Source organism: Bos javanicus, chromosome 28, assembly GCF_032452875.1.
Source record: "Bos javanicus breed banteng chromosome 28, ARS-OSU_banteng_1.0, whole genome shotgun sequence".
Lineage (NCBI taxonomy): Eukaryota > Metazoa > Chordata > Mammalia > Artiodactyla > Bovidae > Bos > Bos javanicus.
In genome coordinates this window covers 27,227,976-27,299,564 of record NC_083895.1, presented here as the reverse complement: position 1 = coordinate 27,299,564, position 71,589 = coordinate 27,227,976, and the positions used below count along the sequence as shown (strand labels likewise).

General features: G+C 48.5%; 1 protein-coding gene across 3 annotated transcripts; it reads right to left on the bottom strand.

Annotated features, from left to right (window-relative positions):
* Positions 1–14,666: 14,666 nt before the first annotated feature.
* Positions 14,667–68,346, bottom strand: TSPAN15 (tetraspanin 15). 3 transcript variants are annotated; one of them, XM_061405195.1, is made up of 9 exons: positions 68,125–68,212; positions 56,525–56,731; positions 37,400–37,585; positions 36,064–36,138; positions 25,996–26,091; positions 23,427–23,543; positions 18,888–18,935; positions 15,714–15,830; positions 14,667–15,493 (listed from the first exon to the last, which is right to left on the bottom strand). In XM_061405195.1, the coding sequence occupies exons 2-9, from the start codon at positions 56,570–56,572 to the stop codon at positions 15,344–15,346; spliced, it is 837 nt and encodes a 278-aa protein (XP_061261179.1). In that variant the 5' UTR covers positions 56,573–56,731; positions 68,125–68,212; the 3' UTR covers positions 14,667–15,343. The 3 variants fall into 3 exon arrangements, with proteins under 3 accessions (XP_061261179.1, XP_061261180.1, XP_061261178.1); XM_061405196.1 differs by having other exon boundaries at positions 56,525–56,720; positions 68,125–68,182; XM_061405194.1 differs by lacking the exon at positions 56,525–56,731 and having other exon boundaries at positions 68,125–68,346.
* Between the last annotated feature and the right edge of the window lie 3,243 nt (positions 68,347–71,589).

The window sequence follows — 71,589 nt, the reverse complement described above, 5'->3', positions numbered from 1 at the left end:
CTGTCCTTTATTGAGCCCATCTTTGCATGAAATGTTCCCTTGGTATCTCTAATTTTCTTGAAGAGATCTCTAGTCTTTCCCATTCTATTGTTTTCCTCTATTTCTTTGCATTGATCGCTGAGGAAGGCTTTCTTATCTCTCCTTGCAATTCTTTGGAACTCTGCATTCAGATGCTTATATCCTTCTTTTTCTCCTTTGCTTTTCGCTTCCCTTCTCTCCACAGCTATTTATAAGGCCTCTTAGATAGCCATTTTGCTTCTTTGCATTTCTTTTGCTTGGGGATGGTCTTGATCCCTGTCTCCTGTACAATGTCACGAACCTCCATCCATAGTTCATCAGGCACTCTATCAGATCTAGTCCCTTAAATCTATTTCTCACTTCTACTGTATAGTTATAAGGGATTTGATTTAGGTCATACCCAAATGGTCTCATGGTTTTCTCCACTTTCTTCAATTTCAGTCTGAATTTGGCAATAAGGAGTTCATGATCCGAGCCACAGTCAGCTCCCTGTCTTGTTTTTGCTGACTGTATAGAGCTTCTCCATCTTTGGCTGCAAAGAACATAATCAATCTGATTTCGGTGTCGACCATCTGGTGATGTCCATGTGTAGAGTCTTTTCTTGTGTTGTTGGAAGAGGATGTTTGCTATGACCAGTGCGTTCTCTTGGCAGAACTGTTAGGGTACCAAGAGACTAAATTTGTGCTAATGGAATGGGGCAAAAGCAGACCCCTTCCATTTCTGGGGCAGAAAACCCTCCAATTTTCCATCCTCCTTGCCCTGTCTTTTGCAATGATCCCAGTAGCTATCCATTAAAGACGGCGGAGACACAGGATAGAAGAAACAGGGATTCCTGAATTACCATTGGGAAACAGTCAAACAACCAGGAACACCTGGTCTCTAAGTGAGTAAAAGACAAACTTCTGCTGTTTAAGCCCCTAAGATTAAAGGAGGGAAGTTGAGCTAGTAATGCCTTCTTAATACTAAAATCAACATTAAATCATCTAGACCTGATGCACTTGTAAGTCATAGTTTTTTTTAACAGCTTTATTGAGATCTAATTCATTAGCATATGAGTCATCCATTTAAAGTACATGATTCAGTGGGTTTAGTATATTTACATACCTGCAACCATGATCACAGTCACTTTAAAACATTTTGACATCTCAGAAAGAAACCCTGTACCCTTCAGCTATCACCCCTAACTCAAGTACCACTACCCCTAATCCTAGGCAACCCCTTAACTACTTTCTGTCTCTGTAGATCTTCCTATTCTAGACATTCCCTATTAATCAAACCATGTAATTGTATGATCTTCTGGGACTGGCTTCTTTCATCTAACATAATGTTTTAAAAGTATATCCATGTTGTAGCGTGTATCAGAATTTATTACTCAATGGCAATCCACTCCAGTACTCTTGCCTGGAAAATCCCATGGATGGAAGAGCCTGGTAGGCTGCAGTCCATGGGGTCACTAAGAGTCGGACGCTTACTGAGTGACTTCACTTTCACTTTTCAGTTTCATGCATTGGAGAAGGAAGTGGCAACCCACTCCAGTGTTCTTGCCTGGAGAATCCCAGGGACGGCAGAGCCTGGTGGGCTGCTGTCTATGGGGTTGCACAAAGTTGGACACGACTGAAGCGACTTAGCAGCAGTAGCAGCAGCATGGCTAAATAGCATTCTATTATATGGATATAATATGTTTTATCTATTCATCTATCAATGGACATTTGGGTTATTTCTACCTGTTGGCTTATGAACAATGTAGCCATAAAATTTTTCATATACAAGTTTTTGTGTTTCATTTCTAGGAGTAGAATTACTGGGTCATATGGTAACTCTGGGTTTCCCAGGTGGCACTAGTGGTAAAGAATCCGCCTGTCAATGCAGGAGATGTAAGAGACATGGGTTCAGTCCCTGGTTGGGAAGATCCCTGGAGAAGGAAATGGCAGTCCACTGCAGTATTCTTACCTGGGAAACCCCATGGCCAGAGGATCCTGGTGGGCTACAGTCCTTGGGGTCACAAAGAGTCGGATATGACTGAAGTGACTTAGTGCACAAACGCACAGCAGTGAATTAGAGTCCTGATTTCTCCATATCCTCACCAGCGTTCGTTTGTAGTATTATCTGACTTTTTGATTCTAGCCAACCTAGCGGGTGTGAAGGTGGCCTCTCATTGCAGTTTGATCCGTATTTCCCTGATGACTAATGACATTGAGCATCTTTTCATATGCTTGCTGGCTATTTACATATCATCCTTGGAGAAATGTCTGTTCAGAATCTGCTGTTTTTAAATTGTGTTATTTGTCTTTTATTACTGAGTTGTACTAAGTCATAGACTTTCTGTAGTTCTTGTTGTTTAGTTGCTAAGTCATGTCTGACTCTACGACCCCATGGACTGCAGCGCTTCAGGCTCCCCATCCTTCACTACCTCCTGGAGTTTGTTCAGATCCAGGTTCATTGAGTTGGTGATGTTATCTAACCATCTTATCCTCTGCCGCCCCGTTCTCCTTTTGTCTTAAATCTTTTCCAGCATCAGAGTCTTTTCCAATGAGTCAGCTCTTTGCATCCGGTGGCCAAAGTACTGGAACTTCAGTTTCAGCATTAGTCCTTCCAATGAATAACCAGGACTGATTTCCTTTAGAAATGACTGGTTTGATATCCTTGTAGTCCAAGGCACTCACAAGAGTCCTCCAGCACCACAATTCGAAAGCATCAATTCTTCAGTGCTAAGCCTTCTTTATGGTCCAACTCTCAAAACCATACATGAGTATTGCAAAAACCATACTTTTGGCTATACAGACCTCTGTCAGCAAAGTGATGTCTCTGCTTTTTAATACACCGTCTAGGTTTGTCATAGCTTTCCTTCCAAGGAGAGTCTTTTAATTTCACAGACTTTTAATACATAGACTTATAATCACACTTTAATCTTGCATATTGTTATGGATCTAGCCAAGTTTTCTTTTCTTTTTGAATGAGTATTGGTAATTTATACTCTTCTGAAAATGCATTCATTTCTCTTGTTCTTTAAATGTATTGCTATTCAATTCATTTCAGTCACTCAGTCATGTCTGACTCTTTGTGACCCCATGGACTGCAGCACGCCAGGCTTCCCTGTTCATCACCAACTCCCGAAGCTTACTCAAACTCATGTCCATAGAGTCGATGATGCCATCCAACTATCTCATTCTCTGTCCTGCCTTCAATCTTTCCCAGCATCAGGGTCTTTTCCAATGAGTCAGTTCTTCATATCAGGTGGCCAAAGTATTGGAGTTTCAGCTTCAGCGTCAGTCCTTCCAATGAATATTCAGGACTGATTTCCTTTGGGATGAACTGGCTGGATCTCCTTGCAGTCCAAGGGACTCTCAAGAGTCTTCTCCAATATCACAGGCTCAAAAGCATCAATTCTTTGGTGCTCAGCTTTCTTTATGGTCCAACTCTCACATCCATACATGACCACTGGAAAAACCATAGCTTTGACTAGATGGATCTTTGTTGGCAAAGTAATGTCTCTGCTTTTTAACATGCTGTCTAGGTTGGTCATAACTTTTCTTCCAAGGAGCAAGTGTCTTTTAATTTCATGGCTGCAGTCACCATCTGCAGTGATTTTGGAGCCCTAAAAAATAAAGTCTGTGACTGTTCCCATTGTTTCCCCATCTATTTCCCATGAAGTGATGGGACCAGATGCCATGATCTTCGTTTTCTGAATGTTGAGTTTTAAGCCAACTTTTTCACTCTCCTCTTTCACTTTCATCAAGAGGCTTTTTAGTTTTTCTTCGCTTTCTGCCATGAGTGTGTTGTCATCTGCATATCTGAGATTATTGATATTTCTCCCGGCAATCTTAATTCCAGCTTGTGCTTCATCCAGTCCAGCATTTCTCATGATGTACTCCACATATAAGTTAAATAAACAGAGTGACAATATACAGCCTTGACATACTCCTTTCCCAATTTGGAACCAGTCTGTTATTCCATGTCCAGTTCTAACTCTTGCTTCTTGACCGCATAAAGGTTTCTTAGGAGGTAGGAGGTGGTCCGGTATTCCCATCTAAGAATTTTCCACAGTTTGTTGTGATCCACACAGTCAAAGACTTTGGCAGAGTCAATCAAGCAGAAGTAGATATTTTTCTGGAACTCTCTCACTACAGTTGCATATCATATTCATTTATAATTCTTTTCATCTCTTTTCATATTTGTGGTTGTATCATATCTCTTGTTCTTAATGTTATAGATTTCAACTTCTTCTCATCTAGTCTCCCAATCTTAATCAGGTTTGTCAAAGGTTAACTCTTTTATAAAAGTTAAAATAGATTTTTGTTAATATTTTTATATTTTTTTCTATGTATTTATTTCAACTTTTTACTTTTAAAAAATTCTGTATGCTGTCCTTTCTATTTTATTTCCTTTATTGTTCTCTATCTTAATTCAACAGTAAGTGAACCAAGAACTTCCAGATATTCAAGCTGGATTTAGAAAAGACAGAGGAACCAGAGATCAAATTGCCAACAATATATATTTTCTCTTGTGAAGAGTCTTAAATGTATCTGGTAAGTCTTATATAATTTGTTCCCCTTGTATTATTAATTTTAAATTTCCAGATTGATTTACCCTTTGAGGGGTTAGTTTTAAAGTATTTATTATTTTTTTAAATTAGTTACACTCTTTTTAAAGTAATCTTCTCGCCATTCAGCTATCATTCCAATGAATTAAGGTAAGTGAATATGGCCTAAAGAAACCTCTACTTTTTGAAACTTATTAAGGTTGTTTTTTGATAAAGTGAACAATAAACTTTTGTTAGTGTTTAATATAGTTTTATATAAGACAAAATAATGTGAGATGCATATATATGTACATATAAGATGCATTTACACATATAAGATACATCTATATATGATCTTATAATTATTCAAATCCTCCATTCCCTTGCCTTTTTTTGTTTACTGAATTGTCATATTCGAAAAGCTTTCATTTTAGATCACCCACATGATTGTGAGGGTTTTTTTTTTTTTTTTTAGTTCTTTATTTTTTAAGTTTTGTTTGCAATTTTAGATGTTTTTGCTGCTGTGTAATTTGGCAAAAGTTTATGACTATTTTATGTTCTCCGTAAGAAAGAAGTTTTTCTTCTAGAAATGGGTATCGGACTTGATCTATTGACACAATACAACTAAATCTCCTAATACTAAACCATCAAGTAAAGTCACCCTGATTTTGTTAATTTGTGGATAACCTTTATTTTCTGCTTATATTCTTAGAGATTTTTATTTATGTCTTATACTTAAAACATCCACCAGGCTGTGGATTTCCTTCTTAAATTTTTGCCTAGTACAGAGTAAATTCTGAGTTTACCCATCAGTCTTGTGATTTTTCTTTTGAAAAGTTAAAAAGTACTGAAAAGTGACCCCACGTAGCCTGTACAATCTTGAAAAAGAACAATGCTGAAGGACTCACATTTCTTGGCTTCAAAGCTTACTACAAAGCTACCATAATCAAAGCTGCGTAGCACTAGCAGAAGGACAGATGTACCAACCAAGGAGATAAAGTAGAGAGCCTGGGAAAAGCCCTGTCATATATGGTCAATAGAGTTTCCATAAGGATGCAAGACTATTCAGTAAGGGAAGGACAATCTTTTCAACAGTATGCTTTGGGAAAAGTGGATATCCACATGGAAAAGAATATCCTCCACACCAGACACAAAAATGAACTCAAAATAGTTTAAACACCTAAATATAAAACATGACATCATAAAACTCCTAGAAGAGAACACAGGCAAACCATTCTCAGATATAATTCTTAGCAGTATCTTCTTAGATCAGTCTCCCAAGGCAAAAGAAATAAAAGCAAAAATAAACAAATGGGACCTAATCAAACTTAAAAGCTTTTGCACAGCTTAGTAAGCCAGCAACAAAAAGAAAAGACAACCTATAGAATGGCAGAAAGTATTTGCAAATGATGCAACCAAGAAGGGATCAATATCCAAAATATATGAACAACTTATACAACTCAAGCTCAAAAAAACACAAACAATCCAATCAAAAATGGGTAGAAGATATAAACAGACATTTCTTCAGAGATATACAAATAGTCAACAAGCACATGAAAAGATGCTCAGCATTGACATTGAAGAAAGTGTTAATCACTCTGTCGTGTCCGACTCTTTGTGACCCCATAGACTGTAGCTGCTCTTTCCATGGAATTCTCCAGGCAAGAATACTGGAGTGGGTTGCCATACCCTTCTCCAGGGGATCTTCTGGACCCAGGGATCGAACCCACGTCTCTTACACTGGCAGGCGGATTCTTTATGCTCTGAGCCACCAGGGAAGTCCAGATCAAGTATACTTCAACTAAAAAAAAAAGACCAACCAGAAAAATACAGACAGCTACTGAGAATAACATAAATTTTCATTTATGGATATAACAAATGGACAAATACTCACATTTGAACATTTTTCTTTCCAGCTTTAAAGAAAATAAGCTGTACAGAAAAGGTTGAATTCTATTTGGTCCCCACCCCATTTCCTTTGCCTCTTACAGAGTCTCATGATTTTGACCTATCTCCACCCATTCCTCATTTTTATACTTTTACTTATGTAGATAGCCATAAGAAATCTATCATTTTTAAATCAATGCAATGACATTGTATTCTATCTGTCATTATGCAGCTAACTTTTCCATTCAACACTGCATTCTTCAGCTCTAATGCATAGAGCTTGGGTTCCTTCCTTTAAAGCTGTAAAGGAGTCCACTGCAAGGACCCACCACCCACTAGGAATTCACTCCCTTCTGGTGAACACTCGAGTGGTTTCCCACTTTTTACAAACAGCACTTCATGGACATCCTTGTCACCATTCCTAGGGCACCTACATGAGCGTCTAGGGCTCACCCATTCTCGTCCCTGAAACCAGGGTCTGGGAGCCTTCTCTCTTTATCCAGAGAGCTCATAAATATTATCACATTATAAGCACTGGGGAAAGTGAAAGAAGTGCCAGAACTGCACAGTCTTACCTTTATTGTGTCCTTTTCTTTTTTCAATCAAGAGTTTACTTCTTTTAAGATTTATTGCCTGTTTCCCGTAGTGTGTGCATGTGTGTGTGGTGCGAGGAAGTGGGGCAGGCAGAGAATGCCTGCCCTCAGTAAGGCTTTCGTGGTCCTCATCCCTGTGCGTTTTCACAGTGCTCTGTCCTTACCCTTTCCTGTGCATCCTGGGAATGCCTCTCCACCTGACCCTTTCGACTTCTCATCTGATTTTTGCACCTTCAGGTCCACTATTTATTGCATCCAGTGCAAACTGTAACTCAGCTCCTGTATTTTTTGTTTACCAGACCTCTTCCCATGAACTGTCTTATTTAATAGCAGCTGTATTCTCTTGTACCTTATATAGAGCCTGAAGTCCAAATATTCTAATTTTGCCAGTAAAATCCATGGCTGAGGAAGGTTATACTCTTGAGTCACATATTCACTTCACATATTATTGAGCAGAATTTGTGTGGGTCTTATGAGGTGCTAGAGCTACAGTTATAAGATGTAAGCCCCGCCTTCTCGTCATCCTCTCCTTTTGGCTGTATATTTTTTCATAGGCTCACATTTTTCTCCTGGTGACTGCTCCTCTAATGAAGAGTTCTTTCTATGGGCCTTTTGTTGGATTCATGGATTGTCCCAGCTCCCACCTAGGACCCCCAGACCCAGGCAGAATCTTCCTCACAGATCTATGGTGGAAGATGTGGGATTATGTGGTACCCAGCCAAGCTCTGGCCGATATTCTCCACGGGCTGTTTCCCCTTCTGGGTGTGAGACCCAGTTCCAGTTCTCCAGGCAACATGGTACATGCATGTGGGTGGCTCTTCTTAATGGAATTGGTTTCTGAGACCCACCTTGGCTGCCAGCAGGGTCCAAATGATTTTGAAGAAATCTCTACTGCTAAAGGCTCCCCAGCATTACCCATCAGCATGGCCTTGGACAGCTGAGGCCAAATCATAAAAACCCCATCCAGGAGGCCAAGCCCCACCAGCTCTTGGCTAATGGTATCTCAGTCTGGGTCCTTGCTAGAAGTTGCTACAAAATCTGCCTCAAGCACAGGCTTAGTTTCTTAAATTTATGCAGACATATTTCTATTTGCACGGGGGTTTTCACTGGATATTGGAAGGGAGAGGGGAAGTCATAGCATGTTCACTTTGATGGATAGAGGAAAGGATACAGGGGCAGGAAGCGGGAGGAGGTGGCAAGCCATGACCAGTGACAGGTGTCATGAAAGGTCATCCTTACCTCTGGCATAGCCACCTCCTGAGCCACCACACCTGAAAACCTTTAGATGCTCCTCCAGGGAGGAGGAGAGAGAAGCCCTGAGAGGGACAAAGATGTGACGAGCCCAACAGCCTGTACAACAGTGCAATGCACCAAGCCTGGCCCTCTGGGGTTCACAAGTCGGGGGGTGGTGTCCACTGAGTCCAAGGGGCCTCGCCGAGCACAGGTGCCCCATGCTCCAGGTCATTTATGATCCCTTGGCCAACACCTGCTCTCTGAGAAGCCACCACGCACCAGACACCTTAATCTAAGCACTGGGCAGACAGCAGTGCATGATGCAGGCAAAACCCCGCCTGTCAGAGACTGGTAACAGAGACTGCTGCTGCTGCCAAGTGGCTTCAGTTGTGTCCGACTCTGTGCGACCCCATGGACCAGGCTTCTCCGTCCATGGGATTCTCCAGGCAAGAACACTGGAGTGGGTTGCCATTTCCTTCTCCAATGCATGAAAGTGGAAAGTGAAAGTGAAGTCACTCAGTCGTGTCTGACTCTTAGGGACCCCATGGACTGCAGCCTACCAGGCTCCTCCATCCATGGGATTTTCCGGGCAACAGTACTGGAGTGGGGTGCCATTGAGACTGGTAACAGCAAAACAAATCAGGTAAACAGATAAAACATGCGCCGGCCACAGTTAAGACTGTTGCTGGTCAGTGGGCCTGCTCAGGGCTAGGGGCAAGCGCTGGGGGCAGGGTTAGCTGCAGAGCTCTCACAGAGCAGCAGCTTGGCATGCGTGGCCTCCCCTTCACCTGGGCAGGAGCAATTATCATCCTTGCACAGACAGAAACTGCCCTCCAGAGTCCTGCTGCCTCCCGGCCTCTCTCTGGCATATAGGTGCCTGCCAGCCTCCCAGGGCCTTACCTGAGGCCCTTCTGCAGCCGCCTAAAGGCCGAGGCCTCCCTCTGGTGGTCACACCATGCTGGGGCCCCGAGGCTGTGCTGGTGGAGCAGACTTCACCTGGGGTCCCGGTTGAGGTGGACGAGGGGGCAGCACTGGACCAACAGGCGATCCTGAGAGGATGCGGGCAGCGTGCTTCAAATCCTGGTTCTTCCCTCTATTACCACTAACTGACTCAGCCCCAGTTTCCTCACCTGCAAAACGGGACTAAAGAGCCTGCCTCCCTGCTGCAGCGACTAAAGAGGACGAAGCCTAGAGTGTGCTCAGCACGGTGTACACCCCGCCCATACGCGCACACACACAGGTCCAAACGACCGTCAGTAATAGAAACCTCTTGTTAGTATCCAGCCTCCGTTTCTCAGTTAACGATGATTTATTGAGAGTCCCTTGGGCAGCAAGAAGATCAAACCAGTCAATCGTAAAGCAAATCAACTCTGAATATTCATTGGAAGATTGATGCTGAAGCTTCAATACTTGGGCCACCTGATGCACAGAGCCGACTCACTGGAAAAGACCCTGATGCTGGGAAAGATTGACGGCAGGAGGAGAAGGGGGCGACAGAGGATGAGATGGTTGGATGGCATCACCGACTCAACGGACGTGAGTCTGAGCAAGCTCCAGGAGATAGTGAAGGACTGGGAAGCCTGGAGTGATGCAGTCCACGGGGTCGCAGAGTCGGAGACGACTGAGCGACTGAACAACAACAACTATACGCAGATACCAGTATTTTAGACTCGCTCACCTTTTAGCCCGCTCCTTGAGGTAGGGACTGAAGGGCACACTCCAGCAACCGCCACAGCGCGGGCGCGGCTGTCGGGGGTGTAGAGCGAGAGCAGTGGAGTTTGCGTGCTGGGCTCCAATAGGCGGGCCTGCAGCGCCACCTAGTGGCAACATGCGGCCTGCCAGGAGACGTGCTTTCTGCCTTCCTGGGCTCTCAGGATTGCAAATCAGTCTCTCACCAAGGGTTCTCACTGTGGGAAATCAGGACCTGGGCACCAGAGCCATCAACCCCTTATTACTGCGCAGGTCCCAGGCCCCAGGGGGGTGGTAGGCAGGGCAGGGGCATGGAAGGAGCCAGGTTTTGGGGTTCCTGGTGAAGCCACTTGCTATACAATTTACTAGCCTGGCCTCAGTTTTCTCCATCTGCAAAATAGGTAACCATAAAAATAAGTCTTCCCACACACATGGCATCCGGTCCCATCACTTCATAGCAAATAGATGGGGAAACAATGGAAACAGTCGCAGACTTTATTTTCTTGGGCTCCAAAATCATGGCAGATGGTGACTGCAGCCATGAAATTAAAAGAGGCTTGCTCCTTGGAAGAAAAGCTATGACCAACCTCGACGGCATATTAAAAAAGCAGAGATGCTACTTTGCCAACAAAGGTCCGTCTAGTTGAAGTTATGGTTTTTCCAGTGGTCATGTATGGATGTGAGAGTTGGACTGTAAAGAAAGCTAAGCACCAAAGAACTGATGCTTTTGAACTGTGGTGTTGGAGAAGACTCTTGAGAGTCCCTTGGACTGCAAGGAGATCCAACCAGTTCATCCTAAAGGAAATCAGTCCTGAATATTCATTGGAAGAACTGATGCTGAAGCTGAAACTCCAATACTTTGGCCACCTGATGTGAAGAACTGACTCATTGGAAAAGACCCTGATGCTGGGAAAGATTGAGGGCAGGAGGAGAAGGGGACAACAAAGGATGAGATAGTTGGATGGTATCACCGACTCTATGGACATGAGTTTGAGCAAGCTTTGGGAGTTGATGGACAGGGAAGCCTGGCATGTTGCAGTCATGGGGTCACAAAGAGTCGGACACGACTGAGTGAATGAACTGAACTGAACACACAGAATTGAAGTGAGACACTAAGAAAATGGGGAGAGGGAATATGGAAGAGTTGACAGCTGGATCTTTCTGGTGAGATGATAGGCAAAACCATGTGAGTTAAGAATGAACTGGGTAAGTCCAGGGACCTGCTGCTGGCAGCAAGGTTCAGGGATGCGGCCAGAATGGTAGGTACGATTTCCAATGCCAGGCTCACACATGTTTTCAAATCCTGGCAGTACCACTTACTAGATGGGGGACCCTAGACATGTTCCTCAACCCTTCTTATCCCAATTCCCTTTTCCATAGCATGGTTATTATACACTATTATTACAGGTGAAGAGATGAGCACAGAGCTGGTGAATAACAAACATGAAAAAGAGGCAGTTGTTGCTTAACTGACATTCTGCCTGGAGAGAAGTCACCCAAAGAAGGAGTTATCTTCTCAAAAATGGGGGGTTGGGGGAACGGAGGATAAATTAGGAGGTAAGACAATGGCACCCCACTCCAGTACTTTTGCCTGGAAAATCCCACAGACGGAGAAGCCTGGTAGGCTGCAGTCCATGGGCTCGCTAGAGTCGGACACGACTGAGCGACTTCACTTTCACTTTTCACTTTCATGCACTGGAGAAGGAAATGGCAACCCACTCCAGTGTTCTTGCCTGGAGAATCTCAGGGATGGGGAAGCCTGGTGGGCTGCCATCTATGGGGTCACACAGAGTCGGACATGACTGAAGCAACTTAGCAGCAGCAGCAGCAGCAGCAACATACACACACTACTACATATAAAACATTTAATCAACAAGGATCTATTGTGTAGCACAGGAAACTCTACCCAATAATTTTTGTAATAACCTGTAAGGGGAAAGAATCTGAAAAGCAATATATTTATATTATACTATATTATCAGTTATATATGTGTAACTGTGCTGTATACCTGAAACTAACACAATATTGTAAACCAACTATGAACTATGCTTCTATTTATATATATATGTCTCTCTCTCTCTCTCTCTCTCTCTATATATATATATATATAGACAAAAAAGGAAATGCAAAATAAGACCACAATGATTTACCATCACACACCCATTAGAATGACCAAAATTTAAAAGACTGGCCGTACCAAATACTGGCAAGGAGGTAGAAGAACTGGGACTCTACACTGTGGTGGGGATATAAAATCAAGCAATCACTTTGGAAAATATTTTGGCAGTTTCCTATAAACCTACACATACACTTAGCATATGATCTAGCTATTCCCCTCTGAGATATTTACCCAAGGGAAATGAAAGTGTATATGAAGACAGGCACATGAGTGGTTATAGCAGCTTTTATTTGTATTAACAACAGCTAAACACTGGAAACAACACCAATGTCTATCAATAGATGAATGGATAAGCTGTGGCATATCCACACAACGGACTACTACTCAGCAATATAAAGGAATGGACTACTGATTTATGCCATGAAATGGATAAAGCTCCAAATAATTATGTTGAGCAAAAATAAATGCAGACAAAAAGAAAAGTCTATGCTGTATGAATCCATTATATAAAAATTTAGAAAATACAAAATAGTGTATAAAGACAGAAAGTTGATCCAAGGTTGCCTGGAGATGGGACGGGGGTGGCGAGGAGGAAAGCATCGCCAACGGGCAAGAGGAGATTTTTCAGCTTGATAGGTTTGTTCATTATCTTGATTGTGGTGATGGTTTCATTAGTGATATATTTGTCACTTGAAATATGTGTGGTTTTTTTAGGTTGAAAATAAGTTTGGACAATATTGTATTTGCAGTTTTTATACAAACCCAATCTTCCTTAATGCATTTTACTGTTTTTTCTTATAAATATATTACAACAAAAAAAGTCCAAAATCAAAGCCTACAAATCCCCCCATTTCACGGCTATTGCAGGCTTCATTAAGATCGTCATTGTGTCTGTATGCCATGGTGAGAGAAAAGGACTCATTCTGAAGGTCATTCTTCCATCCTTGTGTGATGAGAGGTCAGGATTATGTAACTGCTTTGGAAGCACAAAGGGTGCAAATCAGGGGCACCCCAACCACAGGACTGACAAAGTCCTCTCTGTGGCTTCTGTTTGCTTTTTGGAGACATGAGTGGCTGAGGTTTGGAAGAAAAAGAAGAGCTAAGTGTCCACAGCAGCTCAGCCACCTGTGGGTACCAATCTGTGATCCCTGATCCACAGAAGCAACAGTGGGAGCTGGGGGTGTTGGTGAGCAGTGGTGAAAAGAGGGAGGTCAAGGTAACCAGAAGCTTACAAGTACCAGGGCAACGTGACTTTGGATAAGCAGACTCTGTGCTGTCCCAGCCTCCTCAATGCCTCTGCCATCTTGCTGTCCCCGAGGCAGCTGCCACCCGCTCTGAGCACAGAGAGAAACCTCGGAGAGCAGCCATGAGGCCGCCAGCCACAGAGTCTGACCTGGTCTTGGGTGCACTGGTCCCAATGGGGACCAGGCAGAGACTCCAGCAGTGGCTGCAATCACCACCCGCTGGAGACAGCTGGAGTAGCAACTATCACTGGTTTCTCATGCTTAGTACCATGTGTCCACACGAGGCAATGGAGGCAGTGGGACACAGGGGCTGACTGCAAGGGACATTCCACCCGGGCTTACATCATAGCTTTGACACTTACCAGCGTGTGCCTTGGGCAAGATACTTAACCACAACATGCCTCAGTTTCTCCATCAATAAAATGGAGATAACAAGAATTACCACATACAGCGGCTAAGGGTGAAAGGAGTTGACATCTGTGTTTAGACAAGTTTCTGAGACAGTGTGCTCACTGATGTGCTTGGTATTATTCTAAAAAATAGCCCTCTTCTGCCCTTTCCCACATGTCAGACAATGCAGGCTTGTACATATGGCCACTATGTAAATGCTGGGTGTGATGGGCAGTTCCCTTAACATTCTTAAACTGATTTTTTCAGGTTTGGGGCTCACGCTGTTTATTTCTATTGCTCTGGCTTCCAAGAACCTCAGAGCAAATCTAGAACCCAGGTCTTGGGGCAGGAAGGCTTGGGAGGGCTGATCATGCAGGTCCTGCCGTCTCCAGCAGGGGGCGACGAGCACCCACCACCCTTTGCTAATGATGAGCAATGTCCAGCCCCACCCCAGGCCCTGGGAACAATGGGCTGTTTACAGCCGGAGAATCATTTTAATTCTATAGCCCAATGGCCACAGGCGGATTTGTGGGCACTGCTCCCTCCTGGACTCCTGACTTTCCTAGTTTCAATCTGTTCCACTTCCTGGAAGTAGAGACTCATGCCACAGTGGCTTGGCCTCAGTTTCCCAGTCTGTAAAACAGGTTGTCATCACTGCCTCTTTCCCTGAGGTCCCACAGTGAATTCTTAGCAGGAATGACAGGCAGGAGAGGCTCCATGCCCTGCCCACAAGCACAGCTGGGAAAAGCCATTTCCTGAAGCAGCAACACCAAAGGATGGGGGAGGTGTTTCCAGGCAGGGAGCAGGCAGCCTCGGTGATCTTCCCTCCTCCCAGCCTCAGTGTCTTGCACTGTCCCAAAACTTGGCTCCAGGATGGCCCCCCTTCAATCTTTGCACCAATGAGGGACTTCCAAGCCCAAACTGAGGTTTTCTTCACCCACCCTTGACCCAAACAGCACAAATGAAACACCAGAAAAAAAAAAAAAAATCACATCTTTATTGTCTGATTAATGAACTGGCTTGGAGAGGGAAGAATGTAAGGGGGCGGGGAACATCCAGCTTTGATTAGTCGGAAAGTCCTATTAACAGTGTACAAAATGAATGTTACAAAAATCATGTAAAAAAACAGGTCAGCAAAGCAGCAGCCCTGGGGAGGGCTCAAGGCACCTGGGAGGCTGAGAAGCAGGCCCACCCTGGCCTCAGGAGTGAGGCCAAAGGACAGGAGGCCGGGGATTGCACCCCTCCCCTCCTTCACCACAGGGCCATGTGTCTCCTCGCTCCCCGATTACAAGTCAGTACAAAACTGCCTTCAAGGGCCCAAACCCCGAGGCCAAGGCACTACCAGAAATGAAGTGGGCCTGAAGCCAGCACTGAGCTCCCCCTTCCCAGCGGCCGGAGCCTGGAGAAGGGGCGCCCGGTTCCCCATGCCCAGCGGGCTGGGCAGACACAGAGTCCCGCAGCTGGGGAGTGGCTCTGCCTCCCGACACGCAGTAGTCCGCGAGCCCTGAGCAAACACAGCCGGGGCTTTGGTCAGTGCTGAGTATGGAGAGAGGAGCCGCAGGCCTGTCCAGCCCCCCATCTGCCTCCCGACGCGGCCTCAGCAGAGCTGTCCTGTCACGGTCCTTCTGGAGCCGGTGCTCAGGCCACGGCCCTAAATGGGGTAACACATGCAGCACCCCGTTCCTGCCGCCTCCACGCCGGCCTTGGTGCCGGGCCCCAGGAGCCCGTCGGTGACAGAGTGCTCCGTGATGATGTCCTCTACCCGGGTGATGTACAGGAATGTCAGCAGCACTCCCAGGAACTGAGGAGAAGGGGCGCGGTGGGTGTCACTATCTGGGCCATTCGCCCTCTCTTTCCAGCCCCCCAGCCCACGCCGTCTGAGCCCAGCGTACCCGAGCCCTCTTCACCCTAGTTTTGTCCCTCCTCTGCACTCTGTAATCACCAAGCCACACACCATCGCGGCCCACAGCCTGCCCACCCCACCCCCGCACCCCTCCCTGGTGGAGGGGGGACCAGCCCACCTGGGGGAGCAGGATGCCCAGCAGGACGCCCGCCATGATGGTGTAGTTGTCCGTGAACCAGATGAGCACGGCGTTGGTGCAGCCCCGCACGTAGATGACGTTCTGCACGCTCAGGCGCTGCGGGGAGGAGCCTGGCTGAGCGCCCGCCTGGCCGCCCCAGTCCCAACTCTGCCACTCATCCCAGGCCCAGGCGAGTCCCTCAGCCTCTCTGGGTTTCTCATATGCAACCTGAGAAGCTGACTCTAAACCACAGGGTCTCAACAGAAAGTGAAAGTCGCTCAGTCGTGTCTGACTCTTTGCGACCCCCTGGACTGCCAAGCTCCTGTCCATGGGATTCTCCAGGCCCCAATACTGGAGTGGGTAGCCGTCCCCTTATCCAAGGGATCTTCCCAACCCAGGGATTGAACCCAGGTCTCCCGCATTCCGGGCGAATTCTTTACCAGCTGAGCTACCGGGGAAGCCTTTCAACAGGCAGTACTGTTCCCTAGAGAGCCTGCTGACATTGTGGTGGAACTTAAGCTTGTCACAGAGATAGGGGTGGGGACTGAAGGACTACAGAGCTCAGGGCAATCCTTCTCGAGGGACAGCCACCCAGACTGCCTGCTTCATAGATGTCCCCCGGGCATCTGGATGGGTGACAACCCATCCATAATTATCTGAGCCCAAAGCCTAATTCCAGGGACATAAAAACCAGTGTTTTCTGCTTGGCTTTACTATACATTGAATTCTACAGAAATAGAAATAGGTAAACTAAGGGATAATTAACCTCAGATATGCAGATGACACCACCCTTATGGCAGAAAGTGAAGAGGAACTCAAAAGCCTCTTGATGAAAGTGAAAGTGGAGAGTGAAAAAGTTGGCTTAAAGCTCAACATTCAGAAAACCAAGATCATGGCATCCGGTCCCACCACTTCATGGGAAATAGATGGGGAAACAGTGGAAACAGTGCCAGACTTTATATTTCTGGGCTCCAAAATCACTACAGATGGTGACTGCAGCCATGAAATTAAAAGACGCTTACTCCTTGGAAGGAAAGTTATGACCAACCTAGATAGCATATTCAAAAGCAGAGACATTACTTTGCCAACAAAGGTTCGTCTAGCAAAGGCTATGGTTTTTCCTGTGGTCAGGTATGGATGTGAGAGTTGGACTGTGAAGAAGGCTGAGCGCCAAAGAATTGATGGCTTTTGAACTGTGGTGTTGGAGAAGACTCTTGAGAGTCCCTTGGACTGCAAGGAGATCCAACCAGTCCATTCTGAAGTAGATCAGCCCTGGGATTTCTTTGGAGGGAATGATGCTAAAGCTGAAACTCCAGTACTTTGGCCACCTCATGCGAAGAGTTGACTCATTGGAAAAGACTCTGATGCTGGGAGGGATTGGGGGCAGGAGGAGAAGGGGATGACAGAGGATGAGATGACTGGATGGTATCACTGACTCGATGGACATGAGTCTGAGTGAACTCTAGGGGTTGGTGATGGACAGGGAGGCCTGGGGTGCTGTGATTCATGGGGTCGCAAAGAGTTGGACACGACTGAGCGACTGATCTGATCTGAAGGGATAATTATATTCAATTTTGTTTGGAACTTTATCCAAGAATTGTTCACCATTTTAAAAACCATGTCCATGGCAAAAAATATGCCCATGCTATGCAAGTTGCCCACACAACACCCCTCCTAGGCAACAGAAGCCCCTGGCAGTGCAAACATCTGATAACTTTGCTGTCTTCTGCTGTATCTATCTAGCACCTAAGCATGTACATGTTGAAATACAGTATATGGTTATAAATCATTTTATGTTATTTCTCCCTTTATCTCGAATCAGGGGCTTCCCTCATAGCTCAGTTGGTAAAGAATCCACCTGCAATGCAGGAGACCCCAGTTCCATTCCTGGGTTGGGAAGATTCACTGGAGAAGGGATAGGCTACCTACTCCAGTATTCTTGGGCTTCCCTTGTGGCTCAGGCAGTAAAGAATCTGCCTGCAATGCGGGAGACCTGGGTTCGATCCCTGGGTTGGGAAGATCCCCTGGAGAAGGAAAGGCTACCCACTTCGGTGTTCTGGCCTGGAGAATTCTATGCGCTGTATAGGGCGTGGGGGTCTCAAAGAGTCGGATGTGACTGAGCTACTTTCAGTTATCTCAAATCATTATGCCACTTGTTTTGAAATCAGGTGTATAGGTAGGTAGGTTATAATATCTGTGAGTGTCATTTTGGAATAACAAAAAACAATAGGGCATTGTGTATGCCAAGTCACTTCAGTGGTGCCTGACTCTTTGCGATCCCATGGACTATAGCTTGCCAGGCTCCTCTGTCCATGGGATTCTCCAGGCAAGAATACTGGAGTGGGTTGCCATGCCCTCCTCCAGGGGATCTTCCCGACTCAGGGATCAAATTCGCATCTCTTACATCTCCTGAATTGGCAGGCGAGTTATTTACCATTAGTGCCACCTGGGAAGCCCAAATAGGGCATTACCAAGTGTTTATTATAAAAACTAGCCGTTGGGTCCCGTGTTTGGAGAACCACTGCTAGTCTGTGGTTCAGCATCTTAGATGTTTGTCAGAGTCACCCACTGGCCCCATCCCAAGAGTGCACGTTTCTAACAAGCTCCTTGGGGTGCTATTACTGCTAGTCTGGGGATCTCAGTTTGTGAAACAGTGCTCAGAGACCATCTCAAGTCATCATTATTTTTAGCTCCCTTCTCAACACAACCCCATCTTCTCTCCAAGTCCAGGAGAAATGCCCAGGAAGCTGACCCAGGAGGTACCAGCCAAAGACTCTCTTCCCCCAGGGACTCCTGGGTCCCAGGCTGAGGGAGCCAGTGTGTATCTGCAAACTGGCAGCTCCAAGGGCAGAGGTGGGCTGGTGAATGCAGCTGGGCATGGGGACACACTGGGGGCACTGACAAGGGCATGGTGGCCTCACACATTAGTTGCTCAGTCAACTCTGGCAGCCAGCTTCTCCCAACCTGGAGTGGGGGGGAATACTTGGCTCCCCAAGTCCTTCTGTGTCTAGATAGGGGCAAAAAACGTGGGCAGTCCCTGGCTCCTGTTCATAGCCAGGAATGTTGGGAGATCTCAACAGCCAGGAGCCTCACCCCTGGAAGCCCCTCCGATCATCCTGGGGATGGAATAGGAAGAGCAGCCTTTCTGGGGAAAAGAAATTTCAAAGACATTACCTCCTTGTCGATAGTTTTGTAGCCACACATGGTGTTGACAACTTCTGTCTGAAACAGAAATGTGTTATTAGCTAACACTTACATGGTGATTACTGCAGAAGACACTTATTCTGCACCCCCCCCAACTCCCCCATTTTACAGATGAAAAAACTGAGGCATGGAGAGTTGCACTAGCCAGTATGAATGGAGCTGAGATTCCCATCCCAGCTGCCTGGTTCAAGTCTGCATCTTAATCTTCTGGATCCAAGAAATGCCCAGGGAGACAAGGTGGGAAGACCAGTTCTGTGGGTCTTGGGTGGGAGACCCATTGCTCCACCAGTGACAGGCTAGGAGCCCAGAGGAAAGGGCACAGCCCAGGCTCTTCTGCTGCAGCCGCCAGAGCCTCACTTTGCTGAGATGGTCATGTGCTGAAGTCAGGACTGGGCTGCTGCCTGTCTGTTGGCTCTTGTGAAAGAAAATCCCAGACCACAGCCAGGCCCCTGGCCAGCTGGGGTTTACCTGAGGGCAAGGCCAGGCCTCTGACCACACTTCCCGGACCCTGCAGACTGCTACCCGCCAGTAGGGCTGCTCAACCTCCTGCCCGGGAAGACAGCTGCCTTCAGGAGCTTCCAGCTGCTGACTAATCTGGGCACGGTGGAAGTTGTGGTTGGCCCTGGGCTCATCAAATCTCTTCCCAGCTAACCTAGGTCACAGGGCTGGCAGGGGCACTTCCCATCACAGCCTGAGCCCTTGTGGTGTCTCCTCTGCTGCTTTCTAGAAGGTGAGAGAGAGCTCAGTGTCCTACCCATCCACATCTAAGTGACAGCTACTGTGGGATCAGGGTGCCACAGGAGCCAGCAGTGATGTAGGAGGGCAGAGTGGCCAGTGTGGGCTCTGGCATCACATTGCCCAGTCCAGGCCCTGCTCTGCCACTTAGGAGCTCTGTGACCAACCTTAGGTGTGGTGCTAAGGGACAGGCACATGGAGGCACTCAATAAGGATTTGTTGAATGAATGAATGGACAGGTTCCCTGGACTCTTCAATAAAGCAATCATAATCTCTGAATGTACCCCATGGGGCTGTTTTGAATATAAAGTGAGATATATACATAAAATGATTGTCCAAGGGCAGGGCACACTGGCTGGACTGACCTTGAACACAATCCCAGACCCTGGAAGTCAAGGAGGGCTGCTACTCTTTCTAAAAACATGAGTTGAACCTCATGTCATCTGCTGCTGCTGCTGCTGCTGCTAAGTCGCTTCAGTCGTGTCCAACTCTGTGCGACCCCATAGACGGCAGCCCACCAGGCTCCCCGTCCCTGGGATTCTCCAGGCAAGAACACTGGAGTGGGTTGCCATTTCCTTCTCCAATGCATGAAAGTGAAAAGTGAAAGTGAAGTCACTCAGTCGTGTCCGACTCGTAGCAACCCCATGGACTGCAGCCCACCAGGCTCCTCGGTCCATGGGATTTTCCAGGCAAGAGTACTGGAGACCGGTGCCATTGCCTTCTCCGCAGATGTCATCTAGATCAGTCTAAATGTCAAGGCTTGATGTGTGGACAAAATAACCTCCTTCAGTCTAGACTGTCCCCCAGGAACCCTCAGACCCCAAAACACCCAGGATCCACCTCACTTCAGTCAGTATCAGCAGCCCCTCCAGGCCATAAACATGACCCCAGTGGAGAAGCTCCAGCCTGGGTAGTAGATGTATGAGGGCTGGGTGGGAGCAGGTGCTTCCTGCCTAATTTGTTCACTCATTAAATCATTACTGAACAGACAAAGCATCAATTATGTACCATTCTCTGTTCTAGAAGTTGGGAATACAGAAGAACAAAGTAAGATGCTTGCCTTCATGGAACTTTTATTCTAGGAAGGGAGACAGGCGATGAACATAATAAATAAGGAAACTGTATGATACGTAAGACCGTGACAAGAGTAACTTTACTCGTCATTGTGCTGCTTCCAGACCTGGAGGCAGAACCACAGCTCCTGCCCTTGGGGAACAGACATGCTATGGCAGAGGCCTCCCTTACACCTGGAGCCAAAAAACTCTTCTCTAGGCCCCAGAGGTGGAGGGGAACTGATGTAGGTATCTAGGCAAACATTACTCTGGGCATTTTTAACATTAAAATCAGTAGGCTGAGTAAAGCAGATTGCTCTCCCTAATGTGGGTGGGGCTCATCCAATCAGTCGAAGGCCTAAATAGAACAAAAAGGCTACCCTCCCCCAAGTAAGGAAGAATTCTTCCTGTCTGATTTCAAACCTGAACTGAAACATCAGCTCTTCGTGGGCCTTGAGGCTGCCGGCCTCAAACAGGAACTACACCATCAGCTCTCCTGGTTCTTAGGCCTGTGGACTCACGCTGGAAGTAAACCATTGGCTCTCCTGGGGCTCTTGCTTGCCAACTCACTCTGCAGATCTTGGGACTTGCCTGTCTTCATAATTCTGTGAATCAATTTCTTATAATAAATCTCTTTACACACACACACACACACATCCTATTGATTCTGTTTTCTGCTAAACAAGCCAGGAAGTCCCTTCCTGGATGAAACACTAAACTCACGTAATGCCTGCTGAATGTGGAGGTATGAAGGCCTGCCCATCTCACCCCAATATGGGACAACTCTGCAGGATCATCCCAGGACATCCCCATGGATTCGGCTGAGGCGCCGAGACTGCATCATTGCTCAACCTCTCCCTCTGCCCAGCCCAGCTGCTATCCCCTCCCTTACAGGTGTCAATCCTGAGCACACCTCCTCCTAAGCTTCCTGCTCACTAACCAGCATCTCAGGGGCCCGCTTTCCAGACAGCCTTGGCTGAGACACTGGGATCACTGCACTAGCCCCTAACTGGACTGCCCAGGTCATCTCTGCCACCGCAGCAGACGGGGTGGTGCTGGTAAAGCCTAAGGAAGATCTGCTACTCGTCCACTAAAGCCCTGTCACTTGACTTATTGACACTCAAGGGAACCAAAGTCCTGATTGTGACCTTCAGGGTCATGACTCATGACCTCTGACTTCATCTACAACTATCCTCCCCCAAGCTCACTCTGCTCCAGCCACACTGGAGCTGGTCTCTGTGCTGTTTCTTAAATTCACAAGGGCAGGTCCCACCTCAGGGCCTTTGCACTTGCCCTTCTCTCTGCCAGGAATTCCCATCCCCAGAGAGCATGGCTTACTCCCTCACTTCTTTCAGGGTTTTCCTGAGAACCAACCTTCTCAGTATCTAAAATGCAATCCTCCATGCCCTTGTTTTATTTTTCTCCTTAGAATTTATCATCTCTTAGAATATTATCTCTTTTACTTATTTATTTTGCTTATTAGTTTTCTCCACTGGAAAGAATGTCAGCTCCATGTGGGCAGAGTTCTCTGTGTGTTTCCTGTATCCTTAGAACACACAACTGCATCTGGCTGGTCCTCAGTAAATACCTGTTGAATGAATGAATGAATGAACGAATGCACGTTGGGCTTTCACATCTCAGCTTGGACATTCAGGTGCCACTGCCTTGGATGACGAAGTTCAGAGTCATCCCCGCCCCCTCCACAGGCCTCTCTGAAAACCCTGGGCTCCTCCTCAGCACTCCCCCTGCACAAAGAGCTACCCTAAAATGGCAGCTCCAACTTCCAAACAAACCTTCCCTCCTGGCCCAGACTTTTTAGGGCTCATGCACTTGGCACTGCCTCCCTGAGTCATGGGTGAGGCCCCCACCCCCACCAGCAGCTGCCCAGTTTACAGAATCCAGCAGTGGGCACAGAATGTGGAGACATCAGAAGAGAAATTTTCCATGACTCTTCAAGGCATGAGTAATTGCAAAACTCCCCGCCTCATTCCAATCCAGAAACCAGGCAGCTTTTGGACACATTAGTCAAACACAGGATTGACCAAGCCTCTCATTTATTAGCAGTAATGGCACAGGGCAGCCTCCCAAGTGGCCAAGGAGGCAACAGAGCTGAGAGGATCCCACTGGGGAGAGGCGGAGGCTGGCATTTACATCACCAGACCGCTTCCAAGCACCTCATTGCTGATGATCGCCAGGACGTCAAGCCCAGAGTCCACCAGCAACGTTCAAAGTGCAGGCCCTGCCCTGGCCCCCAGCTATGGCTGCCAGCCGGCCACCCTGCTAAGCCCCCTGGCCTGGACTCTCTCCCACTCTTCGCCTGGCGTGCACTGTAGTCCAGGGCACGGCTCTGACAACAGCTGCCTGAATTTCATCCTAGCTCTATCAACCTTGAGCCAAGAACCTCACCTTTTGGTGCCTCAGTTTTCTCATCTGTATAGTGGATTGTTGAAAGGACTTAACGAGTCAAAACAACTAAAGAACCCAGAGCAGGCCACCACGTGGTAAGTGCTCAATAGATATCAACAGCCGTTGCTAATAAGACTAGTCTTCCCCATCCTCTACCCCCAGATTCACCCCATTCAGTAGCCCTTGAGGCTCAGGAAGCCTCGCCCTGGCAAGGACCACCACCTCCTGCCTACCCCCCTATCCAGCCCCACCGCCCCTGTCCTGAAAGGTGAGAGAAGCGTTTGACCAGCCAGGAGGCCCCCGGAGCAGTGGATACCGTGTTTCTGAAGCAGCAGGTGTAGGGCACCCCACAGGCCAGGGGGCCAGGGGCTCTGCAGTCGTGGTACTGGTTTTTGCTCCAATCTCGGTAGTCTTCCCCGCCACAGCACTTAAACTGAAGGAGGAAGCAAGTGGGGAAGAGAGCTGCTGTCACCACCAAGGCCCCCAGGCAGACAGCAGGGAGCGGCCCAGCCAGGGGACGATGTGATTTATGATGCGGGTCACACAGGTAGGGGGCATTATGGGGAGCATGTGAGGCATCGTTACAGGTCAGAGCTCAACAAAAGCAGAATGGTGGCCCAGGAGGTAGTGAGCACCCTGTCACTGGGGAGGCATGCAAGCCAAGGCTGGGTAGCCTTTTGGTGGGATAGTGGGTGGTGACTAAACACTGGAGGAAAAGCACTTCCTTGCCAACCGGACTCCATCTTCACATCCCCAGTGCAGATGCTCCACCCCAGGACCTGGCCTTTAAAGTCCCAGAGACTAGGATTCCAGGGGAGCCCCACAATGGGGCCCCTGAATCTCACCCACCCAGCTCTGCCTGCCCCACCCTTAGCAAAGGGGCACACACACACACCCTGGCCAGGGCTCAGGACTGAAGTGATGGCACAGCTGGCGTCATTTTCCCCTTGGCTGAGCTCTGCCCTGCATGTCCCCCTGTACAGATGCCAACGCCTGGGGGAAGCAGTTACTTCACTGGGCCGCTGCTGTGTGCTGGGCATTGCTCTGTGTGCGCGAAAACCAAGGGGGAGGGAAAGCGCCACAGCCCTGAGGGAGATGGAGAGGACCACCATGTGAAAAAGGTGTGAGGCAGTGCTGGGTACCAGGGATACGGCAAACGGGGCAAGGAGGTGGGAGGTCGGGAAAGGCCTGAGGAGATCTCATTTAATTGGAAATATGAACAGGAAAAAAACAGTCAAGACATGCCAAGACCTCGCACAGAGATGAGTTAGTTGTATTGATATTTCAGCAGCAGGCGTAAAAACTGGAGCAGAGTGAGCCAGAGTAGAGGGGTTGAGGTCAGACCATGAAAGCTTTGTCAGCCAGAATAAGCAGGGAACAGGGATAGTATCCTTAGTGACAGGAAGTTCCTGGAGGGTTTAACCAGGGGAATGATATGGTCAGAGGTTCTAGTAGAAACAAAGAAGATGCCCTTCCAGAGTCTCCACAGAGCCTTTCAGGCCATCAGTCTAGGGGTCCAGGAAGTGCCTCTGTGGGGTTCAATGCAAAGAGTATTTATTTTGCCATCTGACAGGCCAGCATTCAAATCCTCATACCACCACTCCATGCTCTGTGGCTCTGGGCAAGTCAATCAGCCTCTCTGGGCCTCAGAGGTCAACTGTAAAGCAGGAAGAGCAATGCTATCTTTGCACAGCTGAGCTGAGAAGTACAGAGACAAGCAAAGCATGAAGCACACAGCATAGGACCTGGCCTGAAGCAGGTGCCCAGTGAGCATGAGTCATCCCGCCATTCCACCCTGGGAGAAATGAAATTCGCAAGCCAGCTGAAGGTTGGTTCCAATAAAAACATCTTGCCCCACCCGATGGCCAGAGCTGGCAGACGCATCCCTGGCAGAGAAGGGCCTCCCAGAGGCTGCACCTGTTATGACTACAGAGAAGGCCTGAGCCAAGGGAGTGGCCACTATGGATGGCCCCGGGTGCAGAGAGATGTTGGTCCCCCACTGAGGGCTATCACGGGGATCAGGTCAGCTGACGCCCCCAAGGTCATGTCCCGAGAAGCGCTGCCTCCACTCATCCTCACCTAGCAGGACAGGCAGACAATGATCACCCCAGCTGACACTGCTTTAGTCTCACCACATGCCTGGCCCTGCTCTAACCACCTCTGAAATAAATCCAGGCAAATCTCACAGCGACACTAAGTAGAAGGGACCATCAGTATCCCGCTGGGGCAGGTGTGGAACCTGAGGCTCAGGACTAAGTGAGATTGGTGTGTAGAAGCCCCCGAGGGCAGCAGGCACTGCTATTACTGCTTCACCCACAGACTTGGGTGGACCGTGGGAAGGAGGGATGACCATCATCATGTTCAAAGGAGTGCCATCGGAGAAAAGGAGAAGACGTGTTCTGTTTCCTGTGCAGGGTTAAATGGAACCGGAGAAGAGCTCTCTCCCCACCAGGGCTGTCCTTGATTTGGCAAGGGAGGGAGCTCCCCGTCCCTGAACGGTCTCGGCAGAGGGAACTTTGAATTGGGTGGCTTGGAGGTCACTCCCACCTCAAAGAAGATTCTTTGCCCACTGACAAGAGGCACCCTGAGACTCTGCCACGTGGTTTGTAGCTCCCTCTGACCTTTTTTTCTTTTTTTTTTTTTCAGAAGGGGAGGGTTTGTGTAGCTGGAAAGGAATGGGCAGGGCAAGTATATGCTGGACCAGGCATGCCCTGGCATCCCCTCCCTTGGCAGCTGTCCATGGCCCACCCTCAACTCCGAACTTGGCCAGCCACCTGACCCCTCACCCCCACCCTCTTGAGCAGGGTCCCAAGTTGGGGGCAGAGGAGGGTGGGCAGAGCAAAGGACGTGGGAGGCAAATTTCTGACCCCAAGCACCTGACTCACCTCCTTCTGAACAAAATCCATGATGTTTTTGAAGTCCAGATCATCATAGTAGTTCTCAATTCCTCTTCGAATATTGTCATTCAGAAAGTCGATGGTCTATGTAGACAGAGAAATTATAAAGGAGGAAGAGCACACGACCCCAGGGTCCAACCCAAGATTTCCCAGAAGTCAGGATTGAACCAGAGAGCCCACCTGCCCAGGGAGCCTCCCCCAACGACCTGCACAGGGCACCTCTGTTCCCACCCATAACCTTCCTGCACCAGCACCCTCTCCATGTCCCCAGTGCCCATCAGAGGCAGGAATGGTGCACCCCCTTCCTTTACAGATCAGGCAACCCAGGCCCCATGAGGGTGAGGCCCTGCTTGGGGGACACCGTTCTGAAGGAGCCAGGCCAGGGCTGGGGCTTGGCTGCCCAGATGCTCCTTCTACTGTAGCCAAAGACAGGCCTGCATCGGAACCTTCCCTTTGCCCTCCAGCCCCCTCTCCACACTTCTTTCCTATATAAGCTCTTCTTTTACAGATGAAAAGGCCCAGAGAGGGAGATTGACTCTTCCCAGGTCACCAAGCAGGTATCGGCTTTGGTTAGGGGCCCAGCCAGGATTGGAAACCAGGTGTCCTGACTTCCCTCAGGCCTCTCTCTGTCGCTGCAGTGCTCTGGCCCAGACGACAGGGCCCACCTCCCTCTCGGACCGGGACAATCCCCACTGGGAAGGGTGCTGGCCGGCCACCCTCTCCCAGTCACGCTGGGCCTTTGGGATCAACAGCCCGGCTGTTGTGCCGAGATCCAGGAGCACAAAAGGCCCCACAGCGGGAAGGGACGGGGCGGGAGTGTGGGCAGCCCAGCTCCACACTCACAGTGACAATCGGGGCTTTCAGAGCAGAGAGGCCAGTGGATCATCAGAGATTGTGCTGGCACAAAGGGCTCATTCTCAGCTCTGGAGCCAGACGATTCCCGGGGGAGGCGCCCTCAGGGTTCTTGGGGACAAGAGGGTCCTGAGTTCCAGGCCCCACCCTAGGACTGCAGGCCCCACCCTATTCCTCCACTCTCAGCTCCCCACTTGTGAATCAGTCATGCAAGCCTGTCTTTAAGACACCTTCCAGCGCCAAAGATCAAAGACTAAGGTTCGAGGGGCTGTCACGCCTCATAGTCAAGAACAGTCTTTGCACCCACACCTGCCTCAGGAATATCAATTAACTTCTGGACCTCCAGTGGTTCAGACGGTAAAGGATATGCCTGCAATCCAGGAAATCTGGGTTTGAACCCTGGATCAGGAAGATCCCCTGGAGAAGGGAATGGAAACTCACTCCAGTATTCTTGCCTGGAGAATTCCATGGACAGAGGAGCCTGGCAGGCTACAGTCCACAGGCTTCCAAATAGTTGGACCCGACTGAGTGACTGACACTTTTCCTCCCCTACAGGGTGGGAGTGGGGATCCTCTGCCTCAGAGGAATTTGAGACTCAAACAAACTAGAGCAAAGAAAGCGCTTAGCACGATGCCAGACACATAGCATTATTATGTATTATTATGATAGATTTTTCTCTTTTTCCAGGAGGTAGTACCACTTCATACCCATCATGTCATCAGTGGAAAATGGCTAATCCCAAAAGAAATCAAGACCCTAAGTCTTGTCCAAGAGCCACTCCTGGATCTGGGACCCCTCCCAAACTCCCTGCAGCCCCAAGAGGTAATGTGACTTGTCTAAGGTCACCCCATGATCACTGGCAGAGAGATGCTGGAATCAAGAGTCAAAATCGCATCCTGATATACTTTAAGAAGCCAAGAACCCAAGGTTGAGTTCAGGGCCATCTCCCCAAACTATCTCCAGTATCAGGGAGAGAGAAACAAGGATGTGATAGCCACCTCCTTCCTGACATTCACACACTGCTCAAAGCCAAGGTGACAAAGCAGACTGGCTCAAGGAAACCAGTCTCCATGGTCAGAAGGAAAACCCTCTGTTGATGATAATCACCGCTCAGGAGCAGACATCGCTCAGGATCATGCCAGCCTCGGGAGGCACCAGGCCAGACCTCTTCCCCTGTAACAGGCCGTCTGCCCTGCCCAGGTCTGGCTCTGGATCCTGGGGCAGGGGCTCAGGGGAAGAGCTGTTTGCTGGCCACCCGACCTGGGCAGAGCAGGGACCTGCCTGGTTCTCAGGTCCACCCTTCCCAGAGGTCCCCAGGTCCTGCAGCCTTTCCAGTCTTGGGTGCCTGTTCCCTGGGGTGATGATGAAGGGAAAGGCCAGCCAGCTGGGGAATAGTTGGGGGTGTCTAAGAAACAGGACACCAGGCTGGATCAGTCTGTCACCCAGGGAATGAGCTCACAGGATTACATGGCATGCTGTAAGGGGCTCTTGGCAGGGGGTGATGTCCAAAGTCAGGGATATGTCAAGGGCCACACTCATGGCGGGTGAGGTGGCTTCCCTTCAGTCTCAAGGCACTGCAGGCCGTCCTGGCCCTCCTATCCCAGCCCACTGGCCACCTCATAGTCCCCCTGCTGGGTCACCCCTCAGCCCTCCCACAGGGTCACATGCGGTTAGGGGCCAGGGTGGGATGAGGGCAGGAGGCCCAGGGCAGGGAGGAAGATCAAGCAGCAGAGCGGATGCCCGGCAGCCCCACGGGGAAAGCTCTCCCCCGCTCTCTGGTGAGCAGCCCTGACCTCTCTCCCCAAACCGTCTCAGTCTCTGGGTATTTTCCAAAGGCGCGGACTCCGAAAGAGGCCTTCTTTGTGCAAATCAGGCCTTCCATCTGGTTAGCTGAGCTGGACCCTGCGGGGGAGGGAGGCCCCACTGGAGGCCTCTCTGGACGGATAGGAAGAACAGATGGTCCCAGACTCCACGGGCGGCAGCTGCCCCCGTTCCCACCAGGGAGCTCTCTGGCTTGTGCTGGCTCTTACACATGCGTGCTGCCCTTGGCACCACGTCTGTGTGTGTGTGTGGATGTGTCCACACCAGGGAGACGTGTAGAATGTTTGGGTGGTTCCTGCAGGGGTGGGGGTTGTATGGTTCATTAATTAACTATAATCAACTGTAAAGTGCGCTGCTATGTTCCACAATGTTCTGAGGGACTGGGGGAGCCACTCAGAGGACGTGTCCTGTGGGAGCTCGGCAGGGAAAAGCAAATTTTAGCTTCCTCTGCTGTCTCAGAGGCCAACGCACCCAGGGCCACCCCCACCCGACTCTAAACCAGGTCATGCAGTGGGGCAGCTCCAGTGAGGACCTGAAAACCACCTTTCATGAATGGCTGGCGTGATCTCAGAGGCATGTGGCCCGGGCTAAATAAAACAAAGAGTAAGCGGTCATCAAAACCATGCGATTTTCACAGCACATTGTTCAAGCTACCAGACTCAAGCCACAGAGCACTGCCCTTTCTAGGTCTGTCTTTCAATCTAGTTTTAAAGATACCCGAAGCCCCTGCATCACTCCCCTCAGTGGAGGCACTAGGACAGTTTGTTGATGAACGAGGAGGCTAGCTCAGGGGTGGCGGATTTTTTCTCAAAGCCACGGCAATGTTCTAAAATCAACAGGTCATGTACGAATGAACACTTCAAATGAGTGAACTGAATGGTGTTCATGCTCAGTTGCTCAGTTGTGTCCAACTCTTGGTGACACCATGGACTGTAGCTTACCAGGCTCCTCTGTCCGTGGGATTCTCCAGGGAAGAATACTGGAGTGGGTTGTCATTTCCTCCTCCAGGGGATCTTTCTAACCAAGGGATTGAACCCGCATCTCTTGGGTCTCCCGCATTGGCAGGTGGATTCTTTACCACCTGGCCACCTGGGAAACCCAAATTGTACGGTATGTGAATGACGCATCAATAAAGCCTTTTATAAGCCTGAAGAACAAATAAATAAGGCTTTGGAGGGGGGCGGGGAATGGGTGGCAGCTCCCCAGGATGGGAGGCTGAGGAGCAGAAAAGGAGGAGTGGAAGAGCCAGCAGCTGGAGCCTCCCACCAGGCCTCTGGGGATGGAGCTGCCTAGTTTTCCTGTATGCTGCCAGCCGGGCTCCATCGATTCACGTCAGCTTCTGGGGCCCACTCTGGGGAGGCCCAGTAGCCAGCAGCTCAGCGGGAACCCTCGCCAGCTCAGCTCTCACAACGCAGAGGCGGGTGCTCAGGCTCGGACTTCCTTCCTCCCTCAGTGCCTGGGCTAAGCCAGCATCTCTGGGCTCCCCTCAGCATCCCCCAGAAGGTAAAGACTCATCCTTGTTGCCTCCAGACCCCAGCCTCTGCTCCAGCCCTGAGATGGGCCCTATCAGACAACCAAGGGTTGAGAGGAACCCAAAGAGTGAGAAAGAAAGAGGTGTGAACACTGCAAGGTTCTCAGGAATATCTGCCAGTCCCTTCCTCAGACCTAGCTGGACTGTGTGTTAGCCCCTCAGTTGTGTCTGACTCTTTGCAACCCCATGAACTCCTCTGTCCTTGGGGTTTTCCAGGCAAGAATACCGGAGTGGGTTGCCATTTCCTTTTCCAGGAGATCTTCCCAACTCAGGGAGCAAACCCAGGTCTTCTCCGTGGCAAGCAGATACTTCACCACGAGCCACCATGAACAGATGAGCCACCAGGGAAGCCTATCACACCTGGCTGGAAGTCGCAGGATTAATCCCCATGGTGGGGGAGGTAATGCTTTGGTTTCCCAGGTGTTTGGAGCCCAGCTCTCCCTTCCAAACGGCTGTCCACAGTGGGATGCACCAGCTGCAGGAGTCCGTCCACATTAGTGTAGAACTTTCTCTACTTGCTCCAGGTGGGAAGGATACATATGCTCAGGTGCCAGACAAGCAGGCCATGCTGTCTCCTTTCTCCTTGCTCCAACCTCACGGTCACGCCGAGAGCCAGCTGGTGACAGTGCCAAGATAAACAGGTTGGGTGCTGCCCATTGTTCCTTGGCTGATGTTGGGTGTGACCACGGCACCATCCAATCAAGGCCAGAAAAGAGGTCACTCCTCCACTTGTCCAGGAGGTAGAGGGAAGGAGGCCAGGGATGGGTACAGACACACCAGCCACAGCCCAGTGTCTTCTGGGTGTCCCTGCTCAGCACTGCCTCACTGGGAACACATGGGCAGGAGCTGTGCACCTCCAACACCCCAATATTCCTTGAGGGAGGCTCAGAGCAAGCTGGGGTGATGTCAGGTCAAGAACAAGAGACCTGGGGATTTCCCTGGCTATCCAGTGCTTAAGACTCCATGGTTCCCTGATGCGGGTTCAATCCCTAGTCAGGGAAGTAAGATCCAGGCAAGAATACTGGAGTGGGTTGCCATTTCCTCCTCTAGGGGATCTTCCCAACCCAGGGATCGAACCCAAGTCTCCTGCACTGCAGGCAGATTCTTTACCATCTGAGCCACAGAGAAGCCCAAAGTCAAAGTGTTAGTCGCTCAGTTGTGTCTGACTCTTTGTGACCCCATGGACTGTAGCCTGCCAGGCTCCACCATCCATGGAATTATCCTGCCAAGAATATTGGAGTGGGTAGCCATTCCTTTCTCCAGGATCTTCCTGGGTCTCCTGTATTGCAGGCAGATTCTTTACCAACTGAGCCACCAGGCAAGCCCTGCATGGCCAAAACATAAATTAATTGAAAAAAATAAAGAGCAGTGAGACCCAGACACCTGTGGAAGTCATCCAGCTTCTCTACCCACTGCTGGGTTCAGGCTGCTGCACTTCTGCTTTTAATGCCCGGATCCTTGGGGCCACCAGCTCTGCACCAAGTTCCCCATCACACAGCCACTCCACCCTACATAAGCAGAGAAGCTGCTTCAATCCAACTCCTGGGTCATGCCTAGCAGCAGAAACTGCCCAGGATCAGCAACTGATAGAGAATTTCTGCCTCACACCCGGGAGTTGTTTCTCTTTCACTGCCTGGAGGTCACCATGGTTGTACCTTCCTGAGAGCCCTGTGTGTAGTCATCAGCCTGATGATTTGTCCTCATCTGTCACTACAAGTGGATTCTTAGAGTTAAGAGGTAGCCTGGGGGGCTGGTGACTGAGCTTGTTACACTGTGACTCAGAGAAATCTGTCTTCTCCTCTTGGGGAAGAAAAACTAGAATTGGGAATTCACCTGGAACCCGACCTTGACTGTGCCTCATCTCTTTCCCCACCATCAATGGCCAGGCTCCTCCTTCCCTATCCTCGCCATTGGCCCATTTCTTGTTTTACGAAATCACATGGCATTACTGTTGGCAGGGACATTCTTTTTCTTTATACGGTATTTTTCTTCTTGATTATAAAAAATGAAAAAGAAAATTTGGGAGCTAGGGAAAAAAAATATAAATTTTAGGAGGAAATAAAAATCACCCTAGTCCCATCCCTCAGGGAAAATATGAATTAATATGTTAATATTTCTATTTCCTTCCAGATTTTTCCAGGCCTATTTTTTTTTCATTGTGGAGATCTTACTGCACTTACAGGGCTTTTTTTTTTTTTCTTCTTTCTTTCTCTCTTTTTCTTTTAGGCCATGCTGCGCAGTATGTGGGATCTTAGTTCTTCAACCAGGGATTGAACCCATATCCCCTGCATTGGGAGCAGAGTCTTAACCATTGGACTGCAGGGAAGTCCCTACACTTACAGTTTTGTATCTCATTTTTAAGTTTTTGAATTATGTATCACTGTCATATGAGAGCACAGCCCATCATAAGCCTCCAAAGAGCTGAGAGCCCTGACGATGAGGGTCCTTCCCGGACTGACATAGTCCCATGGGGGGACACAATACCCAAGGAGAAGGAACACACTTCAGCCTGTGGTGCCCTCCGTGTCTGGGGATAATGTAAGCTCTCAGCCCTGACCTCAAGCCCATGGCATCCTCAGCTGTGAGGACTAAAGGTCCCTGGAGGTTTCGCCTTTACTTAGCTCCTCCCTGGAAAGGAGTGGTGTCACGGCCCCTGTTGAGCTACAGGCAAGGAAAATAAGTCATCAATCTTTGTGAAAGCACCCTGTAAACGAGAACCGCTATTCACTTAGGAGATTGTTTATTAAAACACTGATGCTGCTGACCGTGGCCTGGACTTGGGCTCTAGTTAGTAAAGTACTAACTCATAACTCTGGAAAGCTGTGGGCAGCCAGGAGCCCTGCTGGCTGCACAGAAAGGCATCCCCATGGGCAAATGGAATAAACATCTCTGTCTCCTCAACGCTGCTGAAAAATGAACCAGTACCCTGGATCTGCCAGCCCAGAGCAGATGGTCTGAAGAGCAGAAAAAAGGAAAAGGGAGGAACAAGAGGCAAAACTGAATTGGGAAGACAACCAATGGGTCAGGGCAATCTATTGATTTAGCGCAATCCCCCTGTAAAATTCAGATGGCATCTTTCAGAGATACAGAAAAAAAATGCTCAAATTCATATGGAATCACAACAAACCCTAGTAGCCAAAGCAATCTTGAATAAGAAGAGTTAAGCTGAAGGTATCACATTTCATGATTTCAATATTACGAAGTTATGGTTACCAAAACAGTATGGTTCTGACATATAAATAGACACATAGATCAGTGGAACAGAAAAGGGAGTCTGGAAATAAACCCAACATATATGGTCAACTAATTCCCAACAAAGATGCCAACTCTCTTTAATAAATAGTGTTGAGAAAACTGGAAATCCACATGCTAAAGAATGAAATCGGATCCTTATATCATAGACAAAAACCAACTCAAAATGAGTTAAAGACTTAAATGTGGCAGAAGACCTCAAGTAGTAGAACTAACTCCTAAAGGAAATATAGGAAAAAAACTCCTTGACATTGGTCTTGGCAATGATTTCTTGGATCTGACATCAAATATATAGGCAATGTTGCCTATAGCAAAAAAAAAAAAGTGGGACTATGTTAAACTAAAGCATTTCTGCTAAAAAGTAAACCATGTAAAAAGTAAAAAGGTGAACTATGAATTGGGAGAAAATAATTGTAAACAATATATCTGAAAAGGGGTTAATACCCAAAATATATATGGAACCCCTACAGTTGCAAAATAGCAAAAAAAATACAGTTGACCTTTGAACAATGGGGATTGGGATGCCAACCCCCAATACAGTTGAGAATCTGCACACTGCTATCTCTGCCTCTAAACAAAGGAACTGATAAATAACTCACTGAAGGGCAGGAAGCTAAAACAGTTTAAATAGAATCAGGACTCAAACCCTAGTCCTTTTGACTCCACTTATTGTGATCTCTAACTGAACATAAACTTTTCTCACACTTAGTTAATTTAAAATTCTGTAAACTGAACATGACATTTCTCACACTTAGTTGATTTAAATATCTTTAAAATGAAAACACAGGTACTATATTTATTGAAAAATATCTGTGTATAAGTAGATACACACTGTTCAAATCCATGTTGTTCAGCTGTAATTTGATTTAAAAATGGGCAGAGGACCTGAATAGTTTTTCAAAGAAGACATACAAATGACCAACAGATATATGAAAAAATGCTCAACATCTCTAAACATCAGGGAAATGCAAACTAAAGCCACAATGAGATATAATCTCACTCCTGTTAGAATGTCTATTATCAAAAAACAGGAGATAAATGTAGGTGAGGCGAAAAGGGCACCTTTGTGCACTGTTGCTGGGAGTGTAAAATTGGTACAATCACTATGGAAAACTGTATGATGCTTTCTCAAAAAATTAAAAATAGAACTACCATATGTGGTACAATCCCACTCGTGGGAAATGAAATTACTATCTCAAAGAGTCATCTGCCATGAAAAGAGCTCTCACGTTCATCCCAACATTACTCACAATTGCCAAGATATGGAAACAACCGGTCTGTTTGCCAGATGAATGGATCAAGATGTGAGATAGATACAGATATTCCATTGTTTGTGTATACAGGATGTATATATATAATGGAATATTATTCATCCATAAAAAATAAGGAAAACCTGCCACTTAGAACAACATGGGTAAATCTAGAGGGTATTATGCTAAGAGAAATAAGTCAGAGACAGAAAGACAAACACTTCCTATATGGGGCCACTTATATTTGAAATCTAAAAAAGAGTCAAACTCACAGAACCAGAGAGTAGAAAAGTGGTTGTCAGGGGACAGGAGGTGGGGGAAACAGGAAGATGTTGGTCAATGGTATAAATTTTCAGTTACAAGATGAATAAGTTCTGAGGATCTAATGAACAGTATGGTGACTATAGTTAATAATACAGTATTATATATTTGCAATCTGCTTAGAGAATAGATCTTAAAGATTAAGATCTTACCCCCTCCCCCAAAGTTAACTATTCAAGGTGATGGATGTATTATTAACTTGATTATGGCAATCCTTTCACAATGCATGCATATATCAAATCATCACATTGTAGAGTTTAAACATAATTTTATTTGTCAATTATTCCTCGGTAAAGCTGGGGCAGAGGAGGAAAAAAGAAATGAAAAGAAATTGGAAAGCATCCCTGAGCTGACTCCCTCTTGCTATGTACTCTTCGGAGGGCTTCTTAACCTCTCTGTGCCTCAGTGACTCCATCAATATGATGGGAATCTCCCCTCCCCTCTCCTGGGACTCATGAAACAGGAAGAAGACCCTTGGATCCCAAGGCTAAGACATGCCTGTGGTTAAGGCTCACACACAGCGAGTTTCCCTACTGTCCACTCTCCATTCAGCAACAAGTAAAATGTGAATCAGATCACATCGCTTCCCAGCATAAAACTCTCCACAGGCTCCCACTGCCTTTTAAAAAAATTCCAAGGCCTTACATGATCTGCCCTGGCCAGTCCTTCCAGCTTCACCTTCTATCCACTTCCCATCCCTCACCTTCAGCCAAGCAGCCTCCACACTGTGCACAAACCCACCAAGCTCCCTTCTGCCTCAGCGGTTCCCTCTGCCTGGACCCCTGAGTCTCAGCAGGTTGGCTCCTTTTCATCAGCGTCCTCCCCACCTCCACCCCAGGCGCTCTGCCATCAGCCTGTTTTATTCTCTTGTGTTCTGGTCTACCTAGTTCAGTGCCTGTCTCCTCAGCCCAATAGACACAGGAGGGATTATCCAGCCCACTCTCCGCTGCACTCCCAGTTTGCAACCCAGGGCGCACATAGAGCGGGTGCTCAGCATACACGGGAGTGATAAATGTGCCAGAGGCCCACCTGGTTCCGGAAGATCAAGGCCACCACGCCACCAATGAGCTCAATTATGAGGCAAATCCCAAGGATGTACATGAACTGAAAAACAAAGCTCAGTGAGTCACCGGGAGTGGAAGGGGAATGCCATCTGCTCCAAGGTCAAGCACAGTAAGGAAATCATCTTCTCAGAGCTCTTAAGGGCTCCTGGGCCTTCACCCCTTCCTCCTGTGAGGACACAGGATGTGGACAGACATTCCCGGGAAAGCCCGGCGCTGGAGCCTGTGATCAGGAAGAGTGACTCAGCTCTCCCAGCCAGACTGTCATCGAGGTTTGTCCCAGAAGTCCTCAGTGGGGTCTGGGTGAAAAAACACAATCCCCTCCCCCAACCCCACACCTTGAGCAGCCACTGGTCCTCCTCTGGCTGACCCAGAGGGGACAGGCCTGTCTTGACAGGCAGGTTAGAGCAGCGTTTCCAGCTCTGCCAGCAAAGCCCCTGCAAAGTGACTTCCCAGACCCCAAGGGCAGATGAGGGGATGTCTCAGGCTGAGTATATACACCACTCTTTAGCACAGAAACAAGCATTGTCCAAACTAATGTCAACAACTTCCAGCCTCAGGGAACATCACTGAGACCACACTCATAGGGGCTTTTAGGGGCTTCCCGGGTAAGGGGAACTATGAGGTCAAACACACATGTGGGTGCACAGTAAATAGATATACTATCTGGCACCCCCTGTGTTGAGAAGCCGTCCCTCACCCCACAGTAAGGGGGCAGAGAGGCTGACCCCACCCCTGACCCCAGGGCAGGCACTTGGCCAAGCAGTCCCATCAAAGTCCTAGGATCTTGGCCAGAGTTACCAGGAAAGACTCCCAGGACCCTGAGCTATAAGGACTGTTGGCCTAAGGCTGCTGGTGACCATCGCAAATTGAACCTGAGGACAGCACCTGGCATCCTCTGGGAGGCAGCAAGAGAGACAGCCCAAGGGCATCAGCTAAACCCCTGGACCTAGGGTGGGCTTGCTGGTTACATGAGCTAATGACTCACCACCACCAACTTTTCTTGGTTTTGCTTGCTCTCATCTGAGAGTACCTTCTCCCACTTCCAACAGACAGTCCAGACTAACATGGGGTTTAAGAACAGTCTTTGAATCAGCCTTTCTAAGCAGAAGTGGAGGAGGCTGAGCCCTCTTGGGCCAATATGGACAGGCTGACCCATGAAACCCTCCAGTCGAGCTGGTTTGAGGCAAGGACTGATTAACTGGGCTGCTCGAGGGCTCAGGGGTGGTCTCCCAGCTCTCCCAGGGACACCAAGGATCACACCCCCAGTACCACCAGTTGATGGGTGCCTGGGGCTGACTCACCGCTTGGAGGAGACACAGGTTGTCGCGGAGGGAAGCCAGGACGCCGATGAAGGACACGATGAACATGACGACCCCCAGGAGGATGAGGATGATGGCTGGGGCCAGAAAGGCGCTTTCCAGGGTTTTGTATTTCTGCCTCTCGACCTCTGCATAGATCCCCACAGACAGGACCAGGCCCCCGATCAACTGCAGAAGAAAACAAGGAGTGAGAGAGGAGAAGGACTGCAGTTGCTTGATTCTCCTACAAAGGATTCAAGGGAGGGTTCTGGTGCCTGCCGTTGGAGGGGTCACCCCAGGTCACCGGATGTGCAGCCACCTGTTATGGGCTGAACTGTGTTCCCAAAATTCACAAGCTGAAGTCCTAACCCCCAGAACCTCAGAATGGGACTGTACTCGGAAACTGAGGCTTAAAAGAGGTAATGAAGTTAAAATGAGGTCTTACAACTCAGGTTGAATCCACTATGAATGTTGTCCTTCTAAGAGGAGATTAGGACACGGACACACCGAGAGAAGACCTTGTTAAGATGCATAGAGAAGACAGACATTGGCAAAGCCAGAGAGGGGCTCAGAGAAAACCAACTCTGCCCACACCTTCATCTTGGACATCCAGCCTCCAGAACCGAGAGGCAATAAACCTCTGTTGCTTAAGCTGCCCAGTCTGTGGTACTCTATTATGGCAGCCCTAGTAAATTAACACAGACCCTATTTGGAAATGCTGCTTTGGTGGGAAGTACTGGTGAGTCAGGGGAAATGCCACTGGCTAGAGGATCAGAGAACCTGGGCCGCAGCCCCAGCTCTGCCACTTGCTAACCCTGGGCTTTGGACGAGCACTGGACCACACGAGTCTGTGTTCTCATCTGAAAAATGGGTATGAAGACTATCATTTCTGCCCTGTTCACCCAAGGGTTTTTGCAGGGCTTTAGTGAGGTAAGGACAGTGGAAACACTATGAGCCTGAAAGCATGCGGCCCTGGGGTGTGTATTACACAGGCAGAACACTGAAGGAAATTTCAGACCTGCTCAGGGGGCATTGCACTCAGCACCATACACGCGGGATTTATCTTCAGAATGATCATCAGGAAAACTGAAAGTTGGAGCAGGAGAGATTTTGAAGAGATTTTTAAGTCAAATTCCTCATCATCAATTTTCCTAACAGTGGAAAGGTGACCACTGTAACTCCCCATCAGGAAAAATGAGGCAAAAAAGTTCTTGGAGGACCCCTTCCTGCTCTCAGCCGGAAAAGTCTCATACTAAATCTTCAGGGAGCCCTATCGGCGGATGTCACCCCAAACCCTCAGACATGTCTGGGACTGCATTGCCCCATCACCCTGAGATTCACAATAGTGTTCTAACTGGCCCCCTTCAGCCTGTTCTTCCTACCAGAGTGACCAAGCAAGATCTAATCAGGACAAGCTGGTTCCCTGTGCCCTGAGAGTAAAAGCCACAAGCCCATCACAGTCCAGACAGCCTGTCTGAGCTCACTTCTCACTCCCCCCTACTTCCTCACTCTGCTTTAACTCCACTGGGCCCCTCACTGCCGGCCAAACACACGGAGTCTGCCAGCTCAGGGCCTTTGCACAGGCTGTTCCCACTGCCTGGAATGCTCTTTCTCCTGATCTCCAAACGGCACTATGGCTCCCTCCCTCACCTCCTTCTCATCTTTGCTCACTTCTCACCTGCTCAGTGAGGCCTTTGGGGTCCTCTTGTTTAAACACAGAGAATTCTCTCCCTGAAACTCTCAATCCCAATTTCCTGATTTATTTTTCCTTTGCACTGACAAGTATTAAACATTCTACATTTTTTGTTTTCTTTTTTAACTGTTTGTCTTCCCCACAAGAACATAAGCTCCATGCTAGGAGGAATTTTTCAACTGTTTAAGGCATCCCCAGCACCAGAACAGCCCTGACATTCAGGAAGCACAACAGGCATTTACAATCAATGTCTGTTGGACAGATGCAAGCCAGGCTTCCCAATAGATCCCCGCTTGTGTTTGAGTTCAACGCTGTCTACCTAGCATTCTGTCTGTCCAGTGATTCTGGCATTCCAGGCCACACATTCCCAAGAGCAGATACACTGGACCTCTCTACAGAGAGGGAGGCAGTGTGGGAGAGGAGTCAGAAGCCATGGTACTGTCAGTAAAGGTCTAAGTAAAGGAAATGAGGGATAATACAGACAAGACATAGACAAGATATGCCATGAGCACAGCTACCCTAGAGTCAACATCCTGAACACCAAGGAGGTGGTGGCTCCTCCAGTTACTCCTGGTCTACCTCCACCTTAAAATGGCTATTATACAATGTGCCCTCAGAGTAGATCTCCTCAACGGCCTTCTAAAGAGCGCCAAGACTGTTCTGGGTAAAGGGAAGTGCTTGCTTCCCCTAAACTCTGCAAGTGGCAAGGATGCCAAAAGTCAAACAGACCAAGCTTATTTGGAAACATTGGGTAACAGAGGGTTACCGGGAAGCCATCTCCTCCAGTCCAGGGCTCTGCTCTGTCACTGCTAAGTGCCATTCCCCTTAGTTTGAAAGGATAATCTGGGATTACTGATACCTACTCCCCAGGTCTAAAAGGAATGCCTTCCCAGCACACACAGGCCAAGAGGTGCTAAAGGCATTGACGAACTTGGCCGTGAACTTGGCCATGTCGGGAAAACCATGAGTGAAATGATGTCATCCAAATCACTCAGTTGGGTAAATTTTTAAATTTAAATTTAAAAAGTTAGGACACACACACACACACACAAGGCCCTCTATAGGAAAATGAGAACCACAAGAAATAAAATCTACTTTTGATAGAAAAATATTAACCAAAGTTATTTGGTCAGTTCATGCTCCAAAACCCAGGACGTGGTGAAATCATTGTTCAAGGCCAGCCTAAGCTCTGCGGGTCCTCTGAGAACAAGGGCAAGCAGTTTTAGAGAGCCAAATCCTCCCCTTCCTTATTAGTGCACCTACAAGGAATTACTCAACTCTAACCCTGAACCAGACACAGAACCCCAGAGATCCTTCAGCCCTAGAGCCAGGGTTGACAGTTAAAGAAGAACCCCACATGATCAGAGCCCCGGCAGGGCGTGCAATCAATATGCAAGGACGCAGTGTGCTTCGGGCAACAGAAGTGGTGTTTCATCCTCTATCTTGGTGAAAATTGTAATTTGCATGTTGTCACTGAACCAACAAGATAACACCTTAATATTTTCAGGATTGATTCCACATACTTTTGAGACTTATGTGTTTCAGTTTTTTTGTTTGTTTGTTTAGATATAAAAGCTCTTCTTGGGCAGGATGGACATCTAACCACCATCCTAGGCTGCCCGCCCTCCCTGCTTCCCATCTGATGCTATGCTTCTGGGTTCAGGTACTCTGCTTTGGAAACCATCCCCAAAACACCAAGCTGTTGTAGGCCTGCATTCTGAGCAGAATTGACCCCAGCCCTCTTTGTAAAAGCAGTCAGTGGCTTCTTCTATTTTTATAAGCTCCCCAGAGCCCCGGGACCCACTCCAGAACGGCCTTCCTGGCAGGAAACAAAACTTTCTTTGGTCTGATCTCCCTCCTGTTACAAAAGATCACATTTTCCTTGCGAGTCAGCCTTGTAACATTTCCAGACCACTAAAGCCATAGAAAGCTACCGCAGCAAATGCAGACCCAAACCTCTGGACTCCGGCACCACTGTGTGCTGAGCCATCACAGGCTCATCTCTCCCAGTCCGGCCAGGGGTGCTGCCACCTCAGTCCTTCCAGAAGCCACCGGGTAGCCCCTGAGGTGGCGCCAGACACAGCACAAGCAGATCTAGGCTCCTTCTTCAAGGGTTCCAGGAGCAGCAGGCATGGGGAGAGGCTGACATACCCTTCCCAGGAACTTCATGATTTCCAAATGATATTTACATCTCCGAGAACATCAGTTTATGTTTCCCTGTGAGTTTAAAATTAACTGTCAATGCTAGTGTGCAATCCCATCCCCTTTTCTCTGCTAATTATAGTCTCTCTTTGGGCACCCAGCCACTCAGCTCCAGCACAGGAAGCAAATGGCCCATTTGTCAAGCAGGACAGCTTCAGCTAAACTTGGCCGGGGGTGAGGGGCACACGGCCATGCCCATTTGGGGCCAGAGAAGGAAAGAACATGCTGCTGGCAGTCCATGGGCCAGGCTAAGAGCCCCAGATTTTGCCACAAGTCACGTGGTATCTTCAAAAGGCTGCATGGAAGCCTGTTGCCCACTGTGAACCAGGCCTGAAGTCCCCTCTGAGCCCTGCAGCCTGGGAACCGTCTTCCTCCTCTGCAAGCTGAGGCCCAGCTTCGTGCTGCTGCTGGCAAGCATGTGAGGCCTTCCAGCACCTGCACTGCCTCCTCCTTCAGGAAGCATCTGGTTCCGGCTGGCTCACCCCCAGCTGGGGCAGGTCTGCACTCAGAGGGGACCCACAAGGCCTATCTTTACCCCCAAAGGCACATGCCAGGCACCTATCGTGTCCCAGACCCTGAGGGTCACAAGGGGTCACAAGACTATTCATGGGCTAAGTCTGGGGGAAGACAGGTTGAGAGTCTTGAAATGATCTCTATGGTCTGATGGATGGGATTCAGGGATCTCTGAACTGGGGATGGAGAAAAGAGTCAACCTTTACTATCATTATCCTCCAACTGAAATGTTCCTGGCACACACCAAAAGAGGAAGAACCTCAGATCTAGGGGAAGCATGCTGAATCTCTCCCATGGGGAAGACTCTGGGAATTTGAACAAAACTAAGGGGGCGAAAGGAAATGTCAGAAAATCAGGATGAGCTTCCTGGAGGAGCCAGTGTTTTCTTGAAGCCTCCAATAACTGCTCCACATTGGAGCCACCTAAGGGGCACGCAAAGGCTGCAAGGCTCTATATGGCCCAAACAAAGCACTTTTCTTAGGTTTGAGCTTAAAAGAATAAACTCCAAGGCCTGAGAGAGATTTTAAATAAGGTGGGGCTAGCAGGGCCCCTGTATCCAGCCAGGAAGCCCTGGACCTCATACCCAGCAGCCCTTTGGTCCCAGACTGATCCTGCCTGGTCCAGGGCCGAGCCCACCCTGCAGGAGTGTGCTCCTGCTCAGCACATTCTACCAGCATCTCTCCTGCACAGACTGGGGCTGGATGGAGGTGAGATAGGAGATGGGAGTTGGCATTCTGGGCCTTTATTCATTAGTTTAGCGGCTTGGCCATGTCACTTTGCCTCTCTGAGCCTCACTTTTCACTTGTAAAGTAGTAATGCCCGCTGCCATGTACAGAGTGATTACACGGCACCAGCATCCTGCAAAGTGCCATACCAGCATCTCCCTGACTGTCACATACCCTGGCACGTCTAAAAAACAGCTAATTGCATTTAAAGACCAGACTCAGTGAGGTTAAGTGACACAGAGCTTATAAGCGGCGGAGTCAGCATGCACAGCCAAAACTTGTCTGCCTGCCACTAAATCTACCAGACGGGCCTTTCACTTTGATCTGGGAGAGAATGGGTCCCAAATGTCTCTGCAAAATACAAAGGTGCCGGTAGCAGAGCAGTGCTCCCAAAAGAATCTTCTATGATGATGGTAACATCCAGTGTGGTTAGTCACTAGCCATATGGAACTAGCAAGCTCTTGAAACATGGCTTGTGTGCCCGGAAAGCTGAATTTTTCATTTTGTTGTTATTGTTTAGTTGCTAAGTCATGTCCAGCTCTTTTGTGACCTCCCAGCCTCCTCCGTTCATGAGATTTTTCAGGCAAGAATACTGGAGTGGATTGCCATTTCCTTCTCCAGGAGATCTTCCCAACCCAGGGACTAAACCTGTGTCTCCTGCATTGGCAGGCAGATTCTTTACCACTGAGTCACCAGCAAAGCCCAGGTTTTTCATTTTACTTCATTTAAGACAGTTTAGATGTGACAGGGGTAGCTGGTGGTCACTGTGCTGGACAGCACAGGTCCAGAGCAGTTCTCCTTGGATGCTGCCCCTTAACATTCCTGCCTTGCTCCTTTCTGATGTAGAGACTATCCTTATCTAAGAGTCATGTGCCCTAATCATCCTACCACTAGGAAGTTTATATTCACTGACTTGCATCCAAGAGAAAGCAATCTCTTCTCTCACTTTCCCCAAGAAAGCTCAGCTCCTGCCACCCCACTTCTCTTTGCACTACAAAAAGCAGGACAGACCAGATCCAGAGCTCCCAACCCAAACTGATCTAGGGCTCATTCTGTCTCCCAGGAGGGTGCCAGACCCACCTCCAGAATGACAGGGCAGTATTCTAAGCTCTGGGGCCCTGGACTTGGTGCCATTGACCAGGCCCCAGCGCTAAATTCAGGCAGTCTGTGCGGGAGGAATAGGGTTCCTCTCAAGCCCAAGGCAAAGCCAGCCCTGGAGGAAGCAGCAGCAGACTGCTACTGCCAGCAAAAGAGCCAGCCCCTGGTCTTTGTCACCGATACTCTGCTGTCAACTCTGCCTTGACCCTGAACTTCTTCTTAAAACACAAAACAAAACAAAACAAAACTTGACATCCATGCAGAGAACTTGCTTAACTGCAACCCTTGGTCCGTGACATTTTCTGACAATCTGCTTTTGTTTAGAATGTTACAGGTACCACTTACTAACTAGTCCTCCTGTCCCCATGGATCTGCTACAACTCTGCTGTCTTACACTGAGGTTCTACACATGCCTAGGTCTCTTTCTGGCTCCCAGTCTCTCCCATCAGTCAGTCTGTCTCTAAACAAACCTCCCTTCCGTAGTGACTACAGTTTTATAATATCACTGTGGCATCTGCAAGCCCACGCCCCTCCTTCCTGCCTTCTTCGGAAGCGTCCTGGATATTCTTAGACCTTGACTCTTGCGTATGTATTAGAATCATCTTATCAACTTCCTTGAAAAACATCTCCTGAGGTTTGACTGGAATCACATTGAATTTATAGATCCCTTCGGAGAAAATCGACACCTTTACCAGGTTTTCCTGCCCATAGGCATGGTTTATTCCTTCTTTATTTATATCATCTTTATTATGACCTAACAACAGTGGTCTCCACCGCCCTCAAGCTTTCCCATAGCTGTCTAGGCAGATTCGGGGAGAAACTTCCTGAAGTATTACCCAGGCCTGCCTCTCCAGCTCGGCCCGGGGTGGGAAACATGGCCTTCTCTCTAAGAAGCAGAGTGGACATAACACCCTGTTTTGCTACCCTCCTGTCACCAACAGTTACAAACACCCAGTCCTGCATGATAAATTAGGAGTCTGGGATTAACATACACACATTTGTGCATGTGTGCACGTGCTAAATTACTTCAGTCATGTCCAACTCTTTGCAACTCTATGGATCGCAGCCCACCAGGCTCCTCTGTCCATGGGATTCTCCAGGCACTGGAGAATCTGGACACTGGAGTGGGCTGCCATGCCCTCCTCCAGGGGACCTTCCTGACCCAGGAATCGAACCTATGTCTCTCACGTCTCCTGCATTGGCAGGAAGGTTCTTTACCAGAAGCATCTGTGGGAAGCCTGCATATACACATTACTATATGTAAAACAGATAATCAACATGGACCCACTATAGCACAGGGAACTCTAGTCAATATTCTTAAATGACTTATAATGGAAAAGAATCTGAAAAAGAATGAATATCACTGAATCAGTTTGCTGTACACCTGAAACTAACCCAACACTGTAAATCAACTGTACTCTGATATAAAATAAAAATTAGATTAAAAAGATAAAAGACCCACACACATATCTGTTCTCTGTATTGTGAAGTTTTTTTGGAGGTCTGCCTTGTCACTTTCTCTCTCTAAATGATCTTCCACATTCCTATAATAATAATAATAAAAAGACTCCTACAAGCACGCAGCACATTCCAGGCTGTGAAAGAGCTACACTGGGAGGTTTGCAAGCCCCAACTACTCAACCCAGCAGGAGCAGAGTGGAATGTCTAATCACAAACAAATGAAGCACTGGAAGTTAAGATCTGATGGAGGCCGGACTCTCTTTGAGAAGCGTTCAGGGGCAGGCAGATGGGAAATGGTATAACAAACAGCTAGGGAAAATATTCTGAAACAAGAGGCCTGGCAGTGTCTTCCTCCTGGGAAATGAGAGCAGGTCCATTGGAGCTGAGCCTGTACAGGAGTTTGACTTCACACTACTGGACGTTCCACCAACACAGGGACCAGCCGCCAGATCTACCGGAGGAATGAATCTGAGAAATGCTATTGCTTTAGATGCCTACAAACCCAAAGAAGAAGCTAATGATCCCACTCCAGAGTACTCTGAAGCTTCAGGATAAAATGACTTACAGTCCTGAAAACTCGCATTAAAAAGAGAATCGAGGTGCTCAGAAAGATAGGTGTCTTATGTTATCAAGACCTGAGGCAGGTAACCCTAATTCATTACAGTGAATAAGAGCAGATTTCCCAGAGGAACCTCCATTTAAAAATAATACTAACAAGACTTATCTGGTTAATCTGAAAACAGAAACAGCCAAGGGGCAAAGGAGAGCCAAGAACACGTCACCTCTACCCAACAGACACTTCTCCCTGGTTTTTCTTTTCCCTGCCCTCTCTGGATCCCCCTCCTCTCCACTGTCCACAGGTCAGCACCAGGAAAGTCACACCCCACCTCCCGGCGCTGTATTACCATGGCACCTGGGTGATTATCTCCCCAGGTCTCAGCCCAGGCACAGTGCCTCCTGCTGGAGTACACTCAGGAGTACATTCTGTGCCAAACCACTGCTGGTTCCCATTCCTTTGTCCTCTGTCCCAGATGGCACAGGCTCCTCGCTCATAGCTGTAGGCCGCTGGCAGGAGTGAGTAAGATGGCCCAAGTCTCCCCTTTACTCAGACATTTCCAGACATTCTAGGAAACCCCTCAGGTCCCATTGTCCAGATGCGAATAACAACTCCATTCCTAAACCAATGCCTGAAGCAGAGGAATTACTAATTGGCTCAGACCTGCTCAAATGGACCAATCGCTGTAGCATAGAGAAGAGATTACAAATCCTGGAAAGTATTTATCTGCCTATAAACTGTACATTAAATATGAGATAATGGAGAAGGGAATGGATGCTGGGGAAATGACCTAACACCCACTGCACAGAGGCAACTCCTTGGCTAATGATGGGCAATTGCGATTCATTGCAAAGAGTCAGACACGACTGAGAGACTGAACTGAACTGAACTGAAAGCTAACATCAGCATGTATTATTATGTCATTTTTACCTTTGAGGACTACTTCTGATTCTTCTGTGTATTATCATTTATTATTCACATGATTGTTTCTCTATACTCCCCCATCCTCAACTTGTCAATCCTTAAAGCAGTGTGCTTTACTGATTTTTACTGGCAGCTTCCCAGGTCCCAAATTCTGTACATAGCAGAATGCATAAGAAAAACTGAGCTTCGGTAAATGCTAATTAAATACACGAATACGCAATAAAAATGGTTCTACCCAATGGAAAAAAAAAAAAATAAAAGCAGCCACAGGCTCACAGAGGTGACAAGTGGACTTTGTCCTCAACAATGGCCTCCAGTTCAGGTCCCAGAATCCACACCTGCCCACCAGGAACTGGGCCAGGCATCCCCATTCTTCCCTGAGACAGCACAGGATTTACCCCTGGGGACCCAAAGGTCCCTCACTCCAAAGGCTTATGACTCCAAAGAGGTCAAAGGGAAAAAGAGGCAGCATCATACATTACAAGGAGCGCTGAGGGTGGGGGAGGGGGATGAGAGGGGAGCCCTGAACTTTAATCCCAATTCTGTCACTAATCCCATGTGACCTTGGGCAAGTCCTTCCCCTCTCTGGGCCTCAATTTCCCTGCTCAAAAAGGGAGATGTTTGGCCACAAGCCCTAGGATCCCTTCATTGCTCCAGGAAACCCATGCCCAGACAGCCCTCGCAAGAACCCCAGCCATCGGCAGACCATGGTGGTCCAAAGTCTTTTCTGCTACTGAGTCCTTCTGCATGGGTCCGCCCTTGCTTTCCCACCTGGCCAGGAGATGCCACACTTCTGCATGAGTAGGTCCTACAGGGAACAGAGATATCCTTCCCACTCCAGCCTGATCAAGGCATACGACTCCAGCACTGCCTCCCACAGCAGCCACGGAAAGGAGACCAGCTGTTTTTGGAAATAACAAAAATGAAAGGGGCTAACACTCATCCTCCAAAGTTCATCTCAAAGACTCTTCCCCTGGGAAGACTTCCTGGATCACTCCAGCTATAGAGATCTCTCTCCACTTATGATCACCTATGAAACCACCAATGGGAAGCCCTCATTGTACTGTTATTTCCAGTACTAACTATGCCCATTGAACAAATTATTCCAGCTATTTACGACCTACTGTATACATGGTGTGGTAGCAGGACCCAGCAACACACCTACCACACCATCTTTGACGTCAACAACCTCACAGTCTGCATATATAATGCAAATGCATTAGTCCCAGAAGTCCACAGGAAGTTTAGCTTAGCTCCCAGACCATGTTATCTCCACAGAAGCCATATGAAAAGTGATTAGAGCCCAAGCCAGTTCCCAATGGCCTAATGAACCACAGTGCCCCTGAAACAAGATACCATGCAAAGGTTCCCAGCACCCAGTAGGTGCTCAATAAATGTGTCTTCTGAGTGAAGATGAAGTACTGCTGTCACTCTGACATTTCAAGGCTCAAATCAGATGCCAGAAACCATGCCCCCTTTAGAGGCACTTTGGTCCAAGGGTGAATCAGAAGAAAGGGAGTCCCAATTCTGAATTCCAAGGCATCACTCACTGATTCAACACATATTTTAGAAAGTGCCTAGTATGTCCCAGGCACTGGACATAAAAAGGTAAGATCTAGTTTCTGCCCTCAAGAAGCTCAGTCTGGTAAGACATATCTGTATACCAACAAATGCAACAGAAATGGGGAACACTGAGGGAGAGGTAACTGAGTGTGCAGAAGAGCTGGATAGGAGGAAACACTAAATCAAGGGCAATACCAGTGAGATCAAGGAAGGTCTCCTGGGGGAGGTGAGTGTGAACTGAGTTCCATTTGATGAATGTAATGGACAAGCAAGAATTTCTGAAATGGATAAGGAATTTTAGATGCCCATGAAGGTGCCACGAGGAAAGCAGGTCAGCATAGTTAGAACCGAGAAGAGGCAGACAGGAGATGGAGGAGGCCAGGGAAGAGCTCAGGAGTCAGACCACCATGGCAAAGTCTCTCAGCCTAAACCAAAAAGTTCATTCATTTCTTTGATCTCTCTTTACTGACAGGTTGTGTAGGCCAGTGATTCTCCAAGTTTTTGGTCTTAGGATTCATTTTTACTTTTAAAAATTTCTGAGGACCCTAGAGTTTCTGTTTTGGGGGATTATATCTATCGATCATTTACTATATAAGAAATTAAAAGACCTATTTTAAATATTTATTAACTAATTTAGAAATAACAATAATAGATTTACATGTTAACATAAATAGCATATTTTTTGTTAAAAATTTTCCCAAAAAATTGCGAGAAGAAGGGTGGCATGGGCTTTACATTTTTGCAAATGTAAATATCTGGCTGATGAGAAGAGCTGGTAGATTCTTGAAGCTGCTCCTCACTCAATTTGCTGCCACATCACCATCATATGTCCTTGAAATTCCCCCAATCCTGAGAGGATGACAGCAGGAAAGCAAATAGCATCCTAGTATTACCACGAAAATGATTTTGACTTCACAGATCCCCTGAAAAGGCTCCACCCACCAAGGATTCCTGGAGCACACTCTGGGAGCAGCTGTTAAGAACAGGGTGCGGAGGGCTTCCCTGGTGGTCCAGTGGTTAAGACTTCACCTTCCACTGCAGGGGGTGTAAGGGTGTGGGCTCGAGCCCTGGTTGAGGAGATAAGATCCCATATGCCTGATGGCCAAAAAAACCAAAACATAAGACAGAAGCAATACTGTAACAAATTTAATAAAGACTTTAAAAATGCTCCACATTAAAAAAAAAAAAAAAAGGAATGGGGTACAGGATGGGGAGTTGGGCCCAGCTACGGAGAAGGCAATGGCACCCCACGCCAGTACTCTTGCCTGGAAAATCCCATGGACGGAGGAGCCTGGTAGGCTATAGAGCATGGGGTTGCTACCAGTCGGACACAACTGAGCGACTTCACTTTCACTTTTCACTTTCATACACTGGAGAAGGAAATGGCAACCCACTCCAGTGTTCTTGCCTGGAGAATTCCAGGGACGGCGGAGCCTGGTGGGCTGCCGTTTATGGGGTCGCACAGAGTCGGACACGACTGAAGTAACTTAGCAGCAGCAGCAGCAGTTAACCAACCGAACACAAAAGTCTCAGCCATGGGGGAGCTCATGTTCCAGTTGGGGAGAAATAAATAAATAAATAAATAAATAAATAAATGGTATGTCTTGGTTATGAGGGCCATGAAGATAGAAACAGGAAAGGAAGCCAGGAAGGCTGATGGAGGGGGCTGGCATTTTCAATACCACAGCCAGGGAGAGTGATATTGGAGTGAAGACATGAAGGGGTAGGGGGCTCTCTACCATCCACACAGATACACAGGTGAACATACCAAGACCTTGGAATGTGCCCATGTGTTCAGAGAATAGCTGCTCCAGCCCGATGGTGGGGAGAGCAGAGGGGAGGAGGTGAGAGGGCAGCGGTGTGGGTTGCAGAGCAGGCGGAACCTTTGAAGCTATTGAGAGGACTCTGACTTTTGCTCTGAGTGGGCGAAAGGCACTCCAAGTTTGCAGAGGAGTGATCTGATCTGACTTTGATTTTTAAATGAGTTACTCTGAAACTGCTGTGCTGAGAACTGGGGGATGGAGATATGGAATCGGAATGGTCAGGAATCTACTGCAGCAACCTAGATGCTGGTGATGGTGGCCTGGACCAGGACGGGCATGTGCAGGTAGCAAGGAGCAGGCAGACTGGACATATTCTGAAGGAAGATCACTGACATATTTTAAGCAGGGAGTCCCATGCTCAGATTTGCTTTCAAAAGTTATTTGGTAGACAGAATATTCACACAGCCTCAGGTGTCACCCACAGCTTAGGCATTCGTTATCACGGGGAAATGCATGCTTGCAATGGAGAGAACTGGGGGTCCAGCCTGGCATGGAGAGCAGCTGAGTGGCCGAGCATCACACCTCCTATACCTCCCACATACCCTGTGCAGCACTCATACGGGAAATTTATGTTGCTGTTGTTCAGCCACTAAGTCACGTTCAACTCTTTGTGACCCCAGGGACTGCAGCACACTAGGCTTCCCTGTCCTTCACTATCTCCCAAAGTTTGCTCAAACTCATGTCCATTGAGTCAGTGATGCCATCCAACCATCTCATCTTCTGTTGCTCCTTTCCCGTCCTGCCCTTAATCTTTCCCAGCATCAGGGTCTTTTCCAGTGAGTCAGCTCTTCATATCAGGTAGCCAAAGTATTGGAGCTTCAGCTTCAGCATCAGTCCTTCCAAAGAATATTCAGGGTTGATTTCCTTTAGGATTGACTGGTTTGATCTCCTTGCTACCCAGGGGACTCTCAAGAGTCTTCTTCAGCACCACAGTTTGAAATGTATGACCTGAACCTAATTACCAGGAGATCATAAAGTAAATCCAGAATGCTGATGTTCTACAGAACAAGGGCCTGGAGGCTTCAAAGGAATCAAAAGCAGTAAAGAGAGTCTAGGTTAGGGGAGATGAAAGAGACATATCACAGCCGAAACATGTGGACCTAGATTGGGTAAAATATTCACTACAAAAGACATTTGGCGAACAAGGAGGGAAATCTGGATATGGACGGCATAGATGTTCTATCTAATGGTAATTTGTTTTCAGATGGACAATGGCAGCATGTGGAAAAATGCCCCTTTTGGAGAGCTGCTTGCTGGGGTATGTAAGGCTATGGTCACAAAAGCTGCAGTCAAAAAAAAAAAAAAAACAAAAACAAGTATTGAGAGAGAAGGGGGAAGAAAGATAGGGAGAAAGATATTAAAACAAGATGCTAATAATAACATACAGATATTCTTTGAATTTCTCTTTCAAATTTTCTATGGGTTTCAATTTTTTTTTCAAAGTTCATTTCCCTGTCATGGCTAATTAGGTACTATTGATTTAGTGCTTTCCATCTTACACAAGAGGCTTCTCCCACTCCACCCCAACCAGACCCCAAGCAGCAAAGCCAAGGAACAAAGAGGCTCCACCCCACACATCCATACGCGCTGGTTATCTGCAAACAGAGCATCTATGGGGTGTCCCTGCAGACTGCAGGCAGCCAGACCCGGGTCTCATAGCTCTTCAGAACATCGCCCCACAGCACCTGGCACAGGACCCAGCAGGTGCCACTGGTGATTGGGGCGGGGGTGAGGGGATGGGACTCGGGAGTCCCGTGTCTAGGCTCCAGCCACTGAGCAGTTCTCCTTCCAACAGGAAGAGGCAGGAAGAGGGCTCATGCAGGCAGGGCTGGCAGATCCACTTGTATATCCAGGCCCAGCAAGCCTCTCCCTCTCCACTTTCTTTCTTTTTAAAGTATTTTAAGTATTTATTTATTTGGCTGTACCAGGTCTTAGTTGCAGCACTCAGGATCGTCGATCTTCATTGCATTTAGCAGGATCTTTAATGTGGCATTCAAACTCAGTTGTAGCATGTGGGATCGAGTTTCCTGACCAGGGATTGAACCGAGGCTCCCTGCTTTGGGAACTCGGAGTCTTAGCCACCAGATCACTAGGGAGGCCCCTCCTTCTCCACTTTCTGAATTTCCCTAAGCCAGGCCCTAGTAGTACTTGGTGGATTAGGCAAATGTGGGCAAGTAACACATGATCATCTTCCCTGGGACTCCAGAATCTGTAATGAGATCCAATGTAACGCTGGATCCTGATTATTTTTTCTAATGCACTGTGAGAAACATCTTAAGGACAACTGGCGAAGTTTTCATATGGACTTGTTTTTTTATTAGGCATGATGATGGTGTTGTGGCCATATCCAAGGACATTTTTTTTAAAGGAGATGCATCCTGGATATCTGGGGTGAACTGTCTGCAACTTATTCTGACATTGCCACATGTTAAAATGATTGATTCTGGCTAGTGGGCATGGGAGATGGATGGGGAAACAGTGGAAACAGTGTCAGACTTTGTTTTTTTGGGCTCCAAAATCACTGCAGATGGTGATTGCAGCCATGAAATTAAAAGACGCTTACTCCTTGGAAGGAAAGTTATGACCAACCTAGATAGCATATTCATAAGCAGAGACATTACTTTGCCAACAAAGGTTCGTCTAGTCAAGGCTATGGTTTTTCCTGTGGTCATGTATGGATGTGAGAGTTGGACTGAAGAAAGCTGAGCACCGAAGAATTGATGCTTTTGAACTGTGGTGTTGGAGAAGACTCTTGAGAGTCCCTTGGACTGCAAGGAGATCCAACCAGTCCATTCTGAAGGAGATCAGCCCTGGGATTTCTTTGGAAGAAATGATGCTAAAGCTGAAACTCCAGTACTTTGGCCACCTCATGCGAAGAGTTGACTCATTGGAAAAGACTCTGATGCTGGGAGGGATTGGGGGCAGGGGGAGAAGGGGACGACAGAGGATGAGATGGCTGGATGCCATCACTGACTCGATGGACGTGAGTCTGGGTAAACTCCAGGGGTTGGTGATGGATAGGGAGGCCTGGCGTGCTGCAATTCATGGGGTCGAAAAGAGTCGGACACGACTGAGCGACTGAACTGACTGAACTGAGTGGGCATATATCGGAGAAGGCAATGGCAACCCACTTCAGTACTCTTACCTGGAAAGTCCCATGGACGGAGGCGCCTGGTGGGCTGCAGTCCATGTGGTTTCGAAGAGTCGGACATGACTGAGCGACTTCCCTTTCACTTTTCACTTTCATGCATTGGAGAAGGAAATGGCAACCCACTCCAGTATTCTTGCCTGGAGAATCCCACGGACAGAGGACCCTGGCGGGCTGGTCCACGGGGGCCCAAAGAGTCGGACATGACTGAGTGACTAAGCACAGCACAGCAAAGTGGGCATATGGGTATTCACTATCATTCTTTCACCTTTTTTATGTTTAAAAATTTTTTTACATTAAAAATATTGAAGCAGCAAGCAAGGTCCAAGTTCCATTTCTTCTAAGAGAAGATCTGCTCACAGTCTGAGTGTCCCTTTGGCCTGGGAGGTCTCAGTGGCCACAGCCAGGGGCCGGCTCAATGAGGGCTCAGGGCCGGCAGCCTCCTCTAGCCTGGAATTAATGCCCTCACCAGATGTTCCACTAACTGCCAACCAGGACTAAATACTGGCTGTGATGAGAACCTGCCTATTACCCAATCAGCAAGAACACAGGAAAACAGCCCCCGGGGCTGTGGGACATGCTCCTCCCTATGCCTGGGGGAAAAGCCTGGAGGAAGGGATAGAGAGGGTCCCTCTTACCTTCAATTGCATCATTTAAGGAAGTTAGGAACAGAGAAAAGGCACATGGAAACCAACAATATGAGGTCAGCCGGTGCCAGCCATGGGAGGAGGCAAAGGCCATGTGAACTGAGCTCCCTGAGGCTGCGCTGGTGGGACTGGCAAAGAGCACGTGCCAGCTGAGCCCACTCAGGAGTTGTGTGACCTTGGATAGACCACTTTCCTCTTGGAGAGTCAGCTGACTGCTGCTAATTAGGAATGATGTGTGTGTGTGTGCACACGCTGTTATGTCTGACTCTTTGTGACCCCATGGACTGTAGCCCCCAGGCTCCTCTGTCCATGGGGATTCTCCAGGCAAGAATACTGGAGTGCATTGCCATGCCCTCCTCCAGGAGATCTTCCTGACCCAGGGATCGAACCCACGTCTCTTACACTGGCAGGCAGGTTCTTTACTACTAGCGCCACTTGGGAAGCTCCCAAGTACTTCCTGTATGCCTAGGAAATGTTAAATGAGTGACTAAAGGATAGAACCAAAGAACAAACAACTCATCCCCAAACAGCCCACCTCCCTTAAAAGTGTTCTCCTCCTAAGGACAAATACCTGGGACAGGAAGGCATCGAGAAGTTTGCCAGAAGAGAGAAAGGCTTTGCATTTACTTGCAAGTTCCCTAACCTCTCTGAGCCTCTCTTTACCTCAGTGTAGAATGGAGCAATAACCCTAAAACTGCTCTTAGGGTTGCTGGAGGATTAAAGGAAAGAATGTCTAGGAAACAACACAGTCTAGCACATAGGAAGGGCTCATTCATTGTTAGCTTTTAAAAGACAAGAGTCTTCCCTGGCAATCCAGGGGTTAAGACTTCTCACTTCCACTTCAGGGGACACAGCTTCAATCCCTGGTCAAGGAACTTAAGATCCCACATGCCCAGTTAAAAGGTAAATTAATACTAGAAATGTAATTTGCTGCTAAGTCACTTCAGCCATATCAGACTCTGTGCGACCCCATAGACGGCAGCCCACCAGGCTCCTCTGTCCATGGGATTTTCCAGGCAAGAGTACTGGAGTGGGTGGCCATTGCCTTCTCCAAGAAATGTAATTTAGTATATGATAAATATAATTAACACTACTGTATGTCATATATGAAACTTTTAAAAGAGTAAATCCTAAGCATTCTCATCATGAGGAAAAATTTCTCTTTTCTATTTCTTTAATTTTATATCTATTGATATATAAGATGATGGTAACTAAAGTTACTGTGATAATCATTTCATGATTTAATTCAAACCATTATCAAATCATTATGTACACCTTAAACATATACAGTCCTGTATGTCAATCATATCTCAATAAAGCTGGAATAAAAATTAAAAAGACAAAAGAGGAGGAAGCACAAGGCACAACCAGATTAGACAGAGGACAGACAAGGGGCATTTTCTCATTGCAAAGGGAAAGCTTAATTCTAAGTAAGGTGAGCACCAAAGGAGACTGCAGTGGAAATGAAAGGCAAAAACAGGGCCACTCCTGTCTCAGGACTGTGGGCCCCTGAACAACTCCTGTCCTCATCTTCTTTCTGCTCTGATGCTAAGCCTACCTCCTCTCCAGGATGGAAAGTCAAGTGGCTGCTTCCGCCCAGAACCCAAGTCTCCACTGCTGACTAAGCCTTCCCATCAGCCGGAGCCTCCTGGGAGCTGCTGGCCGGCTCCACCCCAATCACAGAACATCTGCCGCTGATGTGAGCACACTGCTAGGACGCAGTGAGTGCCAGCCTCTCAAGGAACAGGGACACGACTGGATCATCTGTCCCCCGACCCAGCATAGGGTCAGGCAAATAGAGCTCCCTCGTCAAAGGCTGAAGAGAACCAGGTCAGAGGCACGTACAGAGTTTCCGCTGCCTGAGTTCTTTCTAGCTCTGTAGAGGCCAGTCTGTGACAGGTCACACATCAGGCCTTTGCAGCAGGTGCAGCAGCAGGCCCGTTTACAGGGGAGGACACCAATAATGCCAGCGAGAGAGGAAGTCACTGGGGTGAAATCACTAAGCAGTTCCCATTGTCCCCTCTGAATGGAGGTATTCGAACCAGAGGCACTTTCTGTATGGTCTGGTCTCAGTTCCCTCTGCTCCCGAAGGAAGGTGTTGCTACACCAGATGCTCACCATGGCCCTTCGAAGTTAGCCCAACTGGAACTCCACCACATCCTAAATGCCCCAAGGGATGGGTGACACTCCTGTTCTGAGAGGCTGTAGGGAAACAGCAGGTGTTTCACAGCCCCGCTCGGCAAGAAGCTTAGATTTAACTATTTTCAGAATCAGAAGCCCTTCCTGAGAGCTAACTTGTACTCCCTCCCCATGCTTTACCCTCTTTCTATAAGGCTTTCCTCGCAGAGGAAAAACCCTTGAGAAATCAGTTGTAGAGCGCAGCCTTCGATCTGCGTGGGCAGAGGCTGGAAAGGGGCGGGGCCTGCGTGGAGCCCGGCTGCTTGAGGGGCGGGGCCCCAGTGGGTGGGACTATGGGCCTTCCACCTGGCCAGCCAGGCTCCTCCCCCCGCCCCACCCCTTCTCCTCCGCATTCAGCACCTGCTGAAGGGAAAGGAATTTTCAAGGCCTTGCTCAACTGGGCCCCTCCCTAGCCAGGCAACCGGGTGAAGCAGAAAGGGCTTGCACTGGTTCTCTGGGCTGCCACAGCAAATTACCACAAAGGGCTTAGAATAACAGAAACGCATTCTCTCAAAATTCTGGAGGCCAGAAGCCTGAAACCAAGGTGTGGCAGGGCCATGCCTCCTCCAGAGGGTCCAGGGGAATATCCTCTCTCACCTCTTCCAGCTTCTGTGGGTGACTCCAGGCATTCCTTGGCCTCTGCATTCACACGGCTTTCCCCTCGGCGTGTCTGTCTTCTCTTCTGCCTCAAAGCCCTCTGCCTTTCTCTTACAAGGATGCTTGTCATTTCAGTTTAAGCCATGTTCAGTCAATCCAGGGTGACTTCATCACAAGATTCTGAGCCCAATTATATCTGCAAAGACCCTTTTCCCAAATAAGGCCACATTCACAAGTTCTGTGACATGAACATATCTTTTTTTTATGTTGTTGTTGGGGGTGGGGGGGAGGGAACCATTCAACCCACTACAGAGCTCATGGTCAGAGTCAGAAGTCAAGTCCTCATCCTTCCACTAACTGGGCCATTACAGTGACCCCAAGCAGGTTCATCACAGCCATCTGAAACTCTGCTTCCCCTCCTTGCCGCACCTCCCCTGTAGGGTCATTACTTTAGGTCACTGATACTCAGTAGATCACAGTCAGCCTTCCAACGCAATGCCGACAGATCAGCTGTTCTCAAACTGGAGACATAATTGAAGGGGAGAAATGATCACAGCTCACCCTCTAAGTGCATGAATCCCTGACTCAAGAAACTTCAAGTCTGGTTCTATACAAAACGTCTTCAAGTTACAAAGTTAACTACAGAGAAGCGTTGCCTTTAAAGCAGATAAAGGTATGTTGTAAAGATAACACAAGGAAAACAGAATTCTAGAACTATGGATACCCACCCACAACCAGATACATCTAGATCCCCAGAGAAGCCCAGCCTCCACACAGTCACCCACATGCCAAGGCTGGTGGTCTCTACACACCTCCACCAGCCCCGACTGGGTGCTGCCAACACCCCCCCACGCCCCCAACTTGTCCACGCCTGCCTAGCATGCTCCCTCCACTTCCAGGACAGCTCCCTCCCAGTGAGCTTCCCCCAAACAGGCACACCGACTTCCCCAGCCCACAGACACTGTCCAGATGGTCAGCAAGGTTGGGAATACATTCAGCAAGTCAGTCAGGATTCAGCTAGTGAGAAAGTCAGCTTGGAAACCAGGCCACTCCACCAGAATCCCCTCACAGACACCACCATGAGCTGCAGATTTTACTCCAGCAGCTCCTTAGAATCGTCTGGGGAAGTTTAAAAATTATAGGTGCCTGGGCCCCAACCCAGACCCATGGAATCAGCTGTGAAGATGGATCTTAGACACATGTACTTGTGAAATCCGCGAGATGGAGGCCTCACAGATCCAATGGCCTAGAAGGTCCTGTTTTTTGACCTCAGGAAGTGACCCAGTCTCTAAATTCGTGCCAGCCTCGGAAGCCAGCACCCTACTCCACTCCAGCCAGGTACTTGGTCCCGGTCTGTGATGGGGCAGGCTGGAGGCTGCCCTCTGCCCACCACCAAGCACAATGCGCCCTTCTCTGGGCCCAGTGCCCACCTCTCAGTGGATGCACAGGAACTGACCGCAGCCCCCTGCACTGAACCCAGTACAGCCCATCTTCTGGTAGGGATGGCAAACAGCACAGGGAGCCCTGTGACTTGTCCAAGGCCACCCGCCACATCTGGGAGGGGCTTTCCCGCAGGAAGGGGAGGGCTCTGAGAATGACCAGGCCAAGGCTGTCCTCCTTCTACCCTCTGGGCAAATGTTTACTTCCCTGCAGACTAAGATGCAAATATCTCCATTAGTAAGAAAGTCTCCTTTGGAAAGAATTAAACAAAACACAACAGGTACAATTTTCACAGTGAAACAGCTCTGGTCTCAGGGTTGGAGGCAAACAGTGGGTTGTGTCAGTCATGTCTCCCTCCCTAGGCCTCAGTCCCTTCAGCTGTAAAAGGGGAGGAGTGTCCAGCTTACAGAGTTGTTCTGAGAACCCAGAGAAGTGAAGTGCAAGTTCAGTGATGTAAGTGCAAAGTGGAGGCTCCTCCCACCCTCCAGCCTCTCTGCCAACACCCAGCAAGCTGCCACCTAGCTCCCACCCAGTGATGCCACTTCTCCCAGCATCCACGCTGATGCTTATTACACAAGACACCCTGCTAAGAGCTCTGGAGGCATTGCCCACCCAAGCCTGGTTCTGTTCAAGGTACAAGGGTTACCTCATTTCCACAGACAAGAAACTGAGGCACAGAGTTGCTTGTGACTTGTCCATGGTCACTCAGTCAATCAGACCTGCTCCCCACCCATCAAACAAGAAGCGCGCATTCTCCTAACGAGTTGCCTAGAGCTGGGCCTCCAGGCCTAGTTCCCCCAGGGGGTGTTTCTGACCTCAACAACCAGGCCCAAGAAGCATCCAGTTCTGCAGTGACCCACCCTCCCCTCCTGAAGCTCATCTCCACTCCTTTCAGCCTGGCCTCTGCGCCCCTCCAGCCCAGATCCCACCTCCTGGAAGTCTCCCCAGGGCTCCTCTGCCGTCACAGCCAGTCAGGCAGAAAACCACACACTATCTCCAGCTGGCCACTGCTGCCTGATTTCAGTTTCCATCTCCCCTGTGGGCTGACCTCTTCATCTTCTCTTCTCCTAATCTGCTCCTTGGTCTCTCCTCCTCCTGGCCTAGGCAAGAAGGCCCAGCCTGGAGCTGAACAGTGCCCCTGTTGACATCATCTGTCTGACATTCTCTGGCAGGGGCAGACCCTGCCTCTAGGTTCCTGGAAGTGCTTCTCCCACCCCCTCTTCTCCCATCTGGGTGTTCTCAGCACCTTCTAGTTAGGCTAGACTCACATGCTTGGCATATGGTGCAGAGCCTCTACTGGTGCACCATTAAAGCCAAGAACTAAAGTGTAGGAAGGACCCAGCTCCTAGAAGAAGCCACACGTTCTCCCAAGGGGTCAGACTTTTCTACCCAAGGGCAAAGCCACAGCCATCTGCTCTAAGCAGGCAGAGCATCCCCAGCAGAAAGTAACCTCCTCTGATAAGACAAGTTCCAGAAGTTATCACATCTAATGTCCCAGTTCCCTTGAGCTCTGTAAGGCTCCCCAGGTAAATCTCCATCCCTCCGTGGACCAGGCCTACAGTGAGCCGGGAGCTTCCGCATCTCTCATCTTAAAGGATCCTCCCCACAGTATCCATAGATGAGTCATCTAGCAGGCTCAGGGAGTCCGCTCTTTACCCAGAGTCACAGCAGAACCAGCACTTGATCCATGTCTCCAGATGGCACTGCCATCAAGTCCTGACAATGAAACCTCCCCCCTAGGTCACTCAGACCCCAGACTCCTCATATGACCAGACTCCCACCAGTCTCTCCTCCCATAATTTAGTCCTCTTAGGCTTCCTCATGTGCTGCAACCATATTTGCCTACCTCAGGGCCTGTGCACTTACTGTCCTCTCCATCTGAGATATCCTCTACAGGCCTTTGTGTGGCTGGCTCCTTCTCAGTCTTTGCATGTGTGTTCAGTTGCTCAGTCGTGTCCGATTCTTTGTGACCCTATGGGCTGTAGCCCGCCAGGCTCCTCCGTTCATGGGATTTTCCAGGCAAGAATACTGGAGTGGGCTGCCATTTTCTCCTGCAGGGGATCTTCCCAACTCATGGATCAAACCCACGTCTTCTGCATTCCTGCATTGGCAGGCTGAGTCTTTACCACTGAACCACCTGGGAAGTCTCTCAGTCTTTGAGCCCCTCATAAAGTCTTTCCTTGACCACTCCATTTAAAGTAGGAACTTCCACCTTTCCCCACTTCCTCCCTAATTTGCTCCTTAACACCTATCACAGCTATGTGTATTTAGTGGTCTGTATGTCTTCCAGACAAGTCTGTCTTGTTCACGGTTGTTTCCTGGTTAACTATCACTGTGGCTGGTATACACAGTAGGCATTAAATAACTATTTTGTTGACTGAATAAGCAAACAAATGGTCCCCACCCTGGAGGGAATGGCGTGTCAAGACTGGACTCTCCTGCCTTCCATGAAGATGTCGATTTCAACCCACTCACATCCAGAGGTGCTCTCTGGGAAAGTTCTGTCTTTTCAATCCCCCATGCCCAGGCTTACCCAGAAGACATCTTTCCCCTGTATTTGGAGCCAGCTGCTCCAGAAATTTCATTATCAGTCCCTAGTCTGGTTGACTCTGAGTCCTACCCCAGGTCAGCAATTTGAGCCACCCAGGGAGAAGAGGCACTGGGCAGAGGGAAGGAGAAGGGCAGGCTGTTACTCCTGCTTCTCACGAACAACCAACCGAAGGTAGCAGTGAGGTCCCAACCCAGTCCTGCGGCATAAACAACCCTTCTCTTACAGGAAAAGGTGGGTTTACCCACAGAAGCCTCGACTAACCACAAAGAAACTTTCTTGGGGCCATACTTGCTCATCTGGAAAATGAAGGCATTAGAAAATTCTCCAAACCCCTTCAGGGGCTGCCTTCTGGATTCTCTGGATTGTAAAGGTCCTGTGGCCTGGCTAGGGGAGGGGAGGGACCTCCCTGGGCCTGAGGCCTGAGCCCAGCCCAGGCCATCTCTGGGCGCATGAGGCAAGGTGACCGCCTCCACTATGAAAGCTGCCTCACTTTCTTGAGTTTCAATATTTTCTCTTTGAAATGTTTGCCTAGAACAAGAAGGAAATAGAACTTGCCAATCAAACACATTAAAAAAAAAATTTAAATATCTACATATATGTATAAGGAAGGGGCTTCCCAAGTGGTGCTAGTGGTAAATTACCTGACTGCCAATGCAGGAGACGTAAGAGACGGGGGTTCGATCCCTGGGTTGGAAAGATCCCCTGGAGGAGGGCATGGCAACCCACTCTAGTATTCTTGCCTGAAGAATCCCATGGACGGAGGAGTCTGGCAGGCTACAGTCCATGGGGTTGCAAAGAGTCAGACACAACTAAAGTCACTTAGCACGCACGCCCAAATGTGTAATGAGATGTCCAAATGAGTATTTACGCCAATAATGGTTCTTTTGGTGATAGAATCGAAAGTGACTTTTATTTTCATCTCTGTGCTTACCTGAATTGCTTGGAATTCTTTTTCAACTATGTGCCACATATTATTTTCGCACAAACAAAGCTCTTTTCAAAACTTAAAAATTCCTGCTGTGCTCAAGAGGGAGGCCAGGTACCTAGCTCCTTCCAGAAATGCTGTTGTCCACTTATACCTGGAACCCTGACAAGTGGAGGGACCACCGGGGGATGGGGAAGGGGGATACCATTGCTGGAAAGGTCACGGTGACCCCATGAAGAAACTGAAGTCGGGGGCTAAGTCCTGATCTGGGTCTGTCATTAACTTGCTGTGGGGTTTCCGATCTTTGCTTCTCCTCTCCAGGCCTGTTTCCTTCTCAGTAAAATGAAAAGTTCACACTAGAAGGGCAAGGGCCCTTCTAATTCTCAGTCTATGGCTCTTGAGCACCAAGAAGAATAGAAAGGAAGGCAGGGAAAGAACGGCTAACTCTTAAGTAGCTGGTGTAGTGTTTATCATGTGGTAGGCATTGCTTTAAGCCCTTCCGATAATTAATCCATTTAAGGGTCTCAGGACTCTCAGGTAGGTTCTGGTATCACCCGTTTTTCAGATAAGACGACTGAGGCAGATGGAAGTTAATGCCTGTGTCACTCAACCTGTAAGTGTCAGAGTCCAGATTTGAACCCAGATAGCTTGGTACAGAGTCCACACTCTTAACCATTAAACTTTGGGTAACAAGAACTATGGTAATGGGGCCCATCCTTGAAGGGACAAGAAAGACTTAATATTGCCTCCGGCATCTATAACCTCCACCACCTATCCACATCCACTTCCTTCCCGATTATCGACACCGCTCAGCCCTGACACCCTTACCCGACCGAAAACCCTATCTCATTTTAAGGGAATAAAATGGTGCTTGGTGCTTTCTAGACAGCCAGTGTCTCCATGATCAGTCCAGCCCACTTTGCAAATTCAAAGCGTCAGCAAACTTGACCACTGCTGGCTACACACCCAGTTTGGCCTCTGATCTGGGCGCCCATATCTCCAATCTCTGCTTCCAAGGTACAGGTCGGGACTCAGGACCCCAATGCAACAAGCCTTTCCTGAGCACCTACTGTGTACCTGGCCCTGAGACCAGTATCTGGAAGAGGATATGAAAGAGCTACTCCCCTGACCTCCAGGAGCCCACAGTCCGGCGAGGAAAAAGTCATGTAAACGGATCTCTAGGATACCCTGTGGTCGGTGCTATAATTAGAGGCGTGTCCCCAGTGGGCTGAGGGCACATGTGTCAGAATGATTCACCCGTGCAGTGGGAAGAGGAGGCTCCAAGAGCCTGTGGATGAGCTCATTTCTCACTGAACTGGAAACGAGGACACCTGCAGGCTAGTGCCAGCTGTGCTGAGTGACCTCGAGACATGCCCTGTCTGAACCCCGGGGTCACCCTCTAAAAAAATGAAAGGGCCCCCAGGTGTGGCAACAGAGATCTTGTAAGTGGTTCAAGGTCATGTTCATATTGACTCACAGACTAGGAGAAGTTTTCATTGCTCATTTCCCTTCTGATCCTTCCAATCTCGTCAAGGAGCAAATCTCGGCTTCGGTGTCAGTTTGTCCTTACACCTCTCAAAACATCTGCCAACCTGCCTTTGGGACAACCCAGCCAAGCCTCAGGTTCGCAGCCTCTAGCATGCACAGTATCTAGCTAGGATTTAATAAAGTTATTTTGTTCCCTGCACTGTATTTACTGCCACTGTTACCAGCTATTTTCGATGAGGAATTTTGGTTCCCCGTTGTGTGTGTGTGTGTGTGTGTGTGTGTGTGCTCAGTTGTATCTGACTCTTGTGACCCCATGGATTGTAGCCCGTCAGATTCCTCTGTCCACTGACTTTTCCAGGCAAGAATAACTGGAGTGGATTGCCATGTAGACCGCCAAGGCATCTTCCTGACTCAGGGCTCAAACCCAAGTCTCTTGTTTCTCCCTCATTGGCAGACGGATTTTTTACCACTGCACCATTTAGGAAGCCTTCCCCGTTGGATGTAGTGATATAAAGCCTCCTTTTAAAAATAAATTTAAGTTTAGGGAATTCCCTGGCAGTCCAGTGGTTAGAATTCCACGCTTTCACTGCCAAGGGCACAAGTTCATTCCATGGTTGGGGTACTAAGATCCTGCAAGTCACACGGGAAATAAATTTAAGTTTAAAAAGTGAATCAGTTTAAAGTAATATAATATTACACATAAATAATTTATAATACTTATAGCTTCTAGTATGGCTGTTTTAACATTAATCAAAAGTTTTAATGCACATACAAAAACAGGCAAAGCTGTTCTGTGTTATTAGACATCCCAATAGTGATTACTACTGCTGAGGGGTGGTAGCAACTGGCAGTGGACACAAGGTGGGTTTCTGCTTCTGCTGACAGTTCTGCTGGTTGACGGGGGCTGATTATACAGTGATGTTCACTTTGTAAAAATTCACTAAGTTGTATACACTTAAGATGACTCATTCCCATATGTATATTATGTATTCATATAGCCTTTAACCCAGCAATTCCACTTCTAGAAATCACCCTGCAGACATACACACACATGTGCAAAATGACACATTCAAAGATGCACTATTTGCAGTAATTAAAGATTGGTCCTTAATCTTTAGTCCTGAGTCCCCAAGCTGGAGACTGATGAAATATATTTTGGCATAGCCTACAGTGAATTCTTTAGTGGTAAAGAGTCCGTCTGCGAATGCAGGAGACAAAAGAGATGTGGGTTTGATCCCTGGGTTGGGAAGATCCCCTGGAGGAGGGCATGGCAGCCCACTCCAGTATTCATGCCTGGAGAATCCCATGGACAGAGGAGCCTGGCGGTCTACAGTCCATGGGGTCACAAAGTGTCGGACACAAACTGAAGCGACTTAGCACACACCCACAGTAAATTCTACAAAGCCATCAAATAGAATGAGGCAGCCCCTATTAGAGCTCCACAATTTACACGGATTTAAATTTAAGTGAAAAGGTAAGGACAGAACTGTGTACAGTATGCTACTTTGTCTGTGTGTGTTCAGTCGTGTCTGACTCTTTGCAACCCCAAGGACTGTAGCCCACAGGCTCCTGTATCGATGGGATTTCCCAGGCAAGAACACTGGAGCGGGTTGCCATTTCCTTCTCCTCGGGATCTTCCTGACCCAGGTATTGAACCCATGTCTATCAAGTCTCCTGCATTGGCAGTAAGGTTCTTTACCACTAGTGCTACCTGGGAAGTCCAGAATGCAGGGGGAAAAAAAGAGTATATAACACATCCACATGTTTGTGCCTAGGATAGTATCCCAGAAAAGACTCACAAGAAACTCCTAACAGAGACTTCCCTGGCAGTCCAGTGGTTAAGATGCCATGCTTCCAATACAGGGGGTATGGTCTGATCTCTGGTTGGGGAACTAAGATCCCACATGCCACAGGGCAAGGCCAAAAAAAAAAAGGAAGACTAAAGAAATCACAAAAGTTATGGACAGGGCATACCAGAGAGGGATTGGAGGAAGGCTTATAACTGATGATTACTCTTTCATACATTTAAATTTTGTACAATGTCCTTGCATTTCCTATTTGATATTAAGTTTTAAAGCATAAAGTCCTACAGAAGGTGCATAGCTATGGTAAAACTTTTACCTCCTTAGATACTGAGATGAAAATGTTAGCTCCTTGGGCTTACAAAGCAAGTAACCCTTGGCCCCACTGCTCCTCCCAAGGGATGGCACTGAGCTAATAAGCTTTCCTGTAATGGTTTCCAAATAACCACAAACCCAGTCTAAGACAAATCACTTAAACTGGGCCTCCACCCTGAAGTCAAATTCTGGCACCTGGAGTTGCCCTGGCAGGTGGCTGGGTTCTTGGCATGCATAAGGAGATTATTAAGCACTAATACCTCCAGGGGTGGGAAGTTAAAGATTTTTTAAGTCAGTCTCAGGTGGCTGAAAAGGGAGGATTCTGAGTTCTGAGTCCCATCCTGCTTCAGAAGAGACAGAGCAAGGGCCACAGAGTGGTCTTTTCTTAAGGCTGCAGGGACAGTGGCAAGCAGGGCCTTGAAAATTCAAGTTTCATTTTAACTGTGTGACTTTCTTTTTTATAGCACTTGCTTTGTCCACGTGTCACCTTCTCCCCACATGGCTAACCTAAGAACAATCCAGTGAGATGTGAGGCAGGATATCAGTTATCCATTTTGTAGATGGAAAAATGGAGATGCAAAGAAATTAGGAGACAAAGCTATGGTCTTTTCAGTAGTCACATATGGATGTGAGAGTTGGACCATAAAGAAGGCTGAGTGCCAAAGAATTGATGCTTTCGAATTGTGGTATTGGAAAAGACTTGAGAGTCTCTTGGACATCAAGGAGATCAAACCTGTCACTCTTAAGGGAAATCAACCTTGAGTATTCTTTGGAAGGACTGATGCTGAAGCTGAAGCTCCAATACTTTGGTCACCTGATGCAAACAGCCAACTCATTGGAAGACCCTGATGCTGGGAAAGATTGAAGGCAAAAGGAGAAGAGGGCAGCACAGGATGAGACAGTTGCATGGCATCACTGATTCAATGGACATGAACTTGAGTGAACTCCAGGAGATGGTGAGGGGCAGGGAGGCCTGGCATGCTGCAGTCCACAGGGTCAAAAAGAGTCGGACACAACTTAGCGACTGACAATGACAACGTTGAGAGAAGCGGTGAAGCCAAAAAAGTAACCCCCACCTTCTGGCTCCTGGTCTTCTCCTGTTTCCCCATCTCCCCACCCATCAACTTTAGCCTTCTCCCTGCCAACTCTGACCTACAGGGAAGGAGCTTCTGAGGCCAGACAAAGAAGGAGCAGGCAAAAAAATCCCAGAATCAGAATCAAGGGGCCCATGAGACCATCTAGCCTGGCAGTTTTTAACACTTATTATACACTTACCTGGGGAGGTTAAATAAGTTTAAATAAATATGTATGCCAGGGCCCAGGCATCTAGAGTGTTTTTAAAATTCTGAGTTGATTCTGGTGTAACTTTGAGAGAGAACCACTGAGTGACAGCTCAGATCATCCCCATCCCAGTTTCATATAAAACCGTCTGCCCCTGGGACTTCCCTGGTGGTCTAGTGGCTAAGACTCCACACTCCCAATGCAGGGGGCCCAGGTTTGATCCCTGATTGAGGAACTATATCCCATATGCTGCAACTAACAGTTGGCAACTAAAGTTCCTGCGTGCCACAACTAAGACCTGGCACAGCCAAAATACAAAATAATAAATATTAAAAAACAAAACAAAACACTTCTGCCTCCCTGGACCATCCATCAGTGAGTCTGTGCTACATCCTCCAGCCCCCATACATACCGCTCATCAGTCTTGCTCATTACATAGAGTCAGAGAACTGAACTAGGAGCTGGGTGAGTCAATTCACAGCTCTGAGGCCCCAAACAGGGAAGTGACTTGCCTAAGATCTCCCATTGAATCAGTAACAGAACAAATCGAGAATCTGGATCTGGACACCAGGTAAGGTCACATCCACAGAGAGGTCACAAGGAAAACCTGATGGCAGATCTAGCATTTCCCGCCAGAAGAACAGACTCAGTGAAGGTTGAGAAAGAGACCAGAGTGTGCATGTGTTTGCAGGGGATGGGTGTCAGGTACCTGGGCAAGTCTGCCCTGTGGCATGTTGGGGGCAGGGGAACTATTCTAGAGTGGCAGGGCTGGCACTGGCCTGTAGAAAGAAGTCCTCATTTCTAGGAGGGGGCCCAGCCCAGTCTGAAATCTCCATAGCGAAACCCAGTCTATTGGGTCAGCTTACCAGGAGGGCCAGCTCCCCTGTCCATAATAATAACAATGGCTGAGACTTCCTGAGCTCTTTGCTGTCCCTGTACTAAGCAATGGACTTGACCTGTTTCAGTTAATCCCCACAACCATTCAGAAAGTTGAGTATCATCTCTGTTTCTATTGGCAGATGAGGAAACCATGGCCTCAGGAGATGAAGTAACTTCCCCACTATCACTCAGCTGGAAAGTGGTAGTGGCAGGATTCGAAGCTGGTTCATGTCCAACCACAACCATCCTGTCCCCCAACAGGAGAGAAGAGAAGGTAAAGTGCAGGGGCTTTTCAAAGTTCTGAGCACCTAAAAGCAGCTGGAGATGTCCTCGGACACTTCTGGTGGAATCCGCCTGACCACACCTCCCACAAAGCATCCTCCTTCCACCCTAGAGGAAACCACGGCACAAGGGGGAGGCATCCTCGGGGACGTCGGCAGGTATATAGTGGGAGAGGATAAGGAGTCCAGGTCTCCCAACCCCAGACCACAAAGCCTGACCACTGCTCCACAGAATGATGGGGAGGCGAACTCAGTAACACCCGGCAGGCGGGGCGGGAGCGGCCAACGTGGTAACCACAGCCTACCGCACCAGCGCAGGCTGGTGGACTCTAGAACCAAACTGCTGGTCAGGTGCACACAGGTGAGCCACGCGGAGCTCCTTAGTCGTAGTCCTTACCAACAAGCTCTAAGGCTCCCCACCCGGCGGCTGAAATTCAGGCTAAGCTCGAGCAGCCAGAATTTCCTGGTTCCCAAGGAAAGTGGGACGAGAATCCAGTAGTGCGCTTCTGCCGCCTCCCTGGAGCAGACAAGTCTGCACCCAACCCAACCCGCATTCCCCCACCCCCGGCGCATTGTGCGGGTGAACAAGGGAGTGCGTTCTCCCCCTCCCATCCCGGGGCCCGACTGGGGTCACTCACCCAGAACACCGTGGAGTAGATGACGAGCGAGAACTTGAGCCAGAGGTAGGAGAAGCGCGCGCAGTAGCGCACCTGCTCGGAGTCCCCGCGGGGCATCCTGGGGGGCTCCCGGGCTGGGTCCCTCGCTGCCCGCAGCCCCACCTGCGGCTGCCGGACCGGCTCCCGGCCCCGCCACCGGCGCTCACTCGAGGACTGACACCGGCGAGCTGCAATCACAGCTCCGGCCCGGGACCAACCAGCCCCAGAGGCCAATGGGCGCTCGGGGAGGGGGCGGGCCTGGGGCGGGGCGGAGGCCCTGGACCCAGAGGAGGCCAAGGCAGGGGCGGGGGCGAGGGTTGTGCGAACCAGGTCGCGGGCAAATCTGGAAGCGCTGGTGCTAAGGCGCGTTGGGGGGCGTGGGAGAGAGTGTGCAGAGCGTCGCTACAGAGAGCTAGTGTGCTTCATTCGGGGCACACAGAATGCCCGCTTTCTACTGCGGTCAAGAGGGAAGACCATGGGGAAAGAGCAGGAATTTATGGCTTAAAGCGTTAGAAAAAAATGTGCAGTTAAGTGTGCAAGGCACGAATGAAATAAGGAAATGGAGTTGTTCAGTCTAAGCGAGGCGGGAAGGTAGCATCTGGGAAGGCGCCGCAGACCAGGGTGGGGCAGAGGGCCCTCATGGAAGGCCCCACAGTTCCTTTTGTAACAGTGGAAGGCTTTCCCCCAAGTCTCCGATCCTCTCCTTCACTGGGACTAGGTGAGGTAGCAACCCTGCCCCCATGGCCTCCTCCTCCGAAAAGCCCTCACCCACTAGCCCCAACTCAGGGGCCTCAGCCCTTGCACACAGCTCAGGTCTGACCCAGCCTCTTTCCGCCCAGCCTTTCCTCTGTCTGGGGTCAAAGTCTGTCTTCCTGGCTGTGAGTCTGTCTCCCACGGCCCCTGCTTGACTCACTGCTGTTTTCCTTTCCCCGCAGGCCTAGCTCAGCTGGGGACTTGGGAACCAGGCAATCCATGTTTGTGGCATTCAGGAATTAAATTTGTGAGTTCAAGGCAGGGCTGGGTGGGGTCCCTGGTGGCGACTTCGGGAATGGCACTCTTGTCCCATTCCCGGGATCTGAATTCCCAAGCCTGCCAGAGACAGAGACCGGCGGCCCAGCCCCCAGAGTTCTGCCGGTTTTACTGTAGAAGGAAGCAAGTAAGGTCTGGGTTGGGAGGGAAGCAATGCCATGCCCAGGGGTTGAAAGGAAGCCAGTTTCCTGGTACAAGGGAGCAAACCCTGCAAGGTTGGGTAGAGACATGGAACCAGGGACTGCTGAGGGTCACCTTCAAATGAATAACCTGGGACTTCAAAGGCATCCTACCTCAAGGTTAGAAGTTGTCATTTCTGTCCTTTGAATGGTTTCACTCAGTGGTGTCCAACTCGTTGAGACCCCATGGACTATACAGTCCATGAAATTCTCTGGGCCAGAATACCGGAGTGGGTAGCCTTTCCCTTCTCCAGGGGATCTTCCCAACCCAGGGATCAAACCCAGGTCTCCCACATTGTAAGTGGATTATTTACCAGCTGAGCCACAAGGGAAGTCCAAGAACACTGGAATGGGTAGCCTATCCCTTCTCCAGCAGATCTTCCCGACCCAGGAATGGAACCGGGATCTCCCGCATTGCAGGCAGATTCTTTATCAGCTGAGCTATCAGAGAAGCCCTTATTCTGTCCTTCAAGGAGGAAAAAACTAACTCTTTACCCCTCTTTACGGGACTAGTTTTCCTCACCAGCCCTCACCTTGCACCCACTCTTTGAGGTGCCCCATCCCCAGGAGGGCTGGCTCAGCTCCATGCCCTTGGAGGGGTTGTCTGTCTCCTTCTCCCTGGGCTTAGCCTTCTAGCCGCCTTCCCTACTGGGATTTTCTTTCAGTTGTCCCTGTCTTAGTCCTGGCCTTCTAGCTAGCTGCACTCGCTCCTCTACAGATCTTCCCTAATAACATGCACACATTTGAGCACCTCCTCTCAGCTCTCCCTGAGCCCCTGTACAATGATGCCTGGGGTGACGAGGCGGAGACACCTCTGCAGAGGAAGCCTGGAGCTCTTTGGGGCTAGCACAGCCTTTCCCCAGTTCCTGAGCAAGTTTGTTGTCCCTCCCTAGCCCCGACCTGATCACAAGTGCTATGGACTACTCCTCAGTCACCCTGGCAAACACTGAAATCTCAGAAGCCATGACAGCGTCTCCTTTAAAAAAAAAAATTATTTTCATGTCTTTGGCTGCACTGGGTGACTGCAGCACATGGGATCTTTAATCTTCATCGTGGCACGCAGGATGTTTAGCTGTGGCACGTGAACTCTTGGTTGCAGCATGTGGGATCTCGTTCCTGACCAGGGATCGAACCTAGGCCCTGTGCATTGAGAGCTTAAAATCGTAGCCACTGGACCACCAGGGAAGTGCCAGTTTTTCTCTCCTTTTGCCAGAAACTCTTGGCTTGCGGGTCAGCAGGTCTGATGCCAAGCCGGGTTTAGTCATGAACTTTGTTAGAATACGTGGCATAAATCATATTCCCTAATATCTTACAGAAACAAACGCTGAACAAAATTTTTGGCCAACCCAATGTGACATACAGGCGTGAGTGTGACCCCGGCTGCAATTTAGAACCACGTGGTGAGCTTTCAGTGTTTCCTGATTTCCAAGCCCCACCCCAGTCCAGTCAAGTCAGCATCTCCACCAACAGGGACCTGCATATCAGGTATCAGTATTGTTGTGAAGGTCCCAGGTAATCTCTAAAGAGCAGGCATTGCCAGTCTAGAGGTAGTCATGAGGGTGAGGTAGTCAGTCAGAATTTTATCAGAAAGGTCACATTCCTGAGGACACAGCTATCCAGTGGTATGCAGGTCAAAGTTAAATAACTAGCTCTCTGGTAGTGGGTGGGGAGGGGGACTCTGTTACCAGTTTCCATAGTGTAAATACTCCCACCGTGTCTGAGATGTGCACAGTCACACCCAGTGAGCTCAACACAGCCCCACAGCTTTCCTTATCTCAATACTGATTAGCATAGGGAGTGCCGTAATGAGTGCATCAGTGAAACTCCTGGCTTATTAATTAGCACAACAGATGTTAGAAATGAGCTATCCTTTGATGAAGTTACTGCCAGCTTACCTCAGAGATATTTCGAGGGTTCCAATATTGCAATAAAGTGAGTGACTTGAATTTCTGTTTCTCAGTGCATATAAAAGATAGGTTTATACCATTGACTATTAAGAGTGCAGTAGCATTATGTCTAAAAATGTAATGTCTATGCCTAATTTAAAAATACTTTATTGCTAAAGAATGCTAATCATCACCTGAACCTTCATCAAGTTGTAATCTTTTTGCAATAGTAACATCACAGATCACTGTTCACCATAACAAATAAGGAAAACAGTTGAACTACTGTGACAATTACCAAAATGTGACAGAGACATGTAGTGAGCAAATGCTGTTGGACTTGACACAGGGCTCCC

Excerpts from the sequence above, each read along its gene's own strand:
- TSPAN15 (XM_061405194.1), bottom strand. The coding sequence starts at position 68,220 with ATGCCCCGCGGGGACTCCGAGCAGGTGCGCTACTGCGCGCGCTTCTCC. Across the intron at positions 37,586-68,124 it reads TCTACTCCACGGTGTTCTGG|TTGATCGGGGGCCTGGTCCT; the intron begins GTGAGTGACCCC and ends TTTCTTCTGCAG. Across the intron at positions 18,936-23,426 it reads CCTGCTGCTTCAGAAACACG|ACAGAAGTTGTCAACACCAT; the intron begins GTATCCACTGCT and ends TTTCTGTTTCAG.